This window comes from Melanotaenia boesemani, chromosome 9 (assembly GCF_017639745.1).
Source record: "Melanotaenia boesemani isolate fMelBoe1 chromosome 9, fMelBoe1.pri, whole genome shotgun sequence".
NCBI classification, from domain to species: Eukaryota; Metazoa; Chordata; class Actinopteri; order Atheriniformes; family Melanotaeniidae; genus Melanotaenia; species Melanotaenia boesemani.
Window position 1 is genome coordinate 37,246,607 of NC_055690.1, and position 70,321 is coordinate 37,316,927.

The 70,321-nt window shown below is 44.4% G+C and overlaps 3 protein-coding genes and 2 long non-coding RNA genes across 15 annotated transcripts; 3 read left to right on the forward strand and 2 right to left on the reverse strand.

Moving 5' to 3' along the window:
• The first annotated feature begins 5,875 nt into the window (after positions 1-5,875).
• On the forward strand, positions 5,876-24,016 carry mmp23bb (matrix metallopeptidase 23bb). Its single transcript, XM_041995763.1, has 8 exons — positions 5,876-6,081; positions 10,476-10,591; positions 15,475-15,614; positions 15,805-15,972; positions 22,166-22,330; positions 22,447-22,557; positions 22,636-22,762; positions 23,601-24,016. The coding sequence occupies exons 1-8, from the start codon at positions 6,007-6,009 to the stop codon at positions 23,791-23,793; spliced, it is 1,095 nt and encodes a 364-aa protein (XP_041851697.1). The 5' UTR covers positions 5,876-6,006; the 3' UTR covers positions 23,794-24,016.
• Positions 24,017-24,628: 612 nt separating this feature from the next.
• Positions 24,629-26,723, reverse strand: LOC121646646. Of its 6 annotated transcripts, XR_006011673.1 has the most exons (5): positions 26,501-26,723; positions 26,384-26,465; positions 26,297-26,343; positions 24,759-24,830; positions 24,629-24,664 (listed from the first exon to the last, which is right to left on the reverse strand). It is a non-coding gene; the product is annotated as an uncharacterized LOC121646646 (long non-coding RNA). The 6 variants fall into 6 exon arrangements; XR_006011669.1 differs by lacking the exons at positions 24,629-24,664; positions 24,759-24,830 and adding an exon at positions 24,851-24,923; XR_006011672.1 differs by lacking the exons at positions 24,629-24,664; positions 24,759-24,830 and adding an exon at positions 26,174-26,233.
• Positions 26,724-31,293: 4,570 nt separating this feature from the next.
• On the forward strand, positions 31,294-34,606 carry LOC121645669. Of its 6 annotated transcripts, none has more exons than XR_006011483.1 (9): positions 31,294-31,368; positions 31,832-31,873; positions 31,906-31,989; positions 32,447-32,536; positions 32,691-32,716; positions 33,163-33,204; positions 33,768-33,799; positions 33,922-34,021; positions 34,574-34,606. It is a non-coding gene; the product is annotated as an uncharacterized LOC121645669 (long non-coding RNA). The 6 variants fall into 6 exon arrangements; XR_006011485.1 differs by having other exon boundaries at positions 32,447-32,520; positions 32,659-32,700; XR_006011488.1 differs by lacking the exon at positions 34,574-34,606 and adding an exon at positions 34,484-34,557 and having other exon boundaries at positions 33,922-33,979.
• A 3,677-nt stretch (positions 34,607-38,283) lies between these two features.
• Positions 38,284-40,054, reverse strand: LOC121645668 (stress-associated endoplasmic reticulum protein 1-like). The gene is made up of 3 exons (XM_041994253.1): positions 39,859-40,054; positions 39,220-39,292; positions 38,284-38,750 (listed from the first exon to the last, which is right to left on the reverse strand). Exons 1-3 carry the CDS (start codon positions 39,940-39,942, stop codon positions 38,710-38,712), a joined length of 198 nt encoding a protein of 65 aa, XP_041850187.1. The 5' UTR covers positions 39,943-40,054; the 3' UTR covers positions 38,284-38,709.
• A 1,866-nt stretch (positions 40,055-41,920) lies between these two features.
• Positions 41,921-58,027, forward strand: eif2a (eukaryotic translation initiation factor 2A). Its single transcript, XM_041994252.1, has 16 exons — positions 41,921-42,012; positions 42,729-42,798; positions 42,866-42,937; positions 43,171-43,289; positions 43,364-43,463; positions 43,536-43,618; positions 45,150-45,223; positions 45,309-45,453; positions 45,539-45,655; positions 45,732-45,888; positions 45,972-46,056; positions 50,780-51,112; positions 51,477-51,590; positions 56,157-56,264; positions 56,355-56,420; positions 57,623-58,027. The coding sequence occupies exons 1-16, from the start codon at positions 41,985-41,987 to the stop codon at positions 57,686-57,688; spliced, it is 1,737 nt and encodes a 578-aa protein (XP_041850186.1). The 5' UTR covers positions 41,921-41,984; the 3' UTR covers positions 57,689-58,027.
• The last annotated feature ends 12,294 nt before the right edge of the window (positions 58,028-70,321 follow it).

Consider the following 70,321-nt stretch of genomic DNA (forward strand, 5'->3'; position numbering starts at 1 on the left):
CAACAACTGGTGAAACTGAACCAGAACAAGGCTGCAGGTCCAGATGGTGTCAGTCCCAGAGTTCTCAAGACCTGCTCAAAACAACTATGTCCGATTCTCCAGCACCTGTTCAACACCAGCCTGAGCCAGAGAAGAATCCCGGTGCTGTGGAAAACATCCTGCCTTGTTTCAGTGCCTAAAAAACCACAACCAGCTGAACCAAAAGACTACAGACCAGTCGCCCTGACATCTCACGTCATGAAAGTCCTGGAGAGACTCTTACTGGCTCACCTCAGCAAGCAGGTGAACAGCTTTCAGGACCCATTACAGTTTGCATACCGTAATGGGCTTGGGGTTGAAGATGCAATCATATACCTGCTTCAGAGAGCCCACTCTCATCTGGACCAGTCAGGCAGCACTTTGAGGGTCATGTTCTTTGATTTCTCAAGTGCTTTTAATACGATTCAGCCTGCTCTGCTGTGTGAGAAGCTGCAGAAATTCCAGGTGGATCCCTCCACAACCACCTGGATTTACGACTACCTCACAAACAGACCACAGTTTGTGAGACTGAAAGGTTGTGTGTCTGAGATGGTGGTCAGCTGCACTGGAACACCACAAGGGACTGTACTTTCACCATTTCTATTCACGCTGTACACCTCAGACTTCCAGTACAACTCTGAGTTCTGTCATCTGCAGAAATACTCTGATGACTCAGCAGTTGTTGGGTGTATCAGTGATGGACAAGAAGCAGAGTACAGAAAACTGGTCGGTCAGTTTGTGAAATGGTGCGGTGACAATCATCTCATCTTGAATACCAAGAAAACAAAGGAGATGATTGTTGACTTCAGGAGGAACAAGAACACACATAGAAGTGTTTCCATCATGGGAGAGGAGGTGGAGGTGGTGGAGGAATACAAGTACCTTGGAGTTCAGCTGGACAACAGACTTGAGTGGAAAAGCAACACTGAGTACATTTACAAGAAAGGTCAGAGCAGACTCTACTTCTTAAGGAAGCTGAGATCTTTTAACGTCTTCACCAAAATGTTGCAAATGTTCTACAGGTCTGTTGTTGAAAGTGCAATCAGCTTTGCAGCAATCTGCTGGGGCAGCGGCATCAGAACCAGAGACTTGAAAAGAATTAACAAACTGATCAAGAAAGCCGGTTCTGTGCTTGGAGTAACTCTGGAGCCGCTGGAGTTGATCATCAAAAAAAGAATTCTGTACAAGCTGACGAAGATAATGGAAGATCCTTCACACCCTCTACACAACGCCGTGACGAAACAACAGAGTGTGTTCAGTGGGAGGCTTGTTCAAGTCCGATGCAAGACAGAGAGATACAGAAGATCCTTCCTTCCAGCAGCTATCAGGCTGAAGAACAAAGCCCTTAATTAATTAATGTGATTGTTTTACTAAAAAATTACTACTACCACAATATTGAATTTCCCTTTGGGATTAATAAAGTATTTTTCATTCATTCATTCATTCATTAAACAACTGAGTCTTTAGCTTGCTTTTAAAAGTGGATAAGGACTCTGCGGATCGGACGGAGTTTGGTAGATGGTTCCACCACCGGGGAACAACAGAGGAGAAGAGTCTAGCTACTGATGTGGCGCCACCTTATGGTGGGAGCACTAGGCGTCTTTCACTGGTAGAGCGTAACTGTGGAGAGGGAGTGTAGCTCTGGATTAAGGAGTGGAGGTAGAGGGAGTGTAGCTCTGGATTAAGGAGTGGAGGTAGAGGGAGTGTAGCTCTGGATTAAGGAGTGGAGGTAGAGGGAGTGTAGCTCTGGATTAAGGAGTGGAGGTAGAGGGGGTGTAGCTCTGGATTAAGGAGTGGAGGTAGAGGGAGTGTAGCTCTGGATTAAGGAGTGGAGGTAGAGGGAGTGTAGCTCTGGATTAAGGAGTGGAGGTAGAGGGAGTGTAGCTCTGGATTAAGGAGTGGAGGTAGACCGGAGCCGTTTGGGTTATTGTTTTGTAAGCCAGAAGCAGAGCTTTGAATCTGATGCGCTGCAACTGGAAGCCAGTGGAGAGCGATTAGCAGCGGAGGGACATGAGCTCTTTTGGGCTGGTTGAAGACCAGACGTGCTGCTGCGTTCTGGATCATCTGCAGAGGTTTAACTGAGCATGCAGGCAGGCCAGCCAGTAAGGAGTTGCAGTAGTCAATGTGTGAAATGACCAGAGCCTGGACCAGGAGCTGGACCGTGTGTTCAGTCAGGTAGGGTCTGATCCTCCTGATGTTGTAGAGAGCAAATCGGCAAGATCCAGCAACCGAGGCAACATGGTCTTCTTCTGAAACTTTTGACACATCTTCCTCAACATCCGAAGAGTGTTTCCTGTCAGTTTCAGCTCGATCTGTTCAGAAATGACCATGTTATGGCCTCTATCCACACACCCCACCTGACGCCCAATGAGTAAGTATTAGATGTGAGGGGAAACTGACTAGATGGATTCAAATATGACCAATGTATGGGATATCACTTTCAGACTGATATCTTCAAAAATGACCACGTTATGGCCTCTGTCCACAAACCCCACCTGACGACTAATGTATAGACGTGGGCACTTTGTTTAATCTGTCATAAGTCTGCCATACTTGATGCTAGGGTGCTCAGATTTGTACCAGTTGTCCATTGTGAACCCCTCATTCAGTGTGACAAGGTTGAAGAAAATCTGACAAAGTACAGTGTGGATATGGGGGTTATAAAGAAAGCATCCATGTCTAATACTTTAACATTGGGGGTCAGGTGGTGTTCGTGGACAGGGGTCATAACTCAGTCATACTTGCTCCTAGACAGTTGAAACCCCTGATCTAGAGTCATCAACCTCCAATGAGTATGTGATATTAATTTCAGCTCAATATCTGTAGAAATGACCACGTTATTACCGCAGAGAAGGTTGTGTACGCTCAGGTTCACGTAGCCTGGAGAGGTCCGAGACGAAGGCGTGGACGCCCCCTGCGCATCTCTTATCCCCCGGAGTAGCATATCAAAAGCTGTCGAAAAGTGTCCACGAACTCCGAGAAGCCCTACTTCAAAAGTATAGGTTCGTACGCCCCACTTGGTCCATAGCGGAGGAAACATAGCTGTTTAAAGACTGGTTTATTGAGACGAAGGAAAGTCCATGCCAATTAACATCCTTTTCATTAACACTGAAACCTGCTGTCGCCGTGGCGATCCGCGACAGAGGCTGAATTAGCAGAACGTCCACCCGTCGCCATGGCGATTAGTGGAACGTCTACCTGTCACCGTGGTGATCTACGGGGAGGTCAGATTAGCGTCACCGTCCTCTATACTTCCAAGTGTGTTTTCGTCGCCATGGTTGTTAAGTCAGTTCCTCCATTAGGGGGCAGTGCTGAGTTCAGAGTTCACTCCGGCAAGCCGACTTCAGTTTCAGACACCAATTAGCAGCAGTGCGTCCCTATGAAATTGTTTCCAACTGCCCAACATGCCCTAAACACTCATATATAGCCTTTATTCAGAAGCTCACACGTCTTCATTCTTCTTCTGCTTTTTTGTTTCCTTCCTGGTCCTCTGCTATGGTTTTGCTCTTTCCCTGGTCCCATGTCAGCTAGTCTGCTCAGCACTGCCCCCATGGTTTCCGGTGATAATGCCCTGCCTTTTGTGTCAAGCGACGGATAGCTAAGCTCCCTGAAAATGGACCAAATTATGTGCCTAATAGGAGACAAAACTGTCTATCTGCGTGTCCGTCTTCAGTGTCAAACATAAATGGGCCTTTAATGTGTCATGTCATTAGTGTGTCACCGTCATGCTCTGGCCCATCATGTTGTTACGCCTCTAGAAATGTCTTCAATCAAAGAACACATCCCTCAAACCCTTCTTGTTTTCAGGGGAAAGGTCTCCCTTGTTCTACAGTTAGTCTGCCTGGACCTCTGATGGAGGTCCTTCCTCTGATGGAGGTCCTTCCATCATCAACTCAACTCTTTGCTTCTATCCAACCCTCCAACTGGGAATCATCTCAGCAAAAACACACATTCTGGATCTGACATCTGAAGCAGAGTTCACTCTTTCTGTTCCACACAGATGATGATGAGGATGAAAAAGATGAGGTGAAGGGGATGATGAAGATAGAGAGGAAAATGATGAGGATGATGGTACTTTCTTTTAAGCTGAAGCTCATTCTGTAGAGCAGCACGTCAGCTCAATGTTGAAATGTCCAGTTTGACCTGTGGGATGTTTTTAGTTTCTGCCGGTCACCATGACGACCAGCAGCTTGTAAAAACAGGCAGCAAGTTGTTTCCTTTCATGGAGCAGAAAAAAGCTAGAAGAGGAGGCTGTGTGTGCGGTGTGGGAACCTACTGACCGACTGTGTGTGAGGATGGACAGATGAATGGACAGAGATGTAATTAAATCATCATCTTTCAGCTCCATCTGAAAGTCCGACTCCTCCTCCTCCTCTCTGACTGACGTTCTGCCGGGGGCCCCCGGGGGCCCGGGCCAGAGACCTGATGCATGATGGGACGCTGCAGGGAGCTGCAGGAACAGGTGGACATTCTGCAGCTGTGCTGGAGTAACTTCCAACACTGCTCAGGCTTAGACTCTGATTATCTTCATCATCATCGTCACCATTGTCATCATGGAGCTTCATCTATTAAGCTCCGCCCAACCAGAATCAGCTGTTACTCAGTGATGAACATTTTAAACGACCTCCAGTTGAAGTTCCATAAAAACTTCTCATGCAGCAGAACCGGGACCAGCAGGAACAACGAAGCTCCGTTAGTTCGTCCAGGAGTCGGAAACATTCACTGTATGTGGTCCATGAGGTAAATGATGATGATGATGAAGGCCCTCTGCAATGGGCCTCTGCTGCAGTGCATGCTGGGATTCTGCCAGCAGCCAAACAAAGCGGCTCTGATGAGTTGTGCAGTTTGTCAGAATCAAGGTGACCCGGATCCGAGTGTGTGCCGCAGATAAACAACACAACAATAAACAACAATAAGGGTCTGATGAGGCTGCCAGTAACGATCCATTAATCTCCAGATTAGCTCAGACAATACGTCGTCCGCAAGACGTCAGCAGGGCTGAAAGCTGCACTAATCAATACTCTGATTCCCGGTCCAATGCTGGAGCCAGTGGATGCTGAAGCTGGACATCAGCTGACACACAAACACAGGGACTCCTTCAGAGAACCATCACATATCTGTGGGCCCCTTCCAGGACTGGCCCAGCCCTTCTTTGTGCCGGTTGTCTTCCTCCTCCAGCAGCACCGTCAGAACTGGACCAGACTGAACCAGATCTGTCTCTGGTCCTGGTTTCGCTGAACCAACAGATCTGTAGCAGACTGAGCACTGATAGAAGATAAACATGTAAACATGTTTTGTTTACTCCTGACGTCAGCAGTCATCTGTTTTTATGTTGAAGAGAATTAATATTCATGTTCTGGCTAAATAACAGAGACTTGATCAAACTTTAGAACTAGACCGAGTTTCTTCAGGCTCTGTGTTTTCACAGATGTTCCCAACATCTGCTGCTGCTGGGAAAATGTCTCAGACCGGACCTACCTGGGGCCCTGGGCTGGGGCCCCCGGAGACCCCTAGAGGCAGTCACGAGGAAGATCAGGAGGAGGAGCGGCTTCCCCCTGCTTAAAACTTTCACGGAGTCTCGTGCGTGGATCTGAGCTGGATTCAGGAATTTGAAGGGTTAAACTCCACGTTCAGGCTGTGTGTGTAAGCGGACACCGCGCGTGCCCACCCGACCCCGCCCCCGCGGACAGCACCGCTGCTGCAGCGAGCGCACTGCCGGGGAACTTCTTCAGTTTGTCCGAGCATAGCCGCGCGGGACGAGCCGGTCCGGAGTCTGGACCGCCGGGCTCAGCCGGAGCGCACCGAATCTTTTAGATCTTTTTTTTCTTTTTTTCTTACTTTTATCCACGCACGCGCCTGGTTTCCTGGGAAGAAACTTGAAAGCCGCGTGCGTAAACCTGCGCGTCTGGAAACGTCGCCTGTGGACGCGCACGGACGGAGGAGGGTCACCTGCCGGACCTTGGAGGATCTTCGGGTCCAGTTTTCGTCATGGACCCCCTTCAACTGACGGTGATGATGATGGCGGTCCTGATGAAGGAGAGCGGGGCCGCCGCGAGGCCGCAGGTTAGTCGGTCCGGTTCGATCTGGTTCGTTAAAGTTTTGAGAAGTGTTTTAGTCAGAAACGGTAATCAGCTGAGAAACCAACCAGAACCGAGCCGAACCTTCAAGTTCGGACCGGAAGTTAAGCAGTTTGAAAGAAAAAACAAGTTCTGGTATATTAAACTTATTGATCACTGATTTCTGAGTCACGTGATTAAAAAACCTGAAGAGTTCAAAGTGAGTTAAGCTTCATCATGATGATGATGAGGAAATGATGAAGGCCCTTCCTGAGCTTCATCATAATTTTTTTTTTGTTGTTTGTTTTTGTTTTTTTTGCCAGTAACATACATTTAATAAAAACATTTCAGTCATACAGAAGTTTTTTGGCATAACTGGAAGAAAATGATTAAAAAAATAAAATACGGTAGCAGGTTTATAGCAAACACATGACCAAATGAATAAAACATAAAGTAAAAAAGAAACAAAACTAAATGTATGAGGAGGGTTCCCGGAAATAAATATAAGGAATTAGGGCTGTTATGGTAAAGTTTCATGTCATTTATCCAGCCATGTAATGTTTCGCTAAACAATAAAGAGTTTACTCAGAAACTCCAAATTATCTTTGGATGGTACCAGCTCGCTATTGAAAATCTTTTTGCTGAAGCCAGAATGTTTGAACCTGTTGCTGTCAGGTGTGTTTTGAACTTTTCTTTGTTGGTTAGTCTCTCTGTTGCCTTTGTTAGTTTCTTTCCTGTTGTTTGGAGTCCCTGCTGATGAAACTAAGTGGATGTCGTGGAAATATTTGTAAATGTCTGGTGAACTTGTCGCATGTGTCTCAGGCAGCAGTCAGGACTTCATCAGTGTGACTTGTCTTTGTTTTCCTGGTGGTTTTTGTCTGTTTATCTCAGTATTCTGATTCTTTCGGACCCCCTGGTTCTGTCCCAGAGTGGAAAATTGAGTTTAATTTGTTGGCAGAAACATTATATTCCCAACCATGACCATCCGTCTTTCTGCTGTAACTTGGTAATAAAACTTCTCGTCTCTAACTTCTCCAACATGTCCTCTACTGAAGCGTCTGTCTCTACACAGATGACAGACATCATGGTTCTGGGTGTAGTTGCTCATGTTAAAGACGAGTCTGTTTGAGCTGTAAACGACTAGCAGGGGGCGCTGCTGTTTAATGGGCTGATGGAAAATCAATCAGGTGATACTGGGCAGCCAATAGAGGAGGCGCAGAGACCCGTTCACATGTGGGCGACAGATATCTGTGGTGGTGGGTGGGGGGCATCAAAGGAGGAACACAAGGAAGGAAGATTCACATCTGCTCCATCAAAGAAAACCTTCATCCACCATCATCTCCTGAAACCATCATTAACATCTTTAACCCTTAAGACTCCTCAAAACTCCTAAAGAAGCTCAACCTTTAAATCACCGTCCACATCCAGACTTTATTTTCTCAGGTTCACGACAGAAACACTGAAAGGACTGATACCCACGGGGTTGAGACCCCTCTAAGCTGAAAAAGAGACATTGGTTCCTCTATCATATTTACTCTGTTTGACTCTTTGGTGTTTCATTCATGTAACTTACATTCAGGACTAATGAACAGTAGGGCTGGGTGATATGAACCAAATCTTATATCTCAATATTTTTTACCTGAATCACAATATACGATATATATATATATTGTCAAGTAACCAAAGAGACAGCTCTAATTTACAGCCTTCAGTGCTAAAACACTTTTATTAAGGATCAGCAGCACATGTGCATTAAAACAGCTGACTGAAATTAAAGTACTTTTATATTAAAAACTCCTAAAACAAAATAAATTAAAAATACTTTTCAATTACCATAATAAAAATACAGCTGTGCAAAATGCAAAAGAAAATATGCTTTTAACTCAAAACAAGCTATCTCAATAAAAACGATATTCCTTCCTTCTATATTGCGTCTGATAAAGTCTCGATATATTTGAAAATCGTGATATATTGCCCTAATGAACAGATTAACTTTAATATGAGCTTTGCTGAGTCATGTATTCATCAAATCTGTAACAGGTAATCAAATTACATCGGTTGTGGCGTTTGTGGGCGGTGGGTGACGTTCGGGGTGGTGTGTGAAGTTGGGGGTGGGTATGTGGTGTTGGGGTGCGGTGTCTGAATTTGGGGGCGGGTGGGTGAAGTTGGGGTGGGTGGGTGACGTTCGGGGCAGTGGGTGAAGTTGGGGGCAGTGGGTGAAGTTGGGGGGGGCGGTGTGTGATGTTGGGGGTGGGTGTGTGATGTTCAGGCGTGGTGGGTGAAGTTGGGCGGCGGTGGGATGTTGGGGGTGAGTGGTTGGCTTTGGGGGCGTTTTATGAAGTTGGGGGCGGGTGGGTGAAGTTGGGGGTGGGTGGGTGACGTTCGGGGGGGTTTGAGAAGTTGGGTGGGTGGGTGACATTTGAGGGCCAATGGGTGACAGTGGGGGGCAGTGGGTGGGTGGCATTGGGTGACGTTCAGGGGCTGTGGGTGAAGTGGGGGGCGGTGTCTGAAGTTGGGGGTGGGTGGGTGGTGTTTGGGGGCAGTAGGTGACATTTGGGGGCGGTGGGTGAAGTTGGGAGCAGTGGGTGAGGTTGGGGGGCGGTGTGTTAAGTTGGGGTGGGTGGTGTTGGGGGCAGTGGGTGAAGTTGGGGGGTGGTGGTGACGTTCGGGGGCAGTGGGTGAAGTTGGGGGGGCGGTGTGTGATGTTGGGGGTGGGTGTGTGATGTTCAGGCGTGGTGGGTGAAGTTGGGCGGCGGTGGGATGTTGGGGGTGAGTGGTTGGCTTTGGGGGCGTTGTATGAAGTTGGGGGCGGGTGGGTGAAGTTGGGGGTGGGTGGGTGACGTTCGGGGGGGGTTTGAGAAGTTGGGGGGGTGGGTGACATTTGAGGGCCAATGGGTGACAGTGGGGGGCAGTGGGTGGGTGGCATTGGGTGACGTTCAGGGGCTGTGGGTGAAGTGGGGGGCGGTGTCTGAAGTTGGGGGTGGGTGGGTGGTGTTTGGGGGCAGTAGGTGACATTTGGGGGCGGTGGGTGAAGTTGGGAGCAGTGGGTGAGGTTGGGGGGCGGTGTGTTAAGTTGGGGTGGGTGGTGTTGGGGGCAGTGGGTGAAGTTGGGGGGTGGTGGTGACGTTCGGGGGCAGTGGGTGAAGTGGGGGGGCAGTGTATGAAGTTGGGGGCAGGTGTGTAAAGTTGGGGGGGTGGGTGACATTTTGGGGCCAATGGGTGACAGTGGGGGGCGGTGGGTGGGTGGCAGTGGGTGAAGTTGGGGGGGAGGTGTGTTAAGTTGGGGGTGGGTGGGTGGTCTGCCACTGTCAGACCAGGGATGAAAGGCAAACATTGATAAAAGAAGACAACCTAAAATGTTTAGAACAGCAGAAATAAATACATGAATAAATAAGTAAATAAAATACATAATAAATAATATAAAATAATTCTGTCAATATTTTCTTTATTTTTAGTTCAGTTATGTTTAAATTAGGAGTCTGGAGCATGTTTAAATATTTCCTCCACACTCTTCATTAACAGACGTTACTGTGACGGTAAACCAGCAGGATCCTCCAGCAGCAGCTTCTACGTTTCATTTCCAGCCTGCTTATGAAACAGAGCTGAACGTCGTCTGAATGCAGCTGCTGCTGCGAGAAGACCAAGCCTCGTATGAGAGGGTCTGACCAGCACCGCTCCTCGTTGGGAAGATAAACTCCCTTCATTCACCTCCGTCTCCAAAAGTCTCCAATAACACCAGAAAAACTCGCTAGAGCAGGGGTGGTCAACGTCAGTGCTCGAGAGCCACAATCCTGCAGGTTTTACATGCATCCCTGCACCGACACACCTGACTTAAACTAATGAGTCATTGTGCAGATCCTTATAGGCTGTTGGATCCATTTAATTTGAGCCAGATGTGTTGGTGCAGGGATGCATTGAAAACCTGCAGGATTGTGGCTCTTGAAGACCGATGTTGGCCACCCCTGCGCTAGAGGGTCTGAAAACTCACTAAATACAACCACAAAGTCAGTAAGTTGGTAATAAATTCCCACAATACCCGCCTCTTTCCATACATAAGCCAATCACAGTGCTCGTTCGTCCCACTCACACACTCATTGGCTGTCGTCTTCTTCGTTGGTGTTCGTCTCCTTTTCTTGTATGAAAGTTAGTTTGAGTCGACAAACCAGCAGCTAATCTGTTTTTACTGTGAACTAAAGGGCTGAAGAGGGAGCAGAAGGTTGTTAGCGACTAAATAGATTCAGTTATAACTCCTACAAGAAAAAGACCGCTAGATGTTTCATCACCGTTGTAGAGTAGATGAAACATTCACTCACATTTCTCACATTTTAGTCGCAAAATACGACCGATGGTTCCAGTCTGGAGCCCTGCGACTGATTGCTCGTTGACCCTGTGTTCTTTCAGACATCCAGCTGCAGCAGCAGAGGGATGGAGACTTTTGCTGATGGAGGAAGGAGATTCAGACGTTATGCCGTCAACCCTCTGGGGCACAAATGGACTCACCACAACATTACATACAGGTAGACCAGCTGAAACTTACAGAACATGTATGTAAGATGTTTACTTGAATCATGTTTGCAGATCTTCTGGCTGATGATGTCATGAATCAGTGAAGTTTTAAAGTTGTGTGTGTTGTTTAACATGGATGCACGGATGAGGGAACTTTCAGCTGCAGCAATTAGATAAAAATGTGGTTCTGTTGTTCATATAAGGTGATGGCAGCGCGTGTGCACGCAGCGGCTCAGGGCTCTCGGCTTTTGTTTGTTTTGTTCGTGTTTTTGTTGCTGCTCCAGTTACTAGAGGCATTAATTCAGTATGGCAGGGCTGAATTAATAAACTTCGGAAGAAACTGCCAACTTTACGCACACCCTGAGCCGGATTTTATACCACCAGAGGTCCTTCGAACCACCACGGCTTTCACCATCCCTCCACTGTGGCCTAGGAGACGGAGGAGACAACGTAAACAAAAGCGGGGTAAGAGGAGCGGGGCGCGTGCTAGGCTAAAAGCCGACCCACACCGAGCAGCTCTTCCCAGTCTCTTCCTGACAAATGCTCGATCACTAGCCAACAAAATCGACGAGATTCGGCTGAGGATCGTCTCACGGAGGATGGACAGCTGTGTGGCCATCATTACGGAAACCTGGCTGGACTGCAATACACCCAACACCGCGGTGGAGCTAGCGGGGCGCTCTTTGTTCCGAGCAGACAGGACTGCAGCCTCGGCTAAAAGCAGAGGTGGAGGGCTCGAGCTCTACATCCATAACTCCTGGTGTACAGCCACACACACCCGGAACGCACTGCACACCGACCTGGAATATCTGGTTGTGAACTGCAGGCCATTCAAGACGGTGAGAGAGTTGTGCTCCATTTTGATCATAGCTGTTTACGTTCCACCGCGAGCTAACGCTAAGCTAGCGCTAGAGGAGCTCTGTTGTTTGATCACCAGGCAGATGAACTCCAACCCCGAGGCAGCTGTGATTGTGGCTGGAGACTTCAATCACGTGGAACTCAAAGCAGTGCTTCCAGAATTCAAGAAGTTCATACACTTTCCCACCAGAGACAATAACATACTGGATCAGGTTTATTGCAACATCCCAGGAGCATACAAGGCAGCAGCAGCTCCTCACCTGGGCATGTCAGACCACATCTCTGTGAGGCTGATTCCAACATATAAACCTCTGATCTACAGGACAAAACCAACCACCAGAACAGTTCGGGTATGGACTGAGGAGGCTTCTTCAGCCCTACAGGACTGTTTTGAACTCACTGACTGGGAAGTGTTTAAAGATGACTCAGACCTGGAGGCCTACACATCATCTGTCCTGGACTACGTGCAGTTCTGCACTGATGCTGTTCTACCCACAAAGTCCATCAAGGTGTTTCCAAACCAGAAACCATGGTGTGACAGCACAGTGCGGTCTCTGCTCAAAGCTCGGGATGCAGCCTACAGGTCAGGTGACAGGCTGGCCTACAGCAGGACCCGGTCAGAACTGAAGAAGGGCATCCAGCAGGCCAAACACAGGTACAGACAGCGCATTGAGGAGCATTTCACTGACAACAACCCACGTGAAATGTGGAGAGGCATCAAAACCTTAACAGACTACAGGAATAGCAACCAGCAGATCAGCCATGACCCCACCCTACCTGACACCTTAAACAGTTTCTTTGCACGCTTCGACACACCTGGCAGCAGAGAGACTGTTTATCTTCCACAGCGTGAGGAGCAGCCTCTCGTCCTGCAGCAACACCAGGTTAGCTCCACCCTGAGGAGGATCAGCACTAGCAAAGCAGCAGGACCAGACAAGGTATCAGGTCGGGTTCTGAAGCTGTGTGCACAACAGCTGGCTGGAGTTTTTCTGGACATTTTCAACCTGTCCTTGCAGCTTGCTTCAGTTCCTGTGTGCCTCAAATCCTCTATCATTGTGCCTGTGCCGAAAAAATCTGTTGTCACCTGCCTCAATGACTACCGCCTGGTCGCTCTCACACCAGTAATCATGAAGTGCTTTGAGAGGATCGTCTTAAGTCACATCAAGGACGTGATTCCTGCTACTCTGGACAGATATCAGTTCGCCTACAGGGAGAACCGATCGACAGAGGATGCAGTCTCACTGGCACTGCACACGGCTCTGACCCACCTGGAGCATCCTAACACCTACGTCAGGATGGTATTTGTGGACTTCAGTTCGGCTTTCAACACGGTGATCCCTGACAAGCTGACACTGAAACTCCACAACCTCGGACTGTCTAACCCCCTATGCTTCTGGATCAGGGACTTCCTCACAAACAGGCCTCAGGTGGTGAGGATTGGGGACTGCACATCATCCACACGGTTCCTGAGCACAGGCACACCACAGGGATGTGTGCTTAGCCCGGCCCTCTTCACCCTATTCACACATGACTGTTTTGCTATTCATCCCACAAACATGGTTCTGAAGTTTGCAGATGACACCACTGTGGTGGGTCTCATATCGGACAACAATGAGACCCTCTACAGAGCGGAGATCCAGCACCTGACAGGATGGCGTTCAGACAACAACCTTGTTCTGAACACCAGCAAGACCAAGGAGGTCATTGTGGACTTTAGGAGATCCAGGAAGATGGAACACACCCCTGTCCTCATCCATGGGGAGGAGGTGGAGCGGGTGGACATCAAGTTCCTGGGCATCCACATTACATCTGACCTCACTTGGTCCGCACACACATCGCACCTGGTGAAGAGGGCCAAACAAAGGCTCTTCTTCCTCAGGAAGCTCAAAAGGACTGGACTCTCCTCTCAGCTTCTGACAAACTTCTACAGAGCCACCATAGAGAGCATCCTCTGTCTGAGTGCAACAGTGTGGTACGGGAGCTGCACTGCACACGACAGGAAGGTCTTGGCCCGGGTGGTGAAAACAGCACAGGGGATTGTAGGGAGTCCTCTCCCGCTCCTGGACTCAATATACGACAGCCGGGTCCAGAGAAGGGCCAGTCGTATAGCTGCAGCCCCCACCCACCCAGGACACGAACTGTTTGTACCTCTTCCCTCTGGAAAGAGATACAGAAACATCAAAGCCCACACCAACAGACTAAAACACAGCTTCTTCCCCAGAGCTGTGAAATCCATCACCCCATCTCCCCCCTACCCCCCACCTACCCCCCACCCCATCTCCCCCCACCCCCCATCCATAGACTGAACACTAAACTCCTGCAGACAGGCAGACACACTCAGACTGCACTTTGGGACAATATGCTGCAATATGTGGATCACTTTCATGCCAGTCACTTTAAACACTTTAAATACTTGTTTGATTTGCACTATTATTCCATTTTATTCCTTTTACTCTTTTATATATATATATATATATTTATCTAAAGGTATATTGCCTTTTGCCTTTCCATACTTTTATCTTCGTGTGTTACAGTGTGCCTTTTAAGCCGAGAACTTCTGAAACAAAATTTCGTTGTGCCTTGCACAATGACAATAAAGACTCTTGATTCTTGATTCTTGATTCTTCATTCTGCAGCAGAACTTCTTCCAGAAGAATTTCTGGATTTTCCAGTTTCACAAACGGGATGTTTGTGCGGAGAGCTGTTTTTATGAACAGTAGGTCTGATTGGATCATCAGTCTGCTGGGAACAAAAATCAGGTTCTCATCTACATAGAAACTCAGATTTATCTCCATTCATGTGGAAACTGATGTAAACAGCTGATGTCCCAATACAGAGCCATGTGGTACAGCACAGGTGTAGAAAATGAAGCAGGGAGGAGAAATAAAGCAGAATATCTTTGTCAACTTTTTTTTTAAGATTTGACTTTACTCTGATGAAGGTGTGAAAACAAACTCCACCTCTCCTTCCTCATATTTTAGTTTTGGATCAGAATTCTTCGTGTTTTCCTGTCAGACTTATGAGTCCTGTAGCTGTGAACACAGATGAGACATTAAACTCACCAATGTTTTCCCAGATATAATCTAATATCCCAGATATTCCCAGAGATTAAGTCAATTCCTGAAGAACAGTTTTTATTTATTGACTATTAAAACAACTTCTTTTTCTACTAAATTACAACCACTAACAGTACACCTACAGCGCCCCCTCTGGTAACTCTGGACACCTGAATGAATTCATTTTCTAAAGATCTTTTCTGGAGAAGTGACTTAAACTCGACTTGTGTAGCCCAGAAATTAGAAGATATGATCATCCAGTTATTAGCATTAGCTTTAGCTACATTTACATGGAACACTTTTAATCCGATTGAACATCTAATCAGAATAAAAATGTGTCATGTAAACTTCAGCTGATCGAATCGGCCTCGACTGGAAATAATGTTCAATCCATTCGAGACAGTTTGAACTTTTTCACGATCGGATCAGCAGGCAATCAGAAGCACGTCGACGCTCATTCTGATTGTTTTGCAGTGTACATTGTTTCTGCGCATGCTTGAACCCGGTGGGCGTTACGTGACGTAATGAGTTTCGGGGAAGACTTGAACAATGGCGGCAGCAAAGCAGAACGGGACTGTGGTGGAGACCTTCTGCTGTGAATTAAGGATTATTGTGCATTTTGATGGTCAAAAGGTTAAAAAAAAGCACTTCTTCTTCCCAGCTAGTAGGCACTGCGCATGTCAAACGCGTTAGTCGTATTAAATCTGTCCATCAGTCTAACCCAGCTGATCGATCACTTTATCCAGCGTCCATGTAAACATGTCAGCTGGACTCTCCGATCAGATTGATTTCAGTCGGATAGATGAAATATTTGTCCATGTTAACGTAGCTACTGTTCCAGGTTTATTACATCCATTTTATTTTTATTGAACTGTTTAAATCTTTGAGTCAGAGACAGAGCTTCATCCAGCCTGCTAGACACTACACAGGGCTAAATAAACCCAACAGTCTATCAAGCTGCCTTTTTATCTTCACCTCAGGATCATCAAGTTTCCCAACACTCTGAACATGGAGGACACCAGGAAGGCCATCGGCATCGCCTTCACCAAGTGGAGCGATGTGTCGCCACTGACCTTCTCTGAGGTTACCGATGGCAACAGCACCACCGACATCACCATCGGTATGTCAGGAAAAGACTGATCATGACTGATGTTCTGATGATGTTGAGGTCAGGTTGTGGAGTCTGTTAGGGAACCATGAGAAGAGAATAAAGATGGACAGATCTTGGTCCCTCTGAACTCTGCTGATGATAGTTTTATCCCGGAAAACAGAAAACTGAACTGGTGGAAACGTTTCTCTGGGTGTGCTAGGTTTCTACACCTTCAACCACACCGACTGCTGGTGGTCTCCTCTCCACCCCTGCTTCGACGGGCTGAATGGTGAGCTGGCTCACGCCTTCCTGCCGCCACGAGGAGAAATCCACTTCGACAACCATGAGTTCTGGATCCTCGGCAAGTCCAGGTTCAGCTGGAAACAAGGTAGCCCCTCTGCACCCAGAGTCCTAGAAACTACAACCTGATATGGTGGAAGTAAAACATCTGTTCATGAATCTATGTCTCAGCCGTGCTTGTTTTCAGTCTTCCTTCCGGGCTCCTAAACTGTTTTCAGCCTCTCAGAGGACCCAGACAGGACTAAAGATGTCTAGAAATCGACACAAAAACATTTCATTGCAAGAGATCTATTCAGTTAAATTCAAGTCAATTCAATTCAGTTCAATTCAACTTTATTTATATAGCGCCAGTTCACAACAAGGTTGTCAGGGCACTTTACACACAAATCAGTTTGAACCAATTCATAATTAAACAGCCTAACCTCCAATGAAACTTTACTCATCCCCAGGATTACTTTACTCTTTCCTAGGACTACTTTACTCTTTCCTAGGACTACTTTACCCATCCCTAGGATTACTTTACTCATTCATAGGATTACTTTACGCATTCAAAGGATTACTTTACTCTTTCCTAGGACTACTTTACTCATTCATAGGATTATTTTACTCATTCCTAGCACTACTTTACTCATTCATAGGATTACTTTACTCATTCAAAGGATTACTTTACTCTTTCCTAGCACTACTTTACTCATTCATAGGATTACTTTACTCACTCCTGGGACTACTTTACTCTTTCCTAGGACTACTTTACTCTTTCCTAGGACTACTTTACTCTTTCCTAGGACTACTTTACTCATTCATAGGATTACTTTACTCATTCCTAGGACTACTTTACTCATTCCTAGGACTACATTACTCATTCATAGGATTACTTTACATATTCCTAGGATTACTTTACTCTTTCCTAGGACTACTTTACCCATCCCTAGGATTACTTTACTCATTCAAAGGATTACTTTACTCTTTCCTAGGGCTACTTTACTCATTCCTAGGACTACTTTACTCATTCCTAGGATTACTTTACTCATTCCTAGGACTACTTTACTCATTCCTAGGACTAATTTACTCATTCCTAGCACTACTTTACTCATTCATAGGATTAATTTACTCATTCCTAGCACTACTTTACTCATTCAAAGGATTACTTTACTCATTCCTAGGACTACTTTACTCATTCCTAGGACTACTTTACTCATTCATAGGATTACTTTACTCATTCCTAGGACTACTTTACTCATTCCTAGGATTAATTTACTCATTCCTAGCACTACTTTACTCATTCATAGGATTACTTTACTCTTTCCTAGGACTGCTTTACTCTTTCCTAGGACTACTTTACTCATTCCTAGGACTACTTTACTCATTCATAGGATTACTTTACTCATTCCTAGGACTACTTTACTCATTCCTAGTATTACTTTACTCATCCCTAGGATTACTTTACTCATTCAAAGGATTACTTTACTCTTTCCTAGGGCTACTTTACTCATTCCTAGGACTACTTTACTCATTCCTAGGATTACTTTACTCATTCCTAGGACTACTTTACTCATTCCTAGGACTAATTTACTCATTCCTAGCACTACTTTACTCATTCATAGGATTAATTTACTCATTCCTAGCACTACTTTACTCATTCAAAGGATTACTTTACTCATTCCTAGGACTACTTTACTCATTCCTAGGACTACTTTACTCATTCATAGGATTACTTTACTCATTCCTAGGACTACTTTACTCATTCCTAGGATTAATTTACTCATTCCTAGCACTACTTTACTCATTCATAGGATTACTTTACTCTTTCCTAGGACTGCTTTACTCTTTCCTAGGACTACTTTACTCATTCCTAGGACTACTTTACTCATTCATAGGATTACTTTACTCATTCCTAGGACTGCTTTACTCATTCCTAGTATTACTTTACTCATCCCCAGGATTACTTTATTCATTCCTAGGACTACTTTACCCATCCCTAGGATTACTTTACTCATTCAAAGGATTACTTTACTCTTTCCTAGGACTACTTTACTCATTCATAGGATTACTTTACTCATTCCTAGGACTACTTTACTCATTCCTAGGATTAATTTACTCATTCCTAGCACTACTTTACTCATTCATAGGATTACTTTACTCACTCCTAGGATTACTTTACTCATTCCTAGGACTACTTTATTCATCCCTAGGATTACTTTACTCATTCCTAGGATTACTTTGCTCTTTCCTAGGACTACTTTACCCATTCCTAGGACTACTTTACTCATTCTTAGGATTATCTTACTCATCCCTAGGATTACTTTACTCATTCCAAGGATTAATTTACTCATCCCTAGAACTAGTTTAAGCATCCATAGGATTACTTTACTCATTCCTAAGACTACTTTACTCATTTATAGGACTACTTTACTCATTCAAAGGATCACTTTACTCTTTCCTAGGACTACTTTACTCTTTCCTAGGACTACTTTACTCATTCATAGGATTACTTTACTCATTCCTAGGACTACTTTACTCATTCCTAGGATTAATTTACTCATTCCTAGCACTACTTTACTCATTGATAGGATTACTTTACTCACTCCTAGGATTACTTTACTCATTCCTAGGACTACTTTATTCATCCCTAGGATTACTTTACTCATTCCTATGATTACTTTGCTCTTTCCTAGGACTACTTTACCCATTCCTAGGACTACTTTACTCATTCTTAGGATTATCTTACTCATCCCTAGGATTACTTTACTCATTCCAAGGATTAATTTACTCATCCCTAGAACTAGTTTAAGCATCCCTAGGATTAATTTACTCATTCCTAAGACTACTTTTCTCATTCCTAGGATTACTTTACTCATTACCAGGATTAATTTACTCATCCATAGGATTACTTTACTCATTCCTAGGATTACTTCACTCATTCATAGGATTACTTTACTCATTCCTAGGACTACTTTACTCACTCATAGGATTACTTTACTCATTCCTAGGATTACTTTACTCTTTCCTAGGACTACTTTACTCTTTCCTAGGACTACTTTACCCATCCCTAGGATTACTTTACTCATTCAAAGGATTACTTTACTCTTTCCTCGGGCTACTTTACTCATTCCTAGGACTACTTTACTCATTCATAGGATTACTTTACTCATTCCTAGGACTACTTTACTCATTCCTAGGACTAATTTACTCATTCCTAGCACTACTTTACTCATTCATAGGATTAATTTACTCATTCCTAGCACTACTTTACTCATTCAAAGGATTACTTTACTCATTCCTAGGACTACTTTACTCATTCCTAGGACTACTTTACTCATTCATAGGATTACTTTACTCATTCCTAGGACTACTTTACTCATTCCTAGGATTAATTTACTCATTCCTAGCACTACTTTACTCATTCATAGGATTACTTTACTCTTTCCTAGGACTGCTTTACTCTTTCCTAGGACTACTTTACTCATTCCTAGGACTACTTTACTCATTCATAGGATTACTTTACTCATTCCTAGGACTACTTTACTCATTCCTAGTATTACTTTACTCATCCCCAGGATTACTTTACTCATTCCTAGGACTACTTTACCCATCCCTAGGATTACTTTACTCATTCAAAGGATTACTTTACTCTTTCCTAGGACTACTTTACTCATTCCTAGGACTACTTTACTCATTCATAGGATTACTTTACTCATTCCTAGGACTACTTTATTCATCCCTAGGATTACTTTACTCATTCCTAGGATTACTTTGCTCTTTCCTAGGACTACTTTACCCATTCCTAGGACTACTTTACTCGTTCTTAGGATTATCTTACTCATCCCTAGGATTACTTTACTCATTCCAAGGATTCATTTACTCATCCCTAGAACTAGTTTAAGCATCCCTAGGATTACTTTACTCATTCCTAAGACTTCTTTATTCATTCCTAGGATTACTTTACTCATTCATAGGACTACTTTACTCATTCCTAGGACTACTTTACTCATTCATAGGACTACTTTACTCATTCAAAGGATTACTTTACTCTTTCCTAGGACTACTTTACTCTTTCCTAGGACTACTTTACTCATTCATAGGATTACTTTACTCATTCCTAGGACTACTTTACTCATTCCTAGGATTAATTTACTCATTCCTAGCACTACTTTACTCATTCATAGGATTACTTTACTCACTCCTAGGATTACTTTACTCATTCCTAGGACTACTTTATTCATCCCTAGGATTACTTTACTCATTCCTAGGATTACTTTGCTCTTTCCTAGGACTACTTTACCCATTCCTAGGACTACTTTACTCATTCTTAGGATTATCTTACTCATCCCTAGGATTACTTTACTCATTCCAAGGATTAATTTACTCATCCCTAGAACTAGTTTAAGCATCCATAGGATTACTTTACTCATTCCTAAGACTACTTTACTCATTCATAGGACTACTTTACTCATTCAAAGGATCACTTTACTCTTTCCTAGGACTACTTTACTCTTTCCTAGGACTACTTTACTCATTCATAGGATTACTTTACTCATTCCTAGGATTAATTTACTCATTCCTAGCACTACTTTACTCATTGATAGGATTACTTTACTCACTCCTAGGATTACTTTACTCATTCCTAGGACTACTTTATTCATCCCTAGGATTACTTTACTCATTCCTAGGATTACTTTGCTCTTTCCTAGGACTACTTTACCCATTCCTAGGACTACTTTACTCATTCTTAGGATTATCTTACTCATCCCTAGGATTACTTTACTCATTCCAAGGATTAATTTACTCATCCCTAGAACTAGTTTAAGCATCCCTAGGATTAATTTACTCATTCCTAAGACTACTTTTCTCATTCCTAGGATTACTTTACTCATTACCAGGATTAATTTACTCATCCATAGGATTACTTTACTCATTCCTAGGATTACTTTACTCATTCATAGGATTACTTTACTCATTCCTAGGACTACTTTACTCATTCATAGGATTACTTTACTCATTCCTGGGATTACTTTGCTCTTTGCTAGGACTACTTTACCCATTCCTAAGATTACTTTACTCATTCCAAGGATTAATTTACTCACTCCTAGGATTACCTTACTCATTTCTAGGACTACTTTACTCATCCCTAGGACTATTTTAATCATCCATAGGATTACTTTACTCATTCCAAGGATTACTTTACTCATTCCTAGGATTACTTTACTCATTACCAGGATTAATTTACTCATCCCTAGGATTACTTTACTCATTCCTATGATTACTTTACTCATTCATAGGACGTCTTTACTAATCCTTAGGATTACTTTACTCATTCATAGGACGTCTTTACTCATCCCTAGGATTACTTTACTCATTCCTAGGATTACTTTACTCATTCCTAGGACTACTTTACTCATTCCTAGGATTACTTTGCTTTTTCCTAAGACTACTTTACCCATTCCTAGGACTAATTTACTCATTCCTAGGATTACTTTACTCATCCCTACAATTACTTTACTCATTCCTAAGACTTCTTTATTTATTCCTAGGATTACTTTACTCATTCTTAGAACTACTTTTCTCATTCCTAGGATTACTTTAATCATACCTAGGATTACTTTACTCATTCCAAGGATTACTTTACTCATTCCTAGGATTACTTTACTCATTACCAGGATTAATTTACTCATCCCTAGGACTACTTTAATCATCCCTAGGATTACTTTACTCATTCCTAGGATTACTTTACTCATTCCTAGGACTTCTTTATTCATTCCTAGGATTACTTTACTCAATTCTTGATGAACTGGGCTGCTATTCTTTGTTTTTAACTGAAAGTATTGTGGATGTCTTTTAGGAGAAGATAACTAGTTACATTTTCTACTGTGTTCCAGGTGAAATTACGCAGTAACACATATCTTGATTCTGTAGTAATCTGACATGACTCAGCTTTCTGCAGAGACCAGGATTATACATACAGCCCTGGTTCAGGTGATGAAGGAGGAAGAAGGTCAAAGTAAACAGCTTCTTTCTCTTCTCCTATGTTTCATAAACACTGTCTGTCATATGTTTCTAGGTTCAGATGAAACTTTATATCAGAAACTAAATATAAAAATTTCTCCAGGATTTGATCGTCTCGTTATCAGACATGTTTTTCTGAACACGGGAGAGTTTTCATCCAATCGAACAGACATCCTGTATCTTTGATGCGGAGGGGGCATGGCCTGTTTATCAGTCAGAATAACAGAGCAAGGGTGAATGTGTGTCGGTACGAAGCATCTCTGACTCTGGTTCTGCAGGAGTCTGGCTGAACGACCTGGTTCAGGTGGCAGCTCATGAGATCGGCCATGCTCTGGGTCTGTGGCACTCTAGAGACCCTGAAGCGCTGATGCATCCTAACGCCACCTACACGGGACAGAGGAACATCGCTCAGGACGACGTCTGGGGCATCCAGAGACTCTATGGTAACCAAGATCAGACCAAAACAAACAGTCTGAACCCCCATTCAGATCTTAGATCTAGGAACTAATTCAGGTCTTGTTTTTGAGGAGAATGTTCTCTCCTATGTGAACGTTTGCAGGATGTCTGGATAAGAAGCGGGTCTGTGATCCCTGGGCTCGACTCGGCTTCTGTGAGCGGAGGAAGACCTTCATGAGGAAGAACTGTCCTCAGCGCTGTGATTTCTGCTTCGGTGAGTCCCGACCATCGTCCACCGAAGGTTTCTCTTCCATGAAACTCATCTCTACTCTGGATCTTGTTTCTGCTTCAGAGCCTCTGGAGGTGGTTGCCACGCCAACACCACCTCCAGCCAACGTCAAGATCAAGTTGGTTCCTCGCGGGAAAGTGGTGGGTTTCCGCTGTGGAACCAAGAAGCCCCGCCACCCCCCTAAAGTAAGGTCAGCTGATGGAGGCGGGGCGGTTAGTTTGATCTCTTCTGATTAGATAATGACAACAGAGAATGATCACAAGATGTTACCGCGGCTTTGTCCACCATGTTGGGAGAACCCACTTCTCTTTCCGTCATCCAGGTTTCTCTCCAGTAAACTGGTTACGATGCAGAAATTATTAATAAGTTAAATCCTGTAATCTGCTGAAGAATAATGAAGCTCAGTTTTAGATGTTTCCACCGTCTTCAGTCTCAGACGTTGGTGTGTACCTGGTGTTTGGTGGAATTTCCTATACCTGTCATGGATTTATAAACTGCTAATCATTAATGTTCATGCAGACATTTTACAGACAGATGGATCTTTAATCCTTAATAACTCAGCCAGAAGCACATCAGCTGGAACAGTTCCTGTACAAGTCCACCGTTCTCTGGGACGTGTCCACTTTCTCTGCAACATGTCTTCTGGGACGTGTCCACCGCCTCCAAGATGGAGACGGAGGATGAAAATCTGCTGCCTCACTTCCTGTTTAGATATACTGCACCACTCAGAGAAAAGATGGAAAATTGGTCAGAAACTCAGGAAAAGACAACATAAGTGCTGGAAACTGAACCCTGGTTCCCCCAACATGGTGGATATATCCCACAATCCTCTGCATGGTGACGTATGTAAACATTCTGTATGAACAAAATTTGGTCTGAAAGTTTAGTCTGGAAGCTCCAGTAACATCTCTAGGTTTTTCTTATTCTACTAGTTGTTGTAGAATAAGATGGGCTCCTAAAAATTCTCCTTGCTCCAATCTGAGCATCCTGGGAACATCTGACCCTGCTTTTATCTCCTGTATCTACAGCTGGTACAAAGACGGTGAGCAGATCCTGTCCTCCATCCCTGGCTACATCGTGATGAAGGACAGAGACCTCCGTATTGTGGCGAACGAGTTCAACGAGGGCGTCTACACCTGCCGTGTCCACCGGCGAGGCCTCATCGTTTCCGCCAACTCCTGGGCCATTCGGCTGAAACCGGAGACGCTATCCAACAGCTGAGCTTGTCCACAGGGACCATGTGGTGAACACCAAGGACAGGATGGCCATTTTGACATTTGAGAACAGAGAGCAAGACAATCTGATCAGCTCAGAAGGTTAGCTGATCAACAATCAATAAGTCCATCCTCTCCTTCAGAAAGGTCTCATCAAGAAACAGACGGGGACTCTGATGGAGGACCAGCATGGTGTTCACCTGAAGGGACACCACCTACCCGTCTCCTGCAGAACTTGTTTCATCCACATGATTCCATGTCTTCATAATCCTGAATAAGGTCTATAAAACAACAGCAGGTTGAACTCTGAGGGACATCTGGTCCTGCTAGACCTCTGTAACCATGGAAACCATGCTAAAACTGGTTTTTAGTGTCCTCCTAAACCATCCTGTAACTCGTTCCATATCCCAAACTGTAACTCGTCCTGTATCCCAACCTGTAACTCGTCCTGTATCCAACCTGTAACTCGTCCTGTATCCAACCTGTAACTCGTCCTGTTCCCAACCTGTAACTCGTCCTGTATCCCAACCTGTAACTCGTCCTGTAGCTCAACCTGTAACTCGTCCTTTTCCCAACCTGTAACTCGCCCTGTATCCCAACCTGTAACTCGTCCTGTAGCTCAAACTGTAACTCGTCCTGTATCCCAACCTGTAACTCGTCCTGTATCCAACCTGTAAGTCGTCCTGTATCCAACCTGTAACTTGTCCTGTTCCCAACCTGTAACTCGTCCTGTATCCAACCTGTAACTCGTCCTGTATCCAACCTGTAACTCGTCCTGTTCCCAACCTGTAACTCGTCCTGTATCCAACCTGTAACTCGTCCTGTATCCAACCTGTAACTCGTCCTGTATCCAACCTGTAACTCGTCCTGTTCCCAACCTGTAACTCGTCCTGTATCCCAACCTGTAACTCGTCCTGTAGCTCAACCTGTAACTCGTCCTTTTCCCAACCTGTAACTCGTCCTTTTCCCAACCTGTAACTCGCCCTGTATCCCAACCTGTAACTCGTCCTGTATCCCAACCTGTAACTCGTCCTGTATCCCAACCTGTAAGTCGTCCTGTATCCAACCTGTAACTCGTCCTGTTCCCAACCTGTAACTCGTCCTGTATCCAACCTGTAACTCGTCCTGTATCCCAACCTGTAACTCGTCCTGTAGCTCAACCTGTAACTCGTCCTTTTCCCAACCTGTAACTCGTCCTGTATCCCAACCTGTAACTCGTCATGTAGCTCAACCTGTAACTCGTCCTGTATCCAACCTGTAACTCGTCCTGTATCCCAACCTGTAACTCATCCTGTATCCCAACCTGTAACTCGTCCTGTATCCAACCTGTAACTCGTCCTGTTTCCAACCTGTAACTCGTCCTGTATCCCAACCTGTAACTCATCCTGTATCCCAACCTGTAACTCGTCCTGTATCCAACCTGTAAATCATCCTGTATCCAACCTGTAACTCGTCCTGTATCCCAACCTGTAACTCGTCCTGTAGCCCAACCTGTAGCTCGTCCTGTATCCAACCTGTAAATCATCCTGTATCCAACCTGTAACTCGTCCTGTATCCAACCTGTAACTCGTCCTGTATCCAACGTGTAAATCGTCCTGTATCCAACCTGTAACTCGTTCTCTTCCCAACCTGTAACTCGTCCTGTATCAAACCTGTAAATCGTCCTGTATCCAACCTGTAACTCGTCCTGTATCAAACCTGTAACTCGTCCTGTATCCAACCTGTAACTCGTTCTCTTCCCAACCTGTAACTCGTCCTGTATCAAACCTGTAAATCGTCCTGTATCCAACCTGTAACTCGTCCTGTATCAAACCTGTAACTCGTCCTGTATCCAACCTGTAACTCGTTCTCTTCCCAACCTGTAACTCGTCCTGTATCCAACCTGTAACTTGTCCTGTATCCAACCTGTAACTCGTCCTGTATCCAACCTGTAACTCGTCCTGTATCCCAACCTGTAACTCGTCCTGTATCAAACCTGTAACTCGTCCTGTATCCAACCTGTAACTCGTCCTGTATCCCAACCTGTAACTCGTCCTGTATCAAACCTGTAACTCGTCCTGTATCCAACCTGTAACTCGTCCTGTATCCCAACCTGTAACTCATCCTGTATCCAACCTGTAACTCGTCCTGTAGCTCAACCTGTAACTCATCCTGTATCCAACCTGTAACTCGTCCTGTAGCTCAACCTGTAACTCGTCCTGTATCCAACCTGTAACTCGTCCTGTAGCTCAACCTGTAACTTGTCCTGTAGCTCAACCTGTAACTCGTCCTGTATCCCAACCTGTAACTCGTCCTGTATCCCAACCTGTAACTCGTCCTGTAGCTCAACCTGTAACTCGTCCTGTAGCTCAACCTGTAACTCGTCCTGTTCCCAACCTGTAACTCGTCCTGTAGCTCAACCTGTAACTCGTCCTGTATCCAACCTGTAACTCGTCCTGTATCCCAACCTGTAACTCATCCTGTATCCCAACTCGTCCTGTATCCAACCTATAACTCGTCCTGTATCCAACCTGTAACTCGTCCTGTATCCAACCTGTAACTCGTCCTGTATCCCAACCTGTAACTCATCCTGTATCCCAACTCGTCCTGTATCCAACCTGTAACTCGTCCTGTATCCAACCTGTAACTCGTCCTGTATCCAACCTGTAACTCGTCCTGTATCCCAACCTGTAACTCGTCCTGTAGCTCAACCTTTAACTCGTCCTGTATCCAACCTGTAACCCGTCCTATAACCTGTCTTGTCTGTCATGTTTCAGATTCTGGTTTCCATGATTTCTTTATTATGTTTTTTCTTACATGCCACCAACAAGGTTTCAAAAAATGTCCTTCATAGGTCATAAATTCTGTTATGGACAAAACATGAGGCCAGTCTTGGTTTCCAGTTTCACAATCTTCCCTCGTGTGGTTATTGATCCATGTTTATCTTTTATTTCAATTCTAGTTAATAATCAAACCAAACCAATTTCCTCACATACTGGAGTCAGAAGTGGGCAGGGTAATTGGGCAGAGTTACAAACAGATGACGCTAAAATATAATACATGATTTGCATAATTTATTTACAGTTGTTTATCTCATAAACAAAAGCTGGTAGGCTCTGAATTATGGGACTGAACAACAAATCCAAACTGAATTAAAGTGGACTGGGCCAGACCAGCTAATTCTGGTTCACATCTGATGTAAAACTGCAGCATATTGATCTACAGCATCACGCCCAGGATGATCAGGCCCCTCCACACACACACACACACGCACTCACAAACCTCCCAGTCCCACCCCAAAACACACCCCAGCACCTCCCCCAACAATCTCCTGAAGCCCACTCAGCCCCCGACAGGGCTGGACACAGAGCCGCCCCCACTGTAGAGCAGCCCAGATCCCCACCATGGTAAACCACCAAGGACCCGCAGCCATCGGGCACCCCTCTCGCCAATATCCAACCCCCAAAGCAACGAGGTCACAGTCCTCCACCTACACTAAGTGATGGAGCAAATCACCTCGGGATCCGTCCGGATGAGCTGGTAAATGTGGCCGGGGAGAGGGAAGTCTGGGTTTCCCTGCTTAGGCAGCTGCCCCCGCAACCCGACTCCGGATAAGCGTCAGAAAATGGATGGATGGATGGAGATATACTGCAGCTTGTTAGCTAAGAAAATGTGATTAAAGTTGGGTAGCTCCGATCCGCCTCTATCTTTAGTCTGTTGTAAAGTTTTTAGACTGATACGTGATGGCTTATTTTTCCATAAAAATTTAGATATATGTGAGTCCAGTGACTTCAACCAGCTGGAGGATGGTTTAGTGGGTATCATTGAAAACAGGTAGTTTACTTTAGATAGAACCATCATTTTAACTGTGGCAACCCTCCCCATGAGTGATATGGGTAAGCGCCTCCACCGTGAGAGATCATCCTCTATTGCTTTAAGTAGCTGGACATAATTTAGCTTTGTTAGTTCTGATAACCTGGGGGAAATGTTTATGCCTAAATATCTAATGTTTCCAGACTGTATTGTAGTATTGGGTGTGTTTTGTAGGTCACAGTTAATGGGCATAATAATAGTCTTAGACCAGTTAATAGAGTAGTCAGATATTGATGAGAATGTGTTAATAAGTGTGATTGTCTGGAGGAGAGATGTCGGTGAGTTCTGGAGGAAAAGTAATACATCATCAGCATAAAGACTTATCTTGTGTTGTATATTTTTAGCATGGATTCCTTTAATCTCTTTATTTTGTCTTATGGCAGCAGCTAGAGGTTCAATAAAAATAGCAAAGAGTGATGGAGAAAGTGGGCAGCCCTGTCTGGTGCCTCTCTATAAACAGAAGCTTGGAGAAGTTTGATCATTGGTCTTCACACATGCATTTGGGTTGTTATATAATATCTTTATCCAATCTATGAAAGATGACCCAAACCCAAATTTGTTTAACGTTGCAAATAAAAATTTCCAGTTTACTCGGTCAAATGCTTTTTCTGTGTCTAAAGAAATGACTGTGGATTCATCATCATCATGTTTTGTTGGTAAAGAACTTTTTGAGTCTCTTTCCTGAGGTCCTGTTGCCATGACAACTGGCTCTCCCAGTGATAATCCACCTTCTTCCTCTATGTAATTTATCTTTATAATAGCCGAACAAACCAACTGTAAATTAAAACTGAATGTGTATTTAAGCTCTACCTGATACAACATATTATCTGACCAGTATGAAGTTAGTGTTATTACATTTTGCTTGTGGAATCCATACTCAATCCACCCTTCTCCTGAGGTAAGAATAATCTAGATTATTAGGGTCCTTTCTAAAGGTTTTGAACACACACTGATGGTTTGATCCAGATAAAACCCAAAACTGGATAATGTGAGCTAATCAGATTACAGAATCCTATTTTTATTTTGAACAACCCATTTTCTAAACTTAATCCAGTCTGGATAACTTTTATCCAGATTAAATCTTTTGAACAACCACCCCAGCAGATTCAGAGAATTCTATTTTTATTTACATTTTATGGCTTTTTAAAAAGTTGTAAATAAAGATTCAAACTATTGACAGATTAAAGGTTTTTTAATCTTTAAAAAATTTTCTAAATGTGTAAAATAATCTGGATGACAATTGCCAGGACTGAGCTGTGGTGAAAACTGCATCTCCATGGTGATTTCAGCAGGAAGCTGGATGCTGGTTCAGCTTGTCTGACCCACATCAGCCTCTCATGTGGGTCACAGAGGGTTAAAACCAGACATTCTTTGTTCTCAGGCTTTTGTTTCCTCCACAAACATCTGGTCTGAGAGCGTCCGTCTGCTTGGTTTCACACGTCCAGCCAAGGCCTCAGACGGAGGGAGGAGTCCCGTCCAGACACAAACATCATACCACATTCATTCCGGCTCAGAACGCTCCAGTTTCTGAGCCAGGGATCAGTTTTCCTAATCATCTTCAGTTCGGACAGAAAATCTCCAAAGACTATGTTTGAGAGGAAGAAGAGTGGGGTGGGAAGGAGTCTTCCTCACATTAAAGACTAGAGCTTCAGAAGCCTCCTAAAGTTTCCACTGTGAGACGCCTGCAGGTCTTCATCTTCTGGTTCTGGATGAGTTGAAACATCAGAACTTGTTGACCCAGTTCTTCACTCTGATTAAGTAAGAAATTAGACCAGCTGATTTTATCATGAGTCTGTTGATATAACAAACACATGTTGATCGCAAGGCTGTTGCACCAAATCCAGATTACAGATTAATATGGGATTTCTTGGTTATCCTGGCAGACTTTATCCATGATCCGGTTTCACATCAGTTACCATCGAGATTTACTCAGACCAGACCAAGCTAACACAGTAACAGTTGGGCTAATAACTACACTAACAGCCTTTGTAATTACTAGGCTAACAGCCACAATAAAAGCCATGCCAATAACCAGGGTAACAACCATGCTAACAGGGTAATAGTCAGGCTAACAACCGGTCCAACAACTGAGCTAACAACCATACCAACATGGTAACAGTCAGGTTAACACCTGGGCTAACAGGGTAACAGTTGGGCTAACAACCATACTAACATGGTAACAGCCAGATTAACACCTCTATAGGTGGCTCGCCTTGATGTAAAAAAGAATGTAACCACCCTGAAATTATTCGTGCATGGCAAGCCCAGTAATAGTAAAGGAAGTAGTGAAGGTTAGGAAGTGCCTGAAGTGCAGCCAGAGCCTCGTACAACAGTTTGACTCACTTAACCAAAACAGATCCCAAACCAAACCTGTCCGAAACATCAGATACTCCCATTCCACCCGATCGAATGCTTTCTTGGCAACCAATGAAATTGCAAGATCCTTGTAATTGGTGTTCTGAGGGAACTGCACAACATTTATGAGTCCATCTACGTTGGAGTGGGAGGATCTGCTTCTGATAAAACCTGCTGGTCAGGCTTTACTAGAACTGGTAGAACCTCTTCTAATCAGCTAGATAAAATGGAAAGAATGATGCAATCCTTACAGAGTAAACGTTTAGGTCTATAAGATGTACACAGATCTGCAGGTTTATCCTTCAAAATCAGAGATATGTGGGCAAGGTTTAGGGTGGGTGGGAGTGTGTCTTTCTCCAGAGACTCCACATACATATTTAATAAAAGACTCACAATGTGTTTAGCCATGGCCCAAACCCATCAGGACCTGGAGCTTTTCCACCCTGTAAAGATTTGATTGCATCTAAGATTTCCTGTGCTCTGATAGGACTGCACTGATTTTACGGGCTCTACTAAGATAATGTAAGGAGGTTAATATTATCGAATAATAATTTCCTGACTTCCAGTTGAAGAGCGATGGAGTAGGCACCAGGTCGGAAGAGCTCTGTCATTATCCGACATTTATTTGATTCCTGCTACTTTATTACCCACTTTTAGCATAGCGAACTTGCTTCTAATACAGACCTCTAGGTTCATGTCCCTAGTACTCCACCAAACATGGGAAAGAACTCCGTAACTAAAGGTAAAAAAGCCGAAAACTGGAGCGAGAGCAAACAAGATGGCTACCCGGCTTCTGAGCTACTGGCTAACAGCGACTGTGCACACACGTTGATGACAACCCATCAGCTGCATCCCTGACTGACATCCAGAAACTGCTCTCTGGCATGTAGGCGCGGATTATTACAAGTTTAACTGCTCAAATTTCAGCCTTAACATGCCGCCATTATCAAACACGACCAGTCAATCCAGGCCATTGAAACTTCCATGTCCGACCTCCATGGGAGGCTAGCTATGCTGGAGTTGGCGACCGGAAAACTCACGAAGGAAAAGAAATGGCTGCAAGGTATCAGCGGGTATCAGCTGGTCCAGGTATCAGGTGGTCCAGGTATCAGTGGGTCCAGATATCAGCAGTTCCAGGTATCAGCAAGTCCAGGCATCAGCGGGTCCAGGTATCAGTGGGTCCATGTATCAGCAGGTATCAGCTGGTCAAGGTATCATTGGGTCCAGGTATCAGCTGGTCCAGGTATCAGCGGGTCCATGTATCAGTGGGTCCAGGTATCAGCGGGTCCAGGTATCAGCGGGTCAAGGTATCAGCGGGTCCAGGTATCAGCAGGTCCAGGTATCAGCAGGTATCAGCAGGTCCAGGTATCAGCGGGTCAAGGTATCAGCAGGTATCAGCTGGTCCAGGTATCAGGGGGGTATCAGCAGGTCCAGGTATCAGCAGGTCCAGGTATCAGTGGGTCAAGGATTCAGCGGGTCCAGGTATCAGCGGGTCAAGGTATCAGCAGGTCCAGGTATCAGCGGGTCAAGGTATCAGCAGGTTCAGTTTATCAGTGGGTCCAGGTATCAGCGGGTATCAGCTGGTCCAGGTATCAGCAGGTATCAGCGGGTCAAGGTATCAGCAGGTCCAGTTTATCAGTGGATCCAGGTATCAGCGGGTATCAGCTGGTCCAGGTATCAGGGGGTCAAGGTATCAGCTGGTCCATGTATCAGCGGGTATCAGCAGATCCAGGTATCAGTGGGTCAAGGATTCAGCGGGTCCATGTATCAGCGGGTATCAGCTAGTCCAGGTATCAGCAGATCCAGGTATCAGTGGGTCAAGGATTCAGCGGGTCCAGGTATCAGCGGGTCCAGGTATCAGCAGGTCCAGGTATCAGCGGGTATCAGCTAGTCCAGGTATCAGCAGATCCAGGTATCAGCGGGTCCAGGTATCAGGTGGTCCAGGTATCAGAGGGTCCAGGTATCAGCAGGTATCAGCTGGTCCAGGTATCAGCAGGTATCAGCTGGTTTTAGCAGGTCCAGGTATCAGCGGGTCCAGGAGTCAGCGGGTTTTAGCAGGTTCAGGTATCAGCTGGTCCAGGTATCAGCGGGTCCATGTATCAGCAGGTATCAGCTGGTTTTAGCAGGTCCAGGTATCAGCGGGTCCAGGAGTCAGCGGGTTTTAGCAGGTCCAGGTATCAGCAGGTCCATGTATCAGCAGGTATCAGCTGGTCCAGGTATCAGCGGGTCCATGTATCAGCAGGTATCAGCGGGTCCAGGTATCAGCAGGTCCATGTATCAGCAGGTATCAGCTGGTCCAGGTATCAGCGGGTCCATGTATCAGCAGGTATCAGCGGGTCCAGGTATCAGCAGGTCCATGTATCAGCAGGTATCAGCTGGTCCAGGTATCAGCGGGTCCATGTATCAGCAGGTATCAGCTGGTCCAGGTATCAGCGGGTTTTAGGAGGTCCCAGGTATCAGCGGGTCCAGGTATCAGCAGTTCCAGGTATCAGCAGGTCCAGGCATCAGCGGGTCCAGGTATCAGTGGGTCCATGTATCAGCAGGTATCAGCTGGTCCAGGTATCATTGGGTCCAGGTATCAGCTGGTCCAGGTATCAGCGGGTCCATGTATCAGCGGGTCCAGGTATCAGCGGGTCAAGGTATCAGTGGGTCCAGGTATCAGCAGGTCCAGGTATCAGCAGGTATCAGCAGGTCCAGGTATCAGCGGGTCAAGGTATCAGCGGGTATCAGCTGGTCCAGGTATCAGCGGGTATCAGCAGGTCCAGGTATCAGCAGGTCCAGGTACCAGTGGGTCAAGGATTCAGCGGGTCCAGGTATCAGCGGGTCAAGGTATCAGCAGGTTCAGTTTATCAGTGGGTCCAGGTATCAGCGGGTATCAGCTGGTCCAGGTATCAGCAGGTATCAGCGGGTCAAGGTATCAGCAGGTCCAGTTTATCAGTGGATCCAGGTATCAGCGGGTATCAGCTGGTCCAGGTATCAGCAGGTCCAGGTACCAGTGGGTCAAGGATTCAGCGGGTCCAGGTATCAGCGGGTATCAGCTAGTCCAGGTATCAGTGGGTCAAGGATTCAGCGGGTCCAGGTATCAGCGGGTCCATGTATCAGCGGGTGTCAGCTAGTCCAGGTATCAGCAGATCCAGGTATCAGTGGGTCAAGGATTCAGCGGGTCCAGGTATCAGCGGGTCCAGGTATCAGCAGGTCCAGGTATCAGCGGGTGTCAGCTAGTCCAGGTATCAGCAGATCCAGGTATCAGCGGGTCCAGGTATCAGGTGGTCCAGGTATCAGCGGGTCCATGTATCAGCAGGTATCAGCTGGTCCAGGTATCAGCAGGTATCAGCTGGTTTTAGCAGGTCCAGGTATCAGCGGGTCCAGGAGTCAGCGGGTTTTAGCAGGTTCAGGTATCAGCTGGTCCAGGTATCAGCGGGTCCATGTATCAGCAGGTATCAGCTGGTTTTAGCAGGTCCAGGTATCAGCGGGTCCAGGAGTCAGCGGGTTTTAGCAGGTTCAGGTATCAGCTGGTCCAGGTATCAGCAGGTCCATGTATCAGCAGGTATCAGCTGGTCCAGGTATCAGCGGGTCCATGTATCAGCAGGTATCAGCGGGTCCAGGTATCAGCAGGTCCATGTATCAGCGGGTCCATGTATCAGCAGGTATCAGCGGGTCCAGGTATCAGCAGGTCCATGTATCAGCAGGTATCAGCTGGTCCAGGTATCAGCGGGTCCATGTATCAGCAGGTATCAGCTGGTCCAGGTATCAGCGGGTTTTAGGAGGTCCCAGGTATCAGCGGGTCCAGGTATCAGCAGTTCCAGGTATCAGCAGGTCCAGGCATCAGTGGGTCCATGTATCAGCAGGTATCAGCTGGTCCAGGTATCATTGGGTCCAGGTATCAGCTGGTCCAGGTATCAGCGGGTCCATGTATCAGTGGGTCCAGGTATCAGCGGGTCCAGGTATCAGCGGGTCAAGGTATCAGTGGGTCCAGGTATCAGCAGGTCCAGGTATCAGCAGGTATCAGCAGGTCCAGGTATCAGCGGGTCAAGGTATCAGCGGGTATCAGCTGGTCCAGGTATCAGCGGGTATCAGCAGGTCCAGGTATCAGCAGGTCCAGGTACCAGTAGGTCAAGGATTCAGCGGGTCCAGGTATCAGCGGGTCAAGGTATCAGCAGGTCCAGGTATCAGCGGGTCAAGGTATCAGCAGGTTCAGTTTATCAGTGGGTCCAGGTATCAGCGGGTATCAGCTGGTCCAGGTATCAGCAGGTATCAGCGGGTCAAGGTATCAGCAGGTCCAGTTTATCAGTGGATCCAAGTATCAGCGGGTATCAGCTGGTCCAGGTATCAGCAGGTCCAGGTACCAGTGGGTCAAGGATTCAGCGGGTCCAGGTATCAGCGGGTATCAGCTAGTCCAGGTATCAGGGGGTCAAAGTATCAGCTGGTCCATGTATCAGCGGGTATCAGCAGATCCAGGTAACAGTGGGTCAAGGATTCAGCGGGTCCAGGTATCAGCAGGTCCATGTATCAGCGGGTATCAGCTAGTCCAGGTATCAGCAGATCCAGGTATCAGTGGGTCAAGGATTCAGCGGGTCCAGGTATCAGCGGGTCCAGGTATCAGCAGGTCCAGGTATCAGCGGGTATCAGCTAGTCCAGGTATCAGCAGATCCAGGTATCAGCGGGTCCAGGTATCAGGTGGTCCAGGTATCAGCGGGTCCATGTATCAGCAGGTATCAGCTGGTCCAGGTATCAGCAGGTATCAGCTGGTTTTAGCAGGTCCAGGTATCAGCGGGTCCAGGAGTCAGCGGGTTTTAGCAGGTTCAGGTATCAGCTGGTCCAGGTATCAGCGGGTCCATGTATCAGCAGGTATCAGCTGGTTTTAGCAGGTCCAGGTATCAGCGGGTCCAGGAGTCAGCGGGTTTTAGCAGGTTCAGGTATCAGCTGGTCCAGGTATCAGCAGGTCCATGTATCAGCAGGTATCAGCTGGTCCAGGTAACAGCGGGTCCATGTATCAGCAGGTATCAGCGGGTCCAGGTATCAGCAGGTCCAGGTATCAGCAGGTCCATGTATCAGCAGGTATCAGCTGGTCCAGGTATCAGCGGGTCCATGTATCAGCAGGTATCAGCTGGTCCAGGTATCAGCGGGTCCATGTATCAGCAGGTATCAGCGGGTCCAGGTATCAGCAGGTCCATGTATCAGCAGGTATCAGCTGGTCCAGGTATCAGCGGGTCCATGTATCAGCAGGTATCAGCGGGTCCAGGTATCAGCAGGTCCATGTATCAGCAGGTATCAGCTGGTCCAGGTATCAGCGGGTCCATGTATCAGCAGGTATCAGCTGGTCCATGTATCAGCGGGTTTTAGGAGGTCCCAGGTATCAGCGGGTCCAGGTATCAGCAGGTCCATGTATCAGCAGGTATCAGTTGGTCCAGGTATCAGCGGGTCCAGGTATCAGCAGGTCCATGTATCAGCAGGTATCAGTTGGTCCATGTATCAGCAGGTATCAGCTGGTCCAGGTATCAGCGGGTTTTAGCAGGTCCCAGGTATCAGCTGGTCCAGGTATCAGCAGGTTTTAGCAGGTCCCAGGTATCAGTGGGTCCAGGTATCAGCTGGTCCAGGTATCAGCTGCTTCTCTCTTGATCCTCTCTCTTCTTACAGCTGGTTTTCCTGCGTGGGGATAGACGGGACTTCTCGTGCTTCCCGTCCCATCACTCACCTTCAGGATCAGAAGCTCAGATAAGTCCTGGTGCAGGTGTGGACTAAAGCAGTGGATGTGTTCTAAAGGTGGAGAGGGGCTTCAGAGACCATCCAGAATGATTGTAAATGGAGAATTCAGAGCTTTTATTTCCATGAACCTGGTTTATTTTATTTTACATATCAGTGCTGCTGTTACATCATCTCATTCGTCACAGCTGGATGGAAACTGGGATCATACGGGGTCCAGACCTCTTTACTGGGCAACATGCTTGGTAAACCAGGTCTGGTGACGCCTGCACCGGCGCAGGTTTAAATTATTTTCTGCCAGCAAACGTTTTCCTCTTACGGCGTCTGCAGGGGTCCTGCATTCACCTCAGCAGGCTGTCATGGAAACTCAGACTACGCTAAACCCAGCTAGACGTGTGCAGTCGGGTATGAAGGAAGACCCTGGTAGCTCCAGTCTGGCAGCGCCAAACCTGCTGGGTGCTGAACGCCACTTGTATCAGATCAGAATCACATCAGAACAATGGAGAACAGAACTATGAGCACTCCCCACAACATCTGGGATCCTGATGAGATGACAGATGTTCTCCTGAGGGATCTCCTCTCAGACTTGGATCATCAGCCAACCCCTGGACAGTCTGGTGGATGAAACGAGACAGGATGTCCCACAGGTGCTGAACTGGATTGGGGTCTGGTGAACGTGCAGGCCAGTCCACAGCATCGCTGCCTTCATCGAGCAGGAACTGCTCACTGCAGCCACATGAGGCCAAGCCTTGTCCTGGATCAGAAGGAACCAGGTCCCACTGCAGCAGGATGTGGCCTGACAATAGGTCTGAGGATCTCATCCCGGTACCTAAAGGCAGTCAGGGAACCTCTGGCTAGCACATGGAGGTCTGAGGACCTCCAAGGATCTGCCTCCCCAGACCATCACTGAGCCACTGGTCATACTGGTGCAGGCAGCAGTGTCCAGACTCTCTCACATCTGTCACATGGTCTCCATGTGAACCCGATTAATCTGTGAAGACCACAGGGTGCTGATCCAGGTGTACTCTGGCCAATCTGGCTGCTGGATGTTGGTGGACGTGGGTCCTCATACCACCTCATGGAGTTTCTGACCGTCTGAGCAGAAACGTGAACTTTAGTGTGTGCTGGGGGTCATGTTGCAGGACTGCAGGGCTCCTCCTGGTCCTGCTGGACTCAAGAGCAGGTAGCGGTCAGACATGGGTTGTCATGGCAACATAATTCCAGATTTAGAATTACCACACACTGATTTCTGTAGGGAGAAGATTGTTGGGCAGTGGAAGCCTCGTGGTTCTAGAGGCGGGCTTGGGTCTGGAGAACCCGGGTTTAAGCTCCCAGAGTGCCTGCAGAGATGAACCTCACTGAAACATGGCGGCACCCAGCCCTCTGAAACATTTATAGACGGGATCAGGTCTAACCACTGGTCCTGGTCTTGATGTGCTTCCTCAGTGGGATTAAACCTCCATAAAACTTTTATTCTAGCCACTATTTTAGCCGAGGCTCAGACCTCACATTTACTCATCCCAGTAACCTGGATGGGCTGGCCGGAAGCTTCCTGTCAGACCAGGAAGCCCCGCCTACATCCCGCCTGTCCTGACAGCAGTAAGCCAGCCTTCGAGCTCCGATACTTTACTCCTGCTGCACAGCTTCAGCTTCAGTAAAGACTGGAGGCTTTTTCTACTTCCTGTTCTTCGGCATCACCTAAACACGTCTGTTTGCTCTGGATTTTAACCTCATCGTTTTGTGTTTAATAGATGCGTTTTGTTTGGATTTTCTCCCAGTTTAACCAGTTTAAATATCCAGTCAGCAGACCAGTGGACCAGTGGACCATTGGACCAGTGACCCAGTAACCAACGGACCAGGGGACCATTGGACCAGTAACCCAGCAGACCAACGGACCAGGGGACCATTGGACCAGTGACCCAGCAGACCAACGGACCAGGGGACCATTGGACCAGTGACCCAGCAGACCAACGGACCAGTGGCCCATTGGACCAGTGACCCAGCAGACCAACGGACCAGGGGACCAACGGACCAGTGACCCAGCAGACCAACGGACCAGGGGACCATTGGACCAGTGACCCAGCAGACCAACGGACCAGCGGACACAGGCATCGGTTTTGTGCCATGATGCACATCTTTCCTCGTCTTTATGAAACACCTTGTCATATTGCTTGTATGCATGTCAGTGGTTGCCATGGCGACTCCTGGTATGGGAGCTTCATTGACTATTTTTATTGTGGTTCTAACTGGACCTGGTTTCTAGACCAGATCCTGGACCTTTATTCATTTAGAAACAATCTGATGATTAAAACTCAACATTGAGTCTGAACGCTGGTGGTTTACATTAGAACTCTGTTAGTGGACCATCAGCTCCACCTGCTGGACAGACAGAGCCACTGCAGAAGGTTTCTCTTCATCTCCACCACAGGACCAGGTCCAACCGGACCGGGTCTAACAGGACCAGGTCCGACCGGACCGGGTCTGACAGACCGACTACAGGTCTGAAGAAAACCATCCAGTTGCTTTGGACCAGACTACCACTGGTCTCCTTGGCAGCTCTGAACATCAGAAGCTGAAACACCAGAACCAGATTGTTCGTGTTGAAACTTTATTTAACAAACAGGAATGTTCAGGTGCTGCACACAGTGCAGACACACCTGTCAGAATCTTCACACCTTCCTTCCTGAAAGTCCGGATCAGCTGGGACTGTTTACCTGAGCAAGTCGGACTGTGAACCCCCCACTGATAAGGTGTACCCAGTGGGGGCGGAGCTTAGCTCAGGTAAACAGAAAAGGCACAGGGTGAACTGACACAGCGTGAGAAGGTCAGCAGCAGAGTCAACAGATAAGAGGTGGGTGTAAGGGGCGTGGCTTGTCGTGTGGGCGTGGCTTGTTTCTGTCAGAGTTCAGGAATGTTTTGAGGCTTCTGTTCAGGGCGGGGCAGTCCGCTGACATCAGCTCACAGCTCCGGTCGGCGTCTTTGAGCTGGCCCCGCCCCCTCTTGTGACGTCATTCTACATGCCCATCCTGATGCTCTGGATGATCTGAAAGATGGCTGCAGGTGAGACGGACCGACAGGTGAGTCACAAGTTCTGTTCAAAACCTTTTCACCAAAATACAAAACAAAAATGAAAATAAATAAATACACAAAGAAAAATATAAAATAAATACAAAAAAAACTAAAACTAGAAATTATTAAACATCAAATAAAAAATATTTTAAAATTAAGGCAGTTATCAAATAAATCAATAAGTTTATTTGTTATGTTTCCAGCTGTGAGGAAGAGTGTGGCTGGAGAGGAAGGACAAAAACACCTTCATCTTCATCGCTACGTTTTCACAGTGATGATCAAATTAATTGATCTGATCGATCAGCTGGTCTGAACTCCGCCTGCAGATGGAGACCTGCTGGAGCTCAGGCTCCGCCCACAGCGTGACATCAGGTGTTTAAAAGGAAAACTTTTAAGTTTAAATTTGATGATTTCTAAGTGATCAATAACTAATCAATCAGTGACGATGACTCACCTGATCCACAGACGACAAAGATGAAGAGGGCGAGCAGCCAGGGCCCCACTCCTTTATCGTCCACCAGGGTCCTCTGAACATACACACACACACACACACACACACGCAGGTTACAGATCACTGCTGTAACCACAGCTGTAACCCCAGGATGACGAATCGATGTGAAGACAGTTATTGATCTCTTCATATTTTACTTCCTGTCTGAACCTGATTATTGATTAATAGCAAATTGGGTCTTTTTTTTTTAATAAGTGGAAATCAATCAAACAGATGTTTCCATCACACTTTTAATCAATAAGCTGAATTACTTGTGGTCACCTGAGTACAGGTAATAGATTAGCATGAACTGATCACTGATCAATCTCTGCTGCGGATAATCATGATCAGCCCTTTGATTATTGATCAGGGTTGAATTGGAGTGAGCTGATCGATCAGAATGATCCGAATCTTCAATCAACTCTGATGACTTATTGATTATTACTCATCTGAACTCAGAAAGCAGAGACGGCTGGTCGATCAGTGATCAGTGATCAGGGGAAGGAGACGCGGATCAATACCGTGACGCAGCCGCGTGCTGGTTCAGTCTGAGCCCGGCGTGACCCGGTTTCTCAGGTTCCGGACCGGTTCTGCTCTACTCACCGTGGACTTGGCCACGTTTCCTCTCTGCGTGATGTTCTTGCTGTGTTTCTCGTTCGCCATGCGGATCCTCTGCTTGGCCACCATCTTTCCTTCTTCTTCTTCTTCTTGTTTTCTGTTGGTTTTTTACTCTTTTTCGGCGCTTTGTTGGCGGCTCTCGCGCTCTTTGATCCGCTGTCTGTCGGACTGGGAGGAACTCTGGTTTGTCTACGTACTCAAAAAGCAGAAGGCCCGCCTCTTTCAACATGACCACGCCCCCACAGTCAGCCGCTACCCGCGTGAAGTTACTGACTGCCAAAGTAAAACTTCCGGTGAGCTCTTTTCAAATTAAGTCAGATTTTTCTTAAAAAAAAAAAAAAAAAAAAACTCTCTCTCTCTCTCTCTATATATATATATAATTTTTAGGAATGGGTTTATATGAACACAATTGTAAATTGAACTAATAGGGATCAGATAATGGATTTGTTTTCATTTGATTAGAATTGGATCTAATCAGTCCTGTAGACACACACTGGCAGCCAAACAACAACTGTTTACACCCGTTTGCTTTATTTAGCTTCATTTATAAGGACGTTTATATTATTACAGTTTCTGTTTACAGGCTGATGCCAGACTGACGTGTTAGCTGAGTAATGATGTTGTATGAACATGTGGAGGATTATTAGATCATTTAAATATTTTTCTGAGTTATGTAATATAAATATGAAGTTGTTTCTTTTACAACATTGTAAAGCACATGAATCATTTATGCTCAGAGTTTAAATAAGTAAAGAAAATCAGACAAAACCAGTAAAGTAACCCTAACCAGCATCATAACTTCACTAACAGCAGGTGAGCTTACCTTTGCAGTGAGAGTCCTGAAATGTCCGTGACCTTCCAGAGATTTGTAGTTTCTCAACTGTTCATACGTGTTTACACTGATACCATAAACGAGGTAGCTTATGTCCAGCGATGAGGTTGGAGGTAGTAATGTAGCATCGGAGCTCCGTTCCTTAGCTGTGGGGTCGTAAGGATCTAAGTTATTGATTGTTGACAGTTTGGCCAAAAACCGACCCTGGTCTCCTTGATAAGCTTGTCCCTGTACGGTGTCCTCTCATCATTCTTCTTTTTATCCATACTGGCGACTGAGGAAAAGCTTTTAAAACATACTACTAACTAAAATACTGCTCGTTGTGCTGCTTGTTTACATCCGAGATACAACCAGCATGGCGCGGGGGGGGGCGTCGGCTAGTTAAGTCCCGTGTCTGACACAAACCGATCGGTCTGTAGGACTTAGTAGTGACTTAAGATTATTCCTGTTGTGAACTGGAGCTGTATAAATGATGAATTGAAATCATCTAACTAAACTACCATCAGAATGTTTGTTTATCATAAAACTTATTCAAGCAGTGAATGATTCAACAAAATCTTTTTCTGATTTGAGTAGATGTTTGAAAACAGAAATACCAAAATAAAAAAAGTGTTTTTTGTTGTTGTTGTTGTTTTTATAAAAAAAATTTTAACAGTAAATTTTAAAATGATCAAAATTTGAATTTCTGTAAGGAATTTATCTTTCACATTCACTAAATATGTTTTATTAATATTACGCAATCAAATAATTTCTAAAAATATCCTTGTTGTGTGATTCTCTTTAGTTTGCAGATGTTCATGTTTCTTTCAGGTTAGAAAATGCTTTTTTTTTAAATAATCCCAACAAGCTAAACATTGATCTAATTTCAGATTAAATTAAGTAAATATCTTTAGGAATCTCAGGTTTTGATGAATAAAGAAATAACTGGTTAATTTCTGAATATTTATCGGTGTCATGAACATTTTCGGGTTATTTTAAAACCGGAAGTTCAGCTCTGTTGTTTTCCCGCCGACTTGATTCAACTTTAACTTTCTGACCACTGACAATATTTTTCAAAACAATTTTTTTTGTTTTTAAAAACCTATTGTGCTCATTTCATTCAGACTATTTTGGTTTTGGTCAGAAAATGTCATTAAACGATGATGTCAGCTTTTTTTTAACCGACGTGTTTGAAGAACAAACCGTTTGTATGCTGATGTGGCACTGCGAGCCCCGCCTATTCCTTATGTGACGTATTTCCGCCGAACTTCTTTCTTTTTCCGGCACACGACACGTAAACATGGCGCCCCCCGTCCCGCTGCTAGCAGGTGTGTGATTTCAGTCTCCATTAAATGCTGTTCTTGTTTACTTGTTTGCACAGACACGTCAGCGACCGGATGTGAAAGTAAAGTCAGACTCTGAACCGAACCGGCTCCGCTGTTCGGAGGAAGAAATATTAATCCAAACTCCGCGAGAAGTCATCGGCTTCCTGTTTATACTGACCGATACATTCATATTCTTTAGGGTTTACTGGAACAATAAATGTTCTGTATTAATTCGTCATAATTAACACTGACATGAACGCCTTCCCGGAGACAAATAATGTTAAATTTTATCCCGGTGTGTGTTTTCTGCTGTCAGTGGTTTAGGTGTTTTACCAAAATCCATGACCCATCAGATCAGTGACCACAGGGGGGCGATAGCGTCCATTCCCTCTGCATGTACAGGCGGTAGAATATCCTGCAAAACTTAATTTATTTCAGGAATTCAAATTAAAAATTTAAACTAATATATTATATCGACTCATTATATGCCAAGTGAGACGTTTTAAGTATTTGTTATAACTGAGATGATTATGGCTTCCAGCTCATCTTTGTTTTCATAGATCACAACTTCGGGGGGGGGGGGGGGGGGGGGGGGGGGGGGGGGGGGGGGGGGGGGGGGTACGGTTATGAAGGAGACCCCTGATGTGGATCTGGGTCCAGTTCTGAATCTGGTGTGGTACCATGTCCGTTGTGCTGTAAGGGGTGTGTTTGTGTTCCAGTTCGTGGCTCAGATGGAACCTCTCTGCTGTGTGGTCCTCCTCAGTGTGAGCAGCTGTCGGCCTTCCAGAGGTAAACAGAAGCATGTTTAACCGTAAACAAACAAACAAACAATAAACACGGAGGCGTTTTGTTCCAGGGACGCTCGGCCCGGCAGGTGTTTCATCTTCACCAGAGATGGAACGTTGTTCGCTTGGTGTAACGGACACAGGTATGTCTCACTCCTGTCTCCTAGCAACAGGCTGACAGGGTCCTGTCTCTCTGTCCTCCTGACTATCCTCCTGTCTCTTTCTGTCTGTCTGTCCTCCTGTCTCTCTCTGTCTGTCTGTCCTCCTGTCTGTCCTCCTGTCTCTCTCTGTCTGTCTGTCCTCCTGTCTGTCCTCCTGTCTCTCTCTGTCTGTCTGTCCTCCTGACTGTCTGTCTGTCTCTCTCCCTGTCCTCCAGTGTCTCTGTGGTGAAGTCTGTGGACAGCATAGTGGTGTCCACCTTTGATCTGCCAAAGACAGCTCTGCTGGAGTTTTCTCCTCTCAACAACATCCTGGTTACCTGGCAACCGTACACCAGTAAGACATGATGTGACAGGACAGAAGGGACATAGGGGGAAACTGGAGGACGCTGATGATGTGTCTTGTTGCAGAGACTCAAGACAGTCCTCAGGGTGAAGCCAACCTCCAGCTGTGGGACTTGTTGAGCGGCCGTCTGATCAAAGCTCTGTTCCAGAAGAAGGTGGACTCCTGGTGGGCCCAGAAGCTGCTGGTATCAGCTGATTATTGATGACTGATCAGTTGTAATGATTGTGATGTCTCCAGGTGTCCCAGCTGGTCTGAGGATGAGAAGATCTGCGTGAGGAGCGTTAACAACGAGCTGCATTTCTATGAGAACAACGACTTCAGTAAGAAACTGGATGTGCTGATTGTTTCATCGTATGTTTTTATGTTCTGAGCAGGACCTGTGGGTCAGTTATGTTGTCATGGCGACGTAAGTGCAGGTTCTATGTGTCAGGCTGAAAACGGCCTGAAATGTAGTCTCAGGGTCTTAAATCAGGACACAAGGGACAACCGATCTTACCAACACATTTGTTGTTAAATTCTATGTACGAACATTTTAACAAAAGTGTGTTTCGATTTGTTCGTATTTAAGAACAAACCCAGGATACCTAGAACTCTGAGGAACGTCTGACAGCCGACACAGAACGTTGTTTCTGCTGTTCTCTTCATTAAAACAGTCAGAGTTTTAAACGTTTGGTACCAAGCATGTTTCAAATCCAAATTCCAGAAGAAGTCGCAGTCGAGACGGATCTGATTCTGGTCTTCCTCTAACACCATCAATGAAAAGCACAGGACGCACACCAGGGGCTTCATTTCTAAAGCTGGCGTAGGAACAAAGCCGGCGTAGGAACAAAACCGGTGTATGCCAAATAAAGTCACCTTTTAGGATTTATAAAACCAAACGTGACGGGAAAATGTTCCTTCCTCCACGGCAGCTCTGACCAGGCGTATGTACAAAATCTAGAAAAACAGGAAGCAGCGACACCAACGGTCCAGAATAAAAGGAGGACGTGTGTGTGCACGCTTTAGTAAATCTGGAAGTTGAAGTTTGCTGCCGGCCCTGTAGTTTACGTTGCTACGCTCAGCTTGATAAATAAGGTCCCTGAACCGTTCCCTCAACCACAAGAACATCATCCATAAATGTCCAGGTCGCCTGGGATCCACCTGCTGACTGCGGTCTTTAATAATTAATATTTACTACAACCATGTCTTTTCGTTATAATAATTAGTTTTTATTAAGAATTCCGGGTTTTCCTGGTTAATAACACCTGTCAGCCTCACCTGGAGGACCCAGCAGATGCAGGACTCGCTCCGTAGGCGAACCACATCTTAAAACGATGCGGTCCAGGCTGCTGTCCAGGCTCAGGAACGATTCTTCATCCGTTTGTACATAAAGAGATTTTTCTATCATTTGTAGCTCACCGCGTGAGGATTTATGATCAAGTAAACACTTAAAAATGAGGAAAACCAGGCTTCAGTGCATCTTTGTTGTTCTTTTTTGTTTTCAGTCAGTTTGTCGTGTGTTTCCTCGCCTGCTCTCGTCTGTCTGCACACGGCCTGTAAGTCTCCACCTTTTAGGGGCCTTCTTGGGTGTTTACCTGCAAAGAAAAACCAGCCAGTCGTCCTTTCAACTTAGGAGACGTTGGCCTTCACCAGTCCAAGAGGAGCGTTACGAACTATTCTACACTCGAACATGTTCATGGATCTGACTCAGGTGCAGCTTAAGAACCAGTTTCAGAAGATTGGTGAGAAGATTTTGGTGAATGAGGCCCGATGTCCACATGAGACGAGCTACAGCTGGGATTGAAGACATCCCTACAGTAAAAAGAGGTTGACAGAGTCCCCCGTTGTCTCATGTCCTCTCTGTCTCCTCAGACTCCATTGCCAACAAGCTGCATGTGCAGAAAGTTTCAGACTTTTCTTTGTCTCCTGGAGGACAGCCCAGCAAGGTGAGGACGGCCCACAGGACGGTCCACTCGTCCAACTCTTCCAACCCGTCCATCGTGTCCAACCCCTCCTTCCTGTCCCCTCTAGGTTGCTGTCTATGTCCCAGGCAGTAAGGGAGCGCCGTCCTTCGTACGTCTTTACCAGTACCCGGTTTTTGGAGGTCCGACCGCCGCCCTCGCCAACAAGAGTTTCTTCAAGGCAGACCGGGTCAACATGCAGTGGAACCAGAAAGGTGAGTCCCAGTTCTGAGAGTCCACATTCTGGGTCCACAGTTCTAAAGTCCACGTTGTCCACTGTCCACATTGTTCCTTCCTCAGCGTCGGCGCTTCTGGTGACAGCGAGCACGGAGGTGGACAAAACTGGGGCGTCGTACTACGGCGAGCAGACGCTGCATTACCTGTCGGTGAGCGGCGAGACGGCGCTGGTCCAGCTTGGTAGGTGTGGACCCGATGCTGCAGGTGAGCCGCAACCGAGGCCGACTCTGAGTCTGTGTTTGTGGTTCTGATCCAGCCAAGAACGGTCCGATCTACGATGTGGCGTGGAGCCCGAGCTCGACGGAGTTCTGCGTGGTGTATGGCTTCATGCCGGCCAAGGCCACCGTCTTTAACCTGAAGTGTGACCCCGTGTTTGATTTCGGGACCGGACCCCGAAACGCCGCCTACTACAGGTGAGAGCACACCTGCTAACACACAGGAAGGTAAACCTCTGCATGTCTTAACAGGTTCAGTTTGGACTTTGTCCTGGTTTCAGTCCTCAGGGACACATCCTGGTCCTGGCTGGGTTCGGGAACCTGCGGGGTCAGATGGAGGTGTGGGATGTGAAGAAGTACAAACAGGTGAGGAAGAACGTCTCACTGTTAACACCTGCTAGCACCTGGTAGCATCCGTGGCTCCATTAGCAGGTGTTAGCACCTGTTAGCTTCTCTTCGTGTTTGCAGCTGGTAGCTACTGCTATCTCCTTCTGACATCTGGGAAGATGGCGAGTTGATCACACGGAAATCTTTAAGCCACGTTTGCTTTGTCCCAAAATACAACAAAAGTTCTTGAACTGAAATTTACACAAGGCAGCGTTTATATAAACCTTATAAAACTCAAGAAGAATCTAGACAGCAGTAATATTTCGATGAAAGCGCAACCTTCCGGCTGAATGGTGCAGCTCCTGCTCCAGTGTCTCCTTAGGAATAAAAGGGGGAACCCTGGCAATCGTAACCTGGCTGTGCGGCACTGCAAGCGGCGAAACCTGTAGAAACCTCCTTATCTTTAAAACACAGGGTTCGGCTACAGCCTGATCCGTCTACACCTGTGGAGACCGTTCTCCTGGCCGTAGAGGAACAGGTTGGTCATGCAAACCTAGTTTATGCCTCTAGGATGAATAAAGCTGTCGTGGTTTTTCTGAAGGAGGAGCAGCTTGTCTCTGAGCTAATAGCTAGCGGCGTCTCCCTCAGCAACGTTTACCTACAGGTCTCGCCTGGAGCGGGAGCTGCAGCATTTCGGAAAAATAGCAAGTGCTTTCTGCTCAATTGGTCTGAGCTGTAAGAGAAACTGAAACATGTTCAGTCTCTCAGGAGGCAGGTGTTTATGTTACTAAACTTTCCATCACAGTATCTTAAGCACGGTGACGGGCACTACAGGTCCTATGCCAGTACAGGAGCATGAAGTGTTTAGAGTGTGGAGATGTGGGACATAAGTGAGCTTTCTGCCCACATAAGTCAGCTGAAGAGTCAGCTGGGGACCGTGGGGAGTGTGTGGGGAGCAGGGGGAGCACGTGGGGAGGGGGAGTGTGTGGGGAGGAGGGGGAGTGTGTGGAGAGCAGGGGGAGTGTGTGGGGCAACCTGTGGAGGTTCCTGCAGACCCTGCTGTGTGTCAGGAGGGGAAGGGAGGTCCAGGAGAGGGGCGTGGCAGACAGGTGAGCGATGACAAGGATGATGAACAGACTGATTCTCTGAGGTTCCAGCTGAGGACAGGAGTGAGGCTGAGGGGAAGGTCAGGAGTCGAGAGCAGCTTCTGCTGAAGCAGCCTCTGTGTCTGATGCTGGAGAAAACGTGGATTATGTTACTGACTCTGACTCTACATCTGTTGCTGGTTCACAGTCTTCCAGTGGGGATCTTTATACTTTGGAGGAAATGAACGATTTCCTGGAGGAAACTTTTGGGAAGTGTGTGTGAGTGTGTGAGGACTTTCCTGATGGCAAGAAGTGTGTTAATAGCGTGAAGACTCTACTGAAGGTGGTTGGTGTGGACTTGTTGGCTGAAAAGAAACGGTTCCATCTGAGTAAACACACGACAAGCATTCGAAAACAGCTAAAAGCCAGTAAAGATCAAAGTGCTAAACGACTAAAACTCCCAAAGTAAAATCATGGTGCTTCACTGGGTGATCCTCCTTTTATTGGTTTCTACTCCTGTCATCTTTCTTTCTCTCCCCCGTATGCAGAAGGTGAGGGTGGGCTCCTTGAACATAAATGGAGGGAGGGATCATTGAAGGAGGGCGGTAGTTTCAGAAACAACCAGAAGGTCTTGGATGTGGTTTTCCTGCAGGAGCTCGTAGTGAAGCGGAGAATGAGGTAGACTGGGGTCTGTGGTGGAAGATCATGGAACAAACTTCTCTGCTGGAGTTGCTGTTCTTTTCTCTCCAGCTCTTAATGTTAACATCACTTCCACCACAGAGCTGGTCGCAGGCAGAGTTTTAGCAGAAATTCAGAAGATCTTCTGTTTTCCTAACGTATACGCTCCAAACCTGGGAGCTGATAGGCTTGTCATTTCTAACCAAGTCAGGACCTTTCTGAAGCAGTGTGATCAGAGTGTGTGGTGATGGGGAGGCTGGAACTGTACGTTTAATTGGTTCTGGACAGGAAGGGATTAGAACCTCATCTCCAGCCATCCACTGTTTATCTTTGCTGCTCTCAGAGCTGAGCCTGGTCCATGCCTGGAGGGTTAAAACCCACAGAAGAAGCAGTTCACCTGGGTCAGGGTGGTGAGGAGCGCAGCTGGGTTGGACAGCTTTTACTTAACAGTTTTAGAAACAGACTACTTACCAGCTTTATCTCTCCTGTAGGTTTGACTGACCATCATTTAGTCACCCTGGACTTCCAGGTGTCTCAGTCTACTAGGTGCAGCTCTTACTGGCATTTTAATATCAAGCTGCTACAGGACAGTTTCTTCTGCCAGAAGTTTCAGGACTTCTGGGGGATCTGGAGTTTCAGGACTTCTGGGGGATCTGGAGGGAAGAACTGGGATTTCCAGTCTCTCAGTCAGTGGTGGGAAGTGGGTAAAGCCCAGATCAGGGTCTTCTGTCAGCAGTACACTAGTCCCTCTACAGTTAGAATTAAAAAGGTCATTAGCGAGTTAGAAAAGGAAATTCAGGGTCTGGAAGACAGTATTTTAGTTTCAAACTTCACTGGCAGTGATGGCCTTCACCAGAAGAGGAAAGAGCTGAGTTCTTTCCTCCATGAAAGAGTTAAGTGAGCTCTGGTCAGATCCAGGTTCACCACAGCTAGAGACATGGACGCTCAGAATCAGAAAGGTTTTTTATTGCCATATGAGTGAACAGGTTCACATCATTAGGAAAATGCTGCGGTACTTGGTGCAGACATAAAAACAATATAAGTTATAAGTTTAAGCATGCAATAAATATAAAATAAAAATTTTAAAACAAAACACCTCCCACCTCCTTCTTCTTGGACCTGGAGACAACTGTCTCTCAGAGGAAGCAGACGACCTGTCTCCACCTCCCTGATGCCTGTCTGACCACGGACCGGGTGATGATGAGGCAGCATGCCGTGTTCTTCTACAGCACCTCTACGGTCAGGAGGGCTGTGATAGCGACTGTGTGGATGAACTGCTGGAGGCGCTTCCTCAGCTGAGCTCTGCAGACTCTTCTGGAGGTCCTCATCTCTCTTGAGGAGCTGACTCCTGCTGCTGGCCAGATGACTTCAGGCCGGGCTCCAGGGCTGGACGGACTACCTGCTGACTTTTAGAGCTTTTGGAGCTTCCTGGGAACGGCCTTGTGGGAGGTGCTAAAGGAATGTTCTTCTGCCCTTTTCCAGCCGTCACGCTGTTCTTTCACTGCTACCTAAAAAAGATTTGACTTTACTTAGAAACTGGAGACCTGTTGCTTTGCTGTGTACAGACTATAAACTTTTATTCAAAGTTCTTGCTAACAGATTGAAGCACATTTTGGGATCGATCATTTACAGGAACCAGTCATATGGAATACCGGACAGATCAGTTATGGACAATCTTTTTCTGATGAGGGACTTGTTGGACGTTTGTAAACTGTTTGGTTTGGATGTAGGTTTTATTTCTCTGGATCAGGAGAAGACCTTCGATCGAGTTGATCATGGTTTTCTTTTTTCTGCTTTAAGAGCATTTGGTTTTGGGGATGGTTTTGTTTCCTTACTGACTTTGATGTATAAAGATGTTTTTGTTTGATTAAAGTGGGTGGGGGGGCTGAGCTGTCCAGTCAAGGTTCAGAGAGGGATCAGACAGGGATGTCCGCTGTCTGGACAACTGTACACCATCGCTATTGAGCCACTTCTACATCGTTTACGCTCCCAGTTATCAGGTCTTTTGTTGCTGGGACTGTCTCACCGCCCTTCTCTGGTTGTTTCTGCTTATGCTGACGACATCACGGTGTTGGTCAGGAATCAGAGGGATGTGGATTGTCTTAAGAGCAGTCTGGACACCTATGCTCAGGCTTCTTCAGCTAAGGTCAACTGGAGCAAGAGTGAGGCTGTACTGGTTGGACAGTGGGCTGGCAATCCCATTCCTATGCTACCTGAACGCCTTGGTTGGGGGAACCAGGGGTTGAAGGTTTTGGGTGTTTATTTGGGGAGTGAGGGTTTTCAGAAAAAGAATTGGGAGGGTGTCATGGAGAGAGTGTGTTCTAGGTTGGCCAACTGGAAGTGGTTGCTGCCTCAGCTGTCCTACAGGGGTAGGGTTCTAGTGGCTAATAATTTGGTGTCCTCGACCCTCTGGCACAGATTGATCATGCTGCCACCACCAGAAGGCCTGCTTGAGGATGTACAGAGAACACTTTTTGCTATTAGCATCTGTTAGCATTGTTAGCATCATTAGCACTTTGCACTGGCATTTGAACAAAACTGAGCTTGACATTCGCGTGTTTTATTATTTAATTTTATTCTAGTTTTTAATTCTAGTTTTGTTGTTTTTATTATTTTATAGATTTTATCTTTTAATCAATTTTTATTTCTGTTTTTATTTTTATTGGTTTTTATTGTTTTATTGTGTAGTGTTTATTTTACCTGTGGAGTGTTTTTGTTCTGTTGGTCAGCACTTTGGGCAACTGCTGTTGCAGAAAATGTGCTATATAAATAAACTTGAACTTGAACTAGCGTCTATCTGCAGCCAGACACCAGAGGACACACCTAATGACGAAGGTGAAATAATGTTTTAGATGATGATTTGAAGGAAACGTGGTGTCTCTAAGTGAAGACACGTCTATCTTCTGGTCTCCAATGACCAGCTGCATGTTGTCCACATGTTTTACCCTGATGTTCTCCATCTGTTCCAGTCTCTTCATCACTCTTCTCCTCCCCCTCAGGTGTCCAAACCTGAGGCTCCAGACGCCACACATTTCTCCTGGTGTCCTGATGGCGAGCACATTGTCACGGCGACCTGCTCTCCTCGGCTCCGGGTCAGCAACGGCTACAAGATCTGGCACTACACCGGTTCAGTTCTGCACAAAGCTGACGTTGTGGCCGGCTCAGAGCTCTGGGAGGTCCGATGGCAGTCCTTCCCCAATGGCAGCTTCCCTGAGGGGCCTGTCAAGTACCAGGCAGCGCCCAGCAACCTGGGGAGCACGCAGGCTCCACCCACACAGGCGTACCGCCCACCTGCACTGAGACACCTGCCGGCCACGCCCAGCTCCAAACTGGTGAGGAAGCAGCTAAGGACCAGGTGGTTTCTGATGAGCCAGGTTTATGATGGTTTCTAGAAGAAGAACCTGCTGAGGCTGCGGTTGTCATGGTGATTCCCACCTTTTTCAGGCTGCAGTAATCTGATATGATGAAGGATGGAAAAAACAGAGTAGAAACTGTATTAAAGTTGTCTAATTCAGAGTGAGACGTGAACATGTCCCAGAGATTATGGCTGCAGGATGAGATGCTACCCATCACGTCTTCGTGGATGGTCAGAAGTCTGTACAGGGTTTCTGTTTTCATCTTTGTCTTGAGTCTTCATTGTTTCTAAGCTTACTGCTCACAGATCTGAGACCTTGTGCTTTCTTGACTGTCCTTTAGCATGAGGACGAGCCTCCTCAGGACCTTCGTCCTGGACTCTTGGGGGAAAAGAGTCTCTCCAAATCTGCTCTGAAGAACCAGAAGAAACGAGAAGCAAAGAAAGCAGCCAGACAGGTAAATAACTGGGAAATTTAAATATATAACCTTGAAAACCTTCTTTTGATGGGTGATTTAAATCTTGACTGGTTCACTGCCTCGTCTGATAATCTTAAAGCTTTTTGTGACTCACTAAATTTAACTCAATTGATCAATGCCTCAACTCGGCTCAATATTAAAAACCCATCAAAATCTTCCTTACTTGACCTTATCTTAACAAATGCTCTCCATAAGTACACGGATACAGGTGTATTTGCGAATGACCTGAGTGATCATTGTACCATTGCAGCTATAAGAAATTCTAAGCTTCCAAGGTCTAAACCCAATATTATATGTAAAAGAGATGTCAAAAACTTTTGCATCTTGGCTTTTATGCACGACATAGCTGCCTTTGAGTGGAGTAGAGTTTCTCTTTTTGACGATGTAGAGTCGGCTCTGAAATACTTTTATGACGAATTCCAACGAATAGTCAATAAACATGCTCCTTTTAGAAAATTTAGGGTGAAGGGACGAAATAACCCATGGTTTTCCTCTGAAATTGGAAACTTCCTCAAAGAGAGAGACATTGCTTGGGCCAGGGCCCGGAAAACAAAGTTGGAAGTAGACTGGCTCAGCTTTCACCAGCTTAGAAATAAACGTACTTCGCTTATTAAACGTGCTAAGTCTGATTTTTATCTGAATGAATCCATAAGGAATATAAATGACCCTAAAAAGTTTTGGAAAGTCATAAAATCTTCTATAAATCATGTGACAACTAATGACTTGCCAAGTTTTTTAATTACTCAGTCAGGTACACTGACCGACAAGACAGCTATTCTTAATTGTTTTAATGATCATTTTATTTCTGCGGGGTCTTTGTTCGAGTCACTACATCCTGAATTGAAAAATACTGGTCTACCCAATGTAAATACACCCGTGACTCCACATGCAGTGAGTGGTCCCATCACTCGTCCTTTCGAGTTCATGTCTATATCTGCCTCTGAGGTAAAAAATGCACTAAAGAGGCTGGACACAAATAAAGCAGCGGGGCCTGATAAAATTGAATCCCTTTACTTAAAGTTGGCTGCTGATTTTATTGCTGAGCCTCTCTCACATATTTTTAACCTGAGTCTTGTGAGCAATAAAATTCCGAAAATTTGGAAGTCAGCCTTCGTTCTCCCCCTGCTGAAAGGGGGCGAACCTACAAATGTAAACAACTACAGACCTATATCCAAATTATGTATTTTAGCCAAATTGTTTGAGAGGATAATCAGTGACCAGTTAAAAGAATTTTTAGAATCGCATAATATTTTATCTCCACTCCAATCTGGTTTTAGAAAACAGCACAGCACTGTTACAGCTACTCTGAAGGTCCTAAATGACTTAACTGAGGCTCTGGACAGCAAAAAATATTGTATAGCTCTTTTTATTGATTTATCAAAAGCATTTGATACAGTCGACCACATATTGTTGGTACAAGCACTACATCACACTGGCTTATCTACACATGCAGCTGCCTGGTTTGCCAACTACCTATCAAATAGAACACAATGTGTTCAGGTGGCGGGAACCACCTCTTCTTTTCTGGACATTACCAAAGGGGTACCTCAAGGCTCAGTGCTGGGACCCATTTTATTTTCAATCTATATAAACAATCTCTGTAATAACTTATCAAATGCAATGTACCATTTTTATGCAGACGATACCCTTATTTATTGCTGTTCTACCTCTCTCACTCAGGCTTTTGAGTTTTTACAATCTGCTTTTAACATTGTCCAGTCTCGTTTACATGATCTTAAATTGGTTTTAAATACAGACAAAACCAAGCTCATGGTCTTCCATCATTCAAAGATGCTACCGCAGAATATTCCAAATATCACAACATCAAATGGAAAACCTATAGAGCAGGTCTCTCATTATAAGTACTTGGGTTTTATCATAGATCAACAGCTCTCTTTTAAAACTCATATAAATAATCTGGTCTCTAAACTTAGGGCGAAGCTTGGTTTCCTTTTCAGAAATAGAACCTGCTTCTCTCTCAGGGTCAGAAAGAAATTAGTGACAGCGACCTTCTTGCCCATTCTCGACTATGGGGACATGCTTTATTTGAATGCTTCGTCCAAATGTCTCCAGTCCTTGGACACTGTATTTCATGTGGCACTGAGATTTGTCACAGGCTGCAGTTATCTCACCCATCACTGTGAACTATATGCAAAATCAACCTTGCCTTCTCTGAGTGCCCGTAGGTATGCACACTGGCTGACCCTAATTTATAAGGCTCTCTTAAGCTTGAGTCCTTATTTGTGCACTTTACTGCAGAAAACAAGCAGCTGCTATGCTTTGCGATCTTGTTCTACACTTGTTTTATCTGTTCCACGTGTAAGGTCTGAATTTGGAAAAAGAGCATTTAGCTTTGCTGCCCCCACAGCATGAAACACTCTACAGTCCAAACTGAAACTTCTTGAAATTATTCCTCTTGGAGCTTTCCTCTCTATATTAAAGGACAGACAGAGTGAGACTATTGGACAGTGCCTGTGTTATAAATCTTAATTCGCTGTCTGTTGTTGAATTGCTTGGATAGTACACGCACTCTATATTGAAAATGCTGTTGCTTTGGTGATATTGTATGTTTTAATTTTGTTTTGTTTTTGTTTTGGTTCTCATACTGTTTTGTTTGTCTGTTTATGACGTGCTGCAGACCTCTTGGCCAGGTCACCCTTGTGAAAGAGATCATGATCTCAGTGGGTTTTTTATCTGGTTAAATAAAGGTTGAAAAAAAGAGTTGTGTTTTACTGTATATATAATGGTCACCATGATCTGGCACTAACTGTAACACAGAGCTGCTGTTACAGCCGCTCACGTTAGGATTTTCTGACAAAGTAAAACTAAGACATGACATCATGACGGTGCTGAAGACAGGCTGTAATATTAATAAAGTTTTCCGTGCTGCAGTGAATAAAGCTCCTCCCTCCTACATCCACATCTCTCCACCTAAAATAAGCCTCAACCTGCAGCTGACGGAGTGATGGACGCTCGTTCAGTACGCTCAGATATTTTATACACTGACGTTATTTCTACAGTTACTGGCTACTTAGCTAATGCTATGCTAGGTCGGGATAACAGCGATGTTATTGCTAACAGACGGGTGTTTTGACTGGCCGGTTTCTAGGAATAATGTAACCACACGGTATGTGTGAACTGCCGACATCTACTGGTTCTTGGCTACAAACCAACGTTGCAGTGTTCTAACATTTTACATGCACATCCTGTTCCGGTGCATCACACTTCAAAATAAGAGTTCCGCTTACACCAGTTAGCCAAAACATTACAACGGGGAGCACCTTAAGCTAATTTAGCACAATTTCAGCAAAGTAGCGTAAATAAAAAGCTGACTGACACAACGAAGCATGCGTCACTCGTCATTACACATGATATACAGAGTTAAACTGAAACTGGAGACATGCTGAGTCATTAATTTCACAACAATATTATAAACTTACTTGTCGGCAAGCTCCACTCAGCCCACTGCTGTAATGTAACCTGGCTAGCTACTTGCTGCCTCTGTTGAAAAGGGGATGATGGTGGGACTGAATGGAGTCAGAGCTCCATCTAGTAGACAAACGCCGCAAGGACCCCATTCTGCAGCATTTACTGTTTTATGAGAAAGTAATCATAAATTTGCGTATTTCGGCAAAACGGACGATATTTGAAAAGGGCTAATATCGGTCGATTTAATCGTCCAGCCAATTAATCGGTCAGGTCCTAGTGATGATGATGATTATAGGGGTGATGATGATAGTCATCACCATCACCCCTACTATCATCATGATGAAGATGATGATACTGGTGATGACGATGATGGTGATAGTGATGTTGATTATAGTAGTAACGGTGAGGGATGATGATGGTGATACTGGTGAAGATGATGATGTGATAATTGTAATGGTGATGGTGACAGTGATGATGATGATAGTGGTGATGATGATGGCGGTGATGATGAAGATAGTGGCAGTGATTAATAATAATGATGATGTGATGGTTGTAACGGTGATGATGATTGTGGTCGTGATGGTAATGGCGGTTAATGATGATGATGGTGATGATTGTGATTGAAGATTGTTTATTTGTCGTGTGCAGTTTCGACACAGTCAACGATGCAATGAAACGATTGGATGAGAGGAACCGTTTGACTCTTAGAAATAACCAAGTACTAACAGCATGCAATAATAGTACTTGTTAAAAGAGAAATAAATACAAGAGAAATAAGTAAACAATATAGTAAGAAGTATAATAAAATATATTAATGTATAAGATACAAAGGTGCGGGTAGGATTAAAGATAAGGTGTAAGTATTGCACATAGTGTGGCTGCACAGTAACAGGTAGCAAGTAGTTTAGTGCAGTATTATTGAGAGTTCAGTAGTCTGACAGCTTGGGGGTAGTAACTGTCTTTGAGTCTTTTAGTTTGTGCCGGCAGGCTCCTGTATCGTCTACCAGCGGGTAGCAGACAGAAATATCCTCTTTCTGGATGAGTGTGGTCCTCAGTGATGCTGCATGCCTTACGCACACACCTGCTGTGGTAAATGTGATGATCTGTTTACTGCAGGAGGCCAAACCTGAACCGTCATCTGAACCTGTGCCCATCGGCAGCAGCCAATCAGAAGCAAGCAGCGGGGACCCAGAGATGGACAAGAAGATCAAAAACTTAAAGAAGGTGATCAGGACCGGATCAGCTCTGATGGGCAAGGGTCTGGGCCGTGGTCTGGGACCAGAAATGGGTCAGTGATGCTTTTGTGTGTTTCAGAAACTGAAGGCCATTGAGGAGCTGAAGGAGCAGCAGGAGTCTGGAAAAGTTCTACAGAAGAACCAGGTTAGGATTTTCCTCCATTCAGACATTTATTGACAAGTGGGAGGAGTTTAAACGTCCTCTGTCTTTCCTGAAGGACATGTCTCTGTAAACTTGTATCTTTGACTTTATGCCCAGTTTTTCTGGAGGTTCTCTCTGCTGGTAGAGATGCATCCAGCTGTTCTGCCCTGCCTCCTTTAGGAAGATCAGGCCATAATCTGGTCCTTCTCACCTCCACCTATAAGCCCATCGTACCAGACTAGTAAAACCATTCTAGTAAAACCTGGTCTATTGAAGCTGAAGCTGATCTGAGAGCTGCTTTGAGGCCACAGACTGGAATGTCCTCTGTGAACCACATGGAGACATCAATGCCATGACTGAGTGTGAGACAGATTATATAAGTATCTGCGTGGACAGCATCGTCCCAACAAGAACAGTGAGATGCTTCCCCAGTAACAAACCCTGGATCACCAGAGAACTGAAAAGCTGCTTAACATCAAAAAGAAAGCCTGCAGGGATGGAGACAGGGAGTCATTTAAGACAACTTAAAACAAAGATAAAGTGGGAGGAGGACTACAGGAAAATGTTAGGAAGCAGCAGAACAACGTGAGTGATGTGTGGTCAAAAATGGAAAAATCACTAGCTTCAAGTTAAAGGGGGATCAGACTGATAGAGGTCTGGACAGAGCTAAAAAGCTGACCATGTTCTTCAGTAGATTCAGTTCACCTCCTCCAGCCCAACAGACCACACCCCCTTATTAAGCCCACAGCTTTTGGGGTTACGGTGTGGGTTTGTGGTTTGGGTTTATGGTTGGGGTTTGGGGTTATGGTTTGGGTTTGGGTTTGGGGTTTGGGTTTGGGGTTACGGTTTGGGTTTGGATTTATGGTTTGGGTTTGGGGTTACGGTTTGGGTTTGGATTTATGGTTTGGGTTTCTGGTTTGGGTTTGGGTTTATGGTTGGGGTTAGGGTTTATGGTCGGGGTTAGGGTTTATGGTTGGGGTTTGGGGTTAGGGTTTGGGTTGGGGGGGTTAGGGGTTATTGCTTGGGTCAGGGTTAGGGGTTAGGGGGGTTAGGGGCTAAAGCTGGGGTTATGGTTTGGGGCTAGGGGTGGGGTTTAGGGGTTAGGGGTTAGGGGGGGCTAAAATTAGGGTTAGGGGGTTAGGGTTGGGGTCTGGTCGCCTGAGGCGCTGAAACCTCAGGAGAAATAATTATGTTTGTTTCTGTAGTTGGAAAAGATCCAGAAGGAGGAGCAGCTGCTGAAGGAGCTGCAGGAGCTGCAGGTGGGACAGTAGGAGGGGCTACAGAGACCACACCCCCAATCCCACAAGGCATCACTCTAAAGGGGTGGTGTGTATGTGTGTGTGACTGGACTGATGAGGGCGGGGCTGATTGGACCGTTATTTTTCTGCTTTCATCCCATCGTTCCTTCTTCTCCTGAAGCCGTCTGGAGGAATTCTGGGAGATGTAGACAACAAGTGAAGAAGCGCACAGAAGAAGAAGAAGGAGGGTCCTTTAAAGGGACAGTAGCATTCTGAGGTCTACATGAGGCGAGACTGTTTCTTTAATACGGTGGAAATGTTAGCGTGCATCACTGAAGCCTGATGGACAATAAAAACCTATGAAAACCTCAATCAGCTGATGTCTTCTAGTCTGAATAAACAACTGTTTACACAAACAAAACAGCAAAAACAAAAAAAGAAACAACCAAACAAACCAGTTAATGTCCAGAATTCATTTAAACAGAGAAAAACTAAGTTTATTAAGTTTCTGACAGAAAATCAGTCTGTTTACTAAACTTTTTTTTAGTTTCATGTCATCTTCCAGATCCAGCAGGTAAAACCGTTTTATTCAACATCTGAGGGGTATTGCACGAAACCAAGATAAGGGATTAAGCCGGGATATGTTGGTTATCCTGGCTGAATTTAGCCCTAAGTCGGTTGCATGAAAGCAGCTCAAACTAAACCCGGCCAAGTTACTGTGGTGATTTATCCGCTGCAGCTAGCCTGCTCCAGACCAGGCTAACTGCTCAGGCTAAGATTAATCCTAGCGACTACCTGCATGTCCAACGTCAATTCTGTGAGGAGTTAATGTGTTTTACAGCATGTCCATGGTCTTCCTAAGTATGGCGTCATTTTAATCATCCAGTATTAAAATATTACATATACAGTCACTGTACATTTAATCCAAATCTGTTCGTAATCGCAACAGCCTTTTTATATGGATTCGAGTTGCAGTAGGGGAGACCGGGGATGGTTGTAACACTTTTTGCTGCAACACCTGTAACTCATTGAATTTTTGAGCTACAGTTGTCAAACTTTTATATGAAATACCCACATTTCTTCACTAAAAAATGCACCAATTCAAAAATCTGCAAGAATATCACAGACGTTGTAAGTTAATGTCAAATACGTGGTCGTCCTTTGTTACAACCTACCCCTCTACCTGTATGGTTGTAACAACTGGACAAAAGAAGCCTAAACAGATGCCACGCCGTATAAAATGCTTCAAAAATGGATTTATTTAAAAGAAAAAAAAGATCCCAAACAAAATCTTTCTCTTTAACTGACTACAGCTCAAACGTTCAATGTTTAACTCAGAAGTGTGTGAATTTGTGTGTGAATAAGCCTACTTGAACAAACCTTTAATAACAGTACTATGGCTGCTTAATAATAACTCTGCACTTGTGTAAAAAGATTCAGGTGTGATATTGAGCTTACATACTATTTGCAAATAAAAAACAAAGAAAAAAAAAACAGGGCTAGTTTGTACATATTTTGTTTGCATATGTTCTTAATCTGAATCACAATATTGACAAATGAAAGTTGGTAACCCTGGAGTACGAGCTTGGTGGCCCCATAGACTACATTAGGTACATTTTACCCAAACTTCCTTTGGCCTGGAGCTGCAAGATGGCTCCATGTAGATAATACAAATATTCCCATCATCCAAGGTCTCAGAATCTTCAGCATGGCCTTTCAGCGTTTTTCATGTGTGTATTTATTTATTTATTGGTGGGGGTGGTGCTGCTGCTGCTTCTTCTTCTGCTTTTCTTTATTCTATTGTAGCTTACTCTGGGAAGATGACTGGATCGCTGGTCTCTCAGCTTCTGCAGTGATTTGCAGGATCTGCTCAGTGTTACATGACAGATTCCTGTAACTGATCTGAATGACTTTCCCTTCTTTGAGACCTCATCAGATGCTTTTTTTTTATAAAAAAAAAAGCTGGCACACATCTCTCTTTCTTTTTTCCATCGCCTAGATATGCTTTAAAAATAATAAAATAAAAAAAACAACTGAATTTTATGAATGGGGATGGTTGTAACACTGCTAACATACATGTTACAACCCACCCTGTCAGCCAATGTTTAGGTAGCTGTGTTAGCAGAGTGATTTGAAATTAGGGGGGAATGCATCACATTTTGCCTAAAAGACAACTTTTTCATTTACTGTAAGTCATATGGTTTTATTTTAAGTTACATAAGTACTAAACTAAATTAAGTGTTGGTAATAAAAATAACTTTCTTATCCCAAAATCAGTTTTTATTCAATAAAATCAGCATGCATGTGTTTTCAGCCTTGTTCACTGGCATGTGAGATTGAGAAGGAAGTGGGCAAACGCTGGAATGATCGTCTGACTCCTGTCTCATTCTTGATTGGTGAAAATAGTGGCGTTCCAACTCTCCCCATGTTACAACCATCCCCGGTCTCAAGTGTTATATTGCTATGCTAATGAAGACTGCTCGTCAAGTTGCTGTCAGAGGTTTTATAAATATGTGTTTTATTGCATTAATTGAGATTACAAAACACAGCGGATGAGGTTACAAAGGTGTATTCAAAGAAATCCGTGACGAGGGCAATGTAGAATATTCAGGTCCAACTCCCCTTCACCTGTTCCCTCTTCATAATGGCTTGCCCTTTATCGGAGGATGTGCCGGACGAGGAAGCCCGCATCCTCAGAAGAGCATTCAGACGTGAACGAGTCTTCAGGGACAGCTCACATCCCCTGGCCTTTGGAGATGACTATCTCATTGAGAGATACAGATTTTCCGTTACTGGATTTCCAGGTCCAGTTTTCTGAGTGTCCGGCGTTTAATCTCAAGATCCAGCTCCATTCCTTGGAGCTTGCTCTTTTTGAGTCAGCTTTTAACATCTGCCAGCTCTCTCTCTCTCTCCAGGTGCCCTGAATAAATCGTTCTGACAGTTTGTGAGGTCTGTAAAGGAAATGTCAGTTAGCACAGCAGGATTTGTGCATAACGTAGATTTACTTTAGCCAATACTCACAATGTTACCAGGCCGCTTAGGAGACTGTGCAGCATCCAGGTCCTGCTACACATTTTCTATTAGCACCACATCACTGACTTCATATCCTTCATGAAATAAATAAGCAGGCCAATCCCATAAAACTGACATGCCTCAAGCCTTCTGGACTCCACTGACACAGTCTCCTCATCTGCAGATGTGCATTCTGCAGCTGCAGATGTGCCTTCCCCCTGCCGTATACATGCAGCGAGAGGACTCGGATTAAGATTTCACAGAACATACCAAGCCTGTGATTTGGAGACACTGTACTAACCGGATCATCTTCTGGTGGCTCCAAAAGTGTAATTGTGTTCCCAGACACTGCAAGGTTATCCAAAGTCAGACACTATATTATATGTGATTGTGTTCCATGTGCAGTAGAATTGCAGTACTTTGTGTACCTTGTATGAAGCGGACAGTTTCTGTGGCTGGGACAGAGTCAGTTATTGTCCCTCCCTGGATCCCCTCCATCACTGGCCTCCCTTTATTTAAATGGAGGCCAGTTCCTCTGCTGGAGTCACATCCTGGCTTGGTGGGCCGCCCCCTCTGCCAGTTTATAGGCCTTTTTTTAACTGCTACAATCATACAGACATTGAACATGTCAGCAGACACCTCATCTATTCACCTCATTTGTTCACGGTTATCTACTTTGGAGTCACTTACCAGCCTGCAAAATGTTCTTATATTTAATTTTTTCTTGCTGCCAGGTCCTTTTATGGCCAGACAGGTTTGTCCTTTATGAAGGACAGAAAGATAAAATAGATAAAAACGTTACATGAGGAAAATAGATTAAATGACACATTGTGGATAATTGTTTGCACCTAATCATACTCTACATTTCCTGAGTAACATGCACCTGCTTGTCACTCTTAAAGTATACAACAGTTAGTGGATTTGAAAAGTAACTCCTTTAATTGTAGCCTAATTATGACAGTTCCAGTGGAGCACTGTTTATTAATTGTACAGTTTTTGACTACTTACGCATTGAGCCGGTCGGATATTGTCTGCCAGGCTCTCTCGCGTTCTTTACTTATGGCATTGGTATTGCCTTTTTTCCTTATAATATCCTTAACTTCGTCAGAGAACTCCGTCAGGAGCTGTAGTTCAGCGGCCGTGACATAGGACGCGCGACTTTTATCCATTTCCCCATCGGTGATTCTGTGAGCGATCGCGAGGTCTGCTTCAGTATGCCGTGCACACGCACTTATCCCAACTATCTTCACCTGGCTTAACCTAGCCGCACCTTCTCATCCTGACTCAGCAAACGTGCAACCAATTAAGCCAGGATAGGCCGCGCAAGCTAGGTCAAGCTGGGCTTGTTTAATTATCCTAGATTTCTTTATTCTGGTTTCGTGCAATACCCCTCTGGTTGCAGGTCCATGCTGACGGTCACCTGCAGGCATTTTATTCATCACAGGCCTTCCAGAAGCTCCGGTTCTGACCTGGATGAGGTGTCACATGTTTACTCACCTGAATGATACCAGAAAATAAACATGTTTGGTTTTATTCTGATCCTGCAACCTGATCCAGTGTGGTGAGAAGAAGCCCAACTACAGCAAATATTGATGACAACAAATATAACAGCAATTATACCATGGTGTGGGTGAATGCTCGATTCTGATTGGCTGGAGGGTGTCCATTAAAAAGTGATAATGGACACCTATTATTGCGCTGACTAAACAGTAGTTGGTAACCATGGCAACAGACACTCGGAGGCCAGATCATCGACTGTGATGGCACATCGCTGTGAAAGCAGTTTTCAGGCTTACTGGTCTCCGTCAGTCCAGGAGAGACGAAAACGGAGCAACATTTTGTCGTCCTGCAACGTCCCAACCAGCAGCGGTCAGAGTCCACAAACGTTAAACCAGCAGCGGTCAGAGTCCACAGACGTTAAACCAGCAACGGTCAGAGTCCACAAACGTTAAACCAGCAGCGGTCAGAGTCCACAGACGTTAAACCAGCAGCGGTCAGAGTCCACAGACGTTAAACCAGCAGCGGTCAGAGTCCACATACGTTAAACCAGCAACGGTCAGAGTCCACAAACGTTAAACCAGCAGCGGTCAGAGTCCACAAACGTTAAACCAGCAGCGGTCAGAGTCCACAGACGTTAAACCAGCAGCGGTCAGAGTCCACAGACGTTAAACCAGCAGCGGTCAGAGTCCACATACGTTAAACCAGCAACGGTCAGAGTCCACAGACTTTAAACCAGCAGCGGTCAGAGTCCACAAACGTTAAACCAGCAGCGGTCAGAGTCCACAGACGTTAAACCAGCAGCGGTCAGAGTCCACAGACGTTAAACCAGCAGCGGTCAGAGTCCACATACGTTAAACCAGCAACGGTCAGAGTCCACAAACGTTAAACCAGCAGCGGTCAGAGTCCACAGACGTTAAACCAGCAGCGGTCAGAGTCCACAGACGTTAAACCAGCAGCGGTCAGAGTCCACAGACGTTAAACCAGCAGCGGTCAGAGTCCACATACGTTAAACCAGCAGCGGTCAGGGTCCACATACGTTAAACCAGCAGCGGTCAGAGTCCACAAACGTTAAACCAGCAGCGGTCAGAGTCCACAGACGTTAAACCAGCAGCGGTCAGAGTCCACAAACGTTAAACCAGCAGCGGTCAGAGTCCACAGACGTTAAACCAGCAGCGGTCAGAGTCCACAAACGTTAAACCAGCAGCGGTCAGAGTCCACAGACGTTAAACCAGCAGCGGTCAGAGTCCACAGACGTTAAACCAGCAGCGGTCAGAGTCCACAAACGTTAAACCAGCAGCGGTCAGAGTCCACAGACGTTAAACCAGCAGCGGTCAGAGTCCACAGACGTTAAACCAGCAGCGGTCAGAGTCCACATACGTTAAACCAGCAGGGGTCAGAGTCCACAAACGTTAAACCAGCAGCGGTCAGAGTCCACAAACGTTAAACCAGCAGCGGTCAGAGTCCACAAGCGTTAAACCAGCAGCGGTCAGAGTCCACAGACGTTAAACCAGCAGCGGTCAGAGTCCACATACGTTAAACCAGCAACGGTCAGAGTCCACAGACTTTAAACCAGCAGCGGTCAGAGTCCACAAACGTTAAACCAGCAGCGGTCAGAGTCCACAGACGTTAAACCAGCAGCGGTCAGAGTCCACAGACGTTAAACCAGCAGCGGTCAGAGTCCACAGACGTTAAACCAGCAGCGGTCAGAGTCCACATACGTTAAACCAGCAACGGTCAGAGTCCACAAACGTTAAACCAGCAGCGGTCAGAGTCCACAGACGTTAAACCAGCAGCGGTCAGAGTCCACAGACGTTAAACCAGCAGCGGTCAGAGTCCACAGACTTTAAACCAGCAGCGGTCAGGGTCCACAGACGTTAAACCAGCAGCGGTCAGGGTCCACATACGTTAAACCAGCAGCGGTCAGGGTCCACAGACGTTAAACCAGCAGCGGTCAGAGTCCACAGACTTTAAACCAGCAGCGGTCAGAGTCCACAAACGTTAAACCAGCAGCGGTCAGAGTCCACAAACGTTAAACCAGCAGCGGTCAGGGTCCACATACGTTAAACCAGCAGCGGTCAGGGTCCACAGACGTTAAACCAGCAGCGGTCAGAGTCCACAGACTTTAAACCAGCAGCGGTCAGAGTCCACAAACGTTAAACCAGCAGCGGTCAGAGTCCACAAACGTTAAACCAGCAGCGGTCAGAGTCCACAGACGTTAAACCAGCAGCGGTCAGAGTCCACAGACGTTAAACCAGCAGCGGTCAGGTTCCACATACGTTAAACCAGCAGCGGTCAGGGTCCACATACGTTAAACCAGCAGCGGTCAGGGTCCACAGACGTTAAACCAGCAGCGGTCAGAGTCCACAGACTTTAAACCAGCAGCGGTCAGAGTCCACAGACGTTAAACCAGCAGCGGTCAGAGTCCACATACGTTAAACCAGCAGCGGTCAGGGTCCACATACGTTAAACCAGCAGCGGTCAGAGTCCACAAACGTTAAACCAGCAGCGGTCAGAGTCCACAGACTTTAAACCAGCAGCGGTCAGAGTCCACAGACGTTAAACCAGCAGCGGTCAGAGTCCACATACGTTAAACCAGCAGCGGTCAGGGTCCACATACGTTAAACCAGCAGCGGTCAGAGTCCACAAACGTTAAACCAGCAGCGGTCAGAGTCCACAGACGTTAAACCAGCAGCGGTCAGAGTCCACAGACGTTTAAACCAGCAGCGGTCAGAGTCCACATACGTTAAACCAGCAGCGGTCAGGGTCCACATACGTTAAACCAGCAGCGGTCAGAGTCCACAGACGTTAAACCAGCAGCGGTCAGAGTCCACATACGTTAAACCAGCAGCGGTCAGGGTCCACAAACGTTAAACCAGCAGCGGTCAGAGTCCACAAACGTTAAACCAGCAGCGGTCAGAGTCCACATACGTTAAACCAGCAGCGGTCAGGGATTGAGGAGATGGTCACACAGTGGGCGTCCTACTGCAGAGGGAACATGTGGACGAAGCTCATCCAACCAGCCTCCAGGACACCAGGGTCTACATGAGAGGTTAGTTCTTCAGATTAATGACAGATGTACGTTCATCCTTTCTTCCAGGGTTAACTCCGTGATGCACACACATCCATCTTAGACACAACATGGCTGATCTTCTTGTAGGACAGTTCTTTGTGACTGGTGGTAGTTTCTTTTTATTCTAAGTGGTCCTTCAGATGGAATTTATTTTAAGGTAACAGAGTTGTATATTTGATAAATTGTGATGTGTTAAAACTAGACTTTAATTAGGCTGGGTACTTTCCTAGCTGGGGTTATTATTGTAACTGGTTTAATCTTCATTTTCTACCAGTTGCAGATGGTGTAATCTGTCGGGTGGAGCCCTCTGCCATAACATCTCCATGTAGTTGTAAGATTTTCAGTAATGGGTCGGAGTAGAACTTGTTTATTTAATTTGCATTACAGGAGGATGAAGACACCTGGTCAGCTGCCACCGAGAGGGAGGGTTCAGAGAGACCTGTCTATCAGTTAATCATTGTGTGGGACGATAATATAACTTCACCTTTTTCTTTAACAGATCAATGTTGGAAGTGACCCGAGGAAGCGGGTCCATCCACCTCCACAGCCCAACTTACTCCAGCAAGCTGCTGTTCGGCCTGCGGCTTACAGTGAACCAAGACCTGGAACAGCTGACAAGCTGCACCTCCACCAACAAACAGAAACATCACATGTAGAAATGGAGCACATGAGGTTGCAGATGAAAGAAACAAATGTAGAACTGCTGGAACACGAGTTAAAGGTGGTGAGGAACCCACGGCTGGATCATATAACGTGTTTTACCAGGACAAGAATCACCTGCTAACTACTGTACTGCATTAATACCTGCAGGGAATAAAGAAGACTTCAAAAAACAAAAAAGCACTTTATGTCTTTATTTCTTTATGTCTTTGTGTCTTTATGTCTTTATTTCTTTATGTCTTTATTTCTTTATTTCTTTATGTCTTTATGTCTTTATTTCTTTGTCTTTATTTCTTTATGTCTTTATGTCTTTATTTCTTTATTTCTTTATGTCTTTATGTCTTTGTGTCCTTATTTCTTTATGTCTTTATGTCTTTATTTCTTTATGTCTTTATTTCTTTATGTCTTTATGTCTTTATTTCTTTATGTCTTTATGTCTTTATGTCCTTATTTCTTTATGTCTTTATGTCTTTATTTCTTTATGTCTTTATTTCTTTATGTCTTTATGTCTTTATTTCTTTATGTCTTTATTTCTTTATTTCTTTATGTCTTTATGTCTTTATTTCTTTATATCTTTATGTGTTTATATCTTTATTTCTTTATGTCTTTATATCTTTATGTCCTTATTTCTTTATGTCTTTATGTCTTTATTTCTTTATTTCTTTATGTCTTTAGTTCTTTATGTCTTTATTTCTTTATGTCTTTGTCTTTATTTCTTTATGTCTTTATTTCTTTATTTCTTTATGTCTTTATTTCTTTATTTCTTTATTTCTTTATGTCTTTATGTCCTTATTTCTTTATGTCTTTATTTCTTTATTTTTTTATGTCTTTATTTCTTTATGTCTTTATTTCTTTATTTCTTTATGTCTTTATGTCTTTATTTCTTTGTCTTTATTTCTTTTTGTCTTTATGTCTTTATTTCTTTATGTCTTTATGTCTTTATTTCTTTATGTCTTTATTTCTTTATGTCTTTATGTCTTTAGTTCTTTATGTCTTTATTTCTTTATGTCTTTATGTCTTTATTTCTTTATGTCTTTATGTCTTTATTTCTTTATTTCTTTATGTCTTTATTTCTTTATTTCTTTATTTCTTTATGTCTTTATGTCCTTATTTCTTTATGTCTTTATGTCTTTATGTCTTTATTTCTTTGTCTTTATTTCTTTTTGTCTTTATGTCTTTATTTCTTTATGTCTTTATGTCTTTATTTCTTTATGTCTTTATTTCTTTATGTCTTTATTTCTTTATTTCTTTATGTCTTTATTTCTTTATTTCTTTATGTCTTAATGTCTTTATTTATTTATTTATTTATTTATTTATTTATTTATTTATGTCTTTATTTCTTTATTTATGTCTTTATTTCTTTATTTCTTTGTCTTTATTTCTTTATGTCTTTATGTCTTTATTTCTTTATGTCTTTATGTCTTTATTTCTTTATGTCTTTATTTCTTTATGTCTTTATTTCTTTATTTCTTTATGTCTTTATTTCTTTATTTCTTTATGTCTTTATTTCTTTATGTCTTTATGTCTTTATGGCCTTATTTCTTTTTTCTTTATTTCTTTATGTCTTTATGTCTTTATTTCTTTATGTCTTTATTTCTTTATGTCTTTATTTCTTTATGTCTTTGTGTCTTTATTTCTTTATGTCTTTATGTCTTTATGTCTTTATTTCTTTATGTCTTTATGTCTTTATTTCTTTGTCTTTATTTCTTTATGTCTTTATGTCTTTATTTCTTTATGTCTTTATGTCTTTATTTCTTTATGTCTTTATGTCTTTATTTCTTTATGTCTTTATGTCTTTATTTCTTTATGTCTTTATGTCCTTATTTCTTTATGTCTTTATGTCTTTATTTCTTTATGTCTTTATTTCTTTATGTCTTTATTTCTTTATGTCTTTATGTCTTTATGTCCTTATTTCTTTATGTCTTTATGTCTTTATTTCTTTATGTCTTTATTTCTTTATTGCTTTATGTCTTTATTTTTTTATGTCTTTATGTCTTTATTTCTTTATATCTTTATGTGTTTATATCTTTATTTCTTTATGTCTTTATATCTTTGTGTCCTTATTTCTTTATGTCTTTATGTCTTTATGTCTTTAGTTCTTTATGTCTTTATGTCTTTATTTCTTTATGTCTTTATGTCTTTATGTCTGTATTTCTTTATGTCTTTATTTCTTTATGTCTTTATGTCTTTATTTCTTTATGTCTTTATTTCTTTATGTCTTTATATCTTTATGTCTTTATGTCCTTATTTCTTTATGTCTTTATTTCTTTATGTCTTTATTTCTTTATGTCTTTATTTCTTTATGTTTTTATGTCTTTATTTCTTTATTTCTTTGTCTTTATTTCTTTATGTCTTTATTTCTTTATGTCTTTATGTCGTTATTTCTTTTTTTCTTTATTTCTTTATGTCTTTATGTCTTTATTTATTTATTTCTTTATGTCTTAATGTCTTTATTTCTTTATGTATTTATTTCTTTATTTCTTTATGTCTTAATGTCTTTATTTATTTATTTATTTATTTATTTATTTATTTATTTATTTGTCTTTATTTCTTTATGTCTTTATGTCTTTATTTCTTTATGTCTTTATGTCTTTATGTCTTTATGTCTTTATTTTTTTTATGTCTTTTTTCTTTATTTCTTTATGTCTTTATTTCTTTATGTCTTTATGTCTTTATGTCTTTATTTCTTTATGTCTTTATTTCTTTATGTCTTTATGTCTTTATTTCTTTGTGTCTTTTTTTCTTTGTGTCTTTATTTCTTCATGTCTTTATGTCTTTATGTCTTTATGTCCTTATTTCTTTATGTCCTTATTTCTTTATTTATGTCTTAATTTATTTATTTCTTTATGTCTTTATTTTTTTATTTCTTTATGTCTTTATTTTTTTATGTCTTTATTTCTTTATGTCTTTATTTCTTTATGTCTTTATGTCTTTATTTCTTTATGTCTTTATGTCTTTATTTCTTTATTTCTTTATGTCTTTATTTTTTTATGTCTTTATGTCTTTATTTCTTTATATCTTTATGTCTTTATTTCTTTATGTCTTTATTTCTTTATGCCTTTATGTTTTTATTTCTTTATGTATTTCTTTATGTCTTTATTTTTTTATGTCTTTATTTCTTTATGTCTTTATGTCTTTATGTCCTTATTTCGTTTTTTTCTTTATTTTTCTGTCTTTATTTCTTTATGTCTTAATGTCTTTATTTCTTTATGTCTTTATGTCCTTATTTCTTTATGTCTTTATTTCTTTATGTCTTTATGTCCTTATTTATTTTTTTCTTTATGTCTTTATTTCTTTTTTTCTTTGCGTCTTTATTTCTTTATTTCTTTATGTCTTTATTTCTTTTTGTCTTTATTTCTTTATGTCTTTATGTCTTTATGTCTTTATTTCTTTTTGTCTTTTTAGACACTGGGGAGGAGATGCGTGAGAAAGATGGTGGCATGTCGTGTCTCTGACTGCGCTTCCATCTTGTGTCTCAGCAGGGGGTCAGGATCTTCATTATCTCCTGCATTCAGTGGCGATGTCATGGAGAAGGACACGATAATGTCACATGCCCTATCTGGGGTGGCTCTGAGCCTACGTTGGTACTGGAAGCGGCCTTAAGCATCCCAATAGTCATCCCTGCAGTGAGCCAAGCCGGGCTCAGGATCAGGGGTCAGGGGTCAGCAAATAAGGCTGGCAGGGGTTCCCTCTGTCACCCAGCAGGTAACCATCAAACTCTCCTACAATACAGGACACAATATCACATTTTTAGCTGTGTTAGGTCAAACTAAATATTGATTTTAATGTAAATAACTCACCACGGGCAGATCTAGCGCTCTGTGTACACTCAGGAAAGACTGGAGGGTCGTCACAGACCCAGACCACTTTGCTTCCACATTACTGACGATGTGGCTGCATCTCATCTTCAAATGACAGAACTGTAATTAGCTGCTGTAGCTGTAATGTGAAGTATCTGGGTTTACAATTTACCTGCACATTAATGCTGAGGAAAGACTTCCTATTTACATAATCTCCTTCATCTCCTGGAGGAGCTGTGATAGGAACCTGAATCTATGCAGCCAATCACACCCGGAAACCCTAAAACATATCAGATTAACTGATGATTCCACACTCACAATAAGTTCATTACTGCTTAGACAAAAACCTGCAGTTCTGTGGAATTCTTCTTCTTCTTTGTATCTTGTTGGTCTTGTTAAAGAAAACCTTAAGAATGCACAAGCAAAAATAAACAGGTATTTACCCACAATATTACTTTACTGAGCTTTTCTTCTACACGTGTTCTTCTACCCGGAACACAGATGACAAGAAAACTTATCTCAGTATAACAAAATTTATTACTGATTACTGAACTGAAATGAGGAATGTGCGGAGCAGAGCTCTGGATCCTTCCGTCTAACTTTTCCTTTTCCTGGACCCAGTTT

What these genes read in the sequence shown, in the direction of transcription:
- mmp23bb (XM_041995763.1), top strand. Translation starts at nt 6,007, where the DNA reads ATGGACCCCCTTCAACTGACGGTGATGATGATGGCGGTCCTGATGAAG. An exon ending in GGGCCGCCGCGAGGCCGCAG is followed by an intron (nt 6,082 to 10,475) that starts GTTAGTCGGTCC and finishes GTGTTCTTTCAG; the next exon opens with ACATCCAGCTGCAGCAGCAG. An exon ending in CACCACAACATTACATACAG is followed by an intron (nt 10,592 to 15,474) that starts GTAGACCAGCTG and finishes TCTTCACCTCAG; the next exon opens with GATCATCAAGTTTCCCAACA.
- eif2a (XM_041994252.1), top strand. Translation starts at nt 41,985, where the DNA reads ATGGCGCCCCCCGTCCCGCTGCTAGCAG. An exon ending in CAGCTGTCGGCCTTCCAGAG is followed by an intron (nt 42,799 to 42,865) that starts GTAAACAGAAGC and finishes GTTTTGTTCCAG; the next exon opens with GGACGCTCGGCCCGGCAGGT. An exon ending in CTATGAGAACAACGACTTCA is followed by an intron (nt 43,619 to 45,149) that starts GTAAGAAACTGG and finishes CTGTCTCCTCAG; the next exon opens with ACTCCATTGCCAACAAGCTG.
- LOC121645668 (XM_041994253.1), bottom strand. Translation starts at nt 39,942, where the DNA reads ATGGTGGCCAAGCAGAGGATCCGCATGGCGAACGAGAAACACAGCAAG. An exon ending in GAAACGTGGCCAAGTCCACG is followed by an intron (nt 39,293 to 39,858) that starts GTGAGTAGAGCA and finishes GTGTATGTTCAG; the next exon opens with AGGACCCTGGTGGACGATAA. An exon ending in CTTTGTCGTCTGTGGATCAG is followed by an intron (nt 38,751 to 39,219) that starts GTGAGTCATCGT and finishes TCTCACCTGCAG; the next exon opens with CCATCTTTCAGATCATCCAG.